The sequence below is a fragment of the Quercus suber genome, unplaced genomic scaffold (assembly GCF_002906115.3).
Source record: "Quercus suber isolate HL8 unplaced genomic scaffold, Cork oak 2.0 scaffold_114, whole genome shotgun sequence".
NCBI lineage: Eukaryota > Viridiplantae > Streptophyta > Magnoliopsida > Fagales > Fagaceae > Quercus > Quercus suber.
The window spans coordinates 434,863-501,316 of NW_027069579.1; the positions used below are offsets into that span (position 1 = coordinate 434,863).

The 66,454-nt window shown below is 36.1% G+C and overlaps 3 protein-coding genes, 1 long non-coding RNA gene and 1 pseudogene across 5 annotated transcripts; 1 reads left to right on the forward strand and 4 right to left on the reverse strand.

The window, feature by feature from the left end:
- Positions 1-6,321: 6,321 nt before the first annotated feature.
- LOC136068408 (uncharacterized) lies at positions 6,322-7,075 on the reverse strand. The gene is made up of 3 exons (XR_010629767.1): positions 6,968-7,075; positions 6,636-6,861; positions 6,322-6,559 (listed from the first exon to the last, which is right to left on the reverse strand). It is a non-coding gene; the product is annotated as an uncharacterized LOC136068408 (long non-coding RNA).
- A 22,812-nt stretch (positions 7,076-29,887) lies between these two features.
- Positions 29,888-36,389, forward strand: LOC112026453 (ACD11 homolog protein). The gene is made up of 5 exons (XM_024059142.2): positions 29,888-30,009; positions 30,107-30,361; positions 33,439-33,611; positions 34,652-34,797; positions 35,844-36,389. Exons 2-5 carry the CDS (start codon positions 30,137-30,139, stop codon positions 35,948-35,950), a joined length of 651 nt encoding a protein of 216 aa, XP_023914910.1. The 5' UTR covers positions 29,888-30,009; positions 30,107-30,136; the 3' UTR covers positions 35,951-36,389.
- An 895-nt stretch (positions 36,390-37,284) lies between these two features.
- LOC112026449 (dihydrolipoyllysine-residue acetyltransferase component 4 of pyruvate dehydrogenase complex, chloroplastic) lies at positions 37,285-42,530 on the reverse strand. Of its 2 annotated transcripts, none has more exons than XM_024059139.2 (6): positions 41,459-42,525; positions 41,189-41,380; positions 41,020-41,107; positions 40,757-40,827; positions 40,553-40,636; positions 37,285-37,732 (listed from the first exon to the last, which is right to left on the reverse strand). In XM_024059139.2, exons 1-6 carry the CDS (start codon positions 42,341-42,343, stop codon positions 37,628-37,630), a joined length of 1,425 nt encoding a protein of 474 aa, XP_023914907.1. In that variant the 5' UTR covers positions 42,344-42,525; the 3' UTR covers positions 37,285-37,627. The 2 variants fall into 2 exon arrangements, with proteins under 2 accessions (XP_023914907.1, XP_065631627.1); XM_065775555.1 differs by lacking the exon at positions 37,285-37,732 and adding an exon at positions 40,136-40,262 and having other exon boundaries at positions 41,459-42,530.
- An 826-nt stretch (positions 42,531-43,356) lies between these two features.
- LOC112026450 (cytochrome P450 704C1-like) lies at positions 43,357-44,902 on the reverse strand (annotated as a pseudogene).
- Positions 44,903-45,715: 813 nt separating this feature from the next.
- Positions 45,716-48,113, reverse strand: LOC136068420 (dihydrolipoyllysine-residue acetyltransferase component 4 of pyruvate dehydrogenase complex, chloroplastic-like). Its single transcript, XM_065775556.1, has 6 exons — positions 47,038-48,113; positions 46,768-46,959; positions 46,599-46,686; positions 46,336-46,406; positions 46,132-46,215; positions 45,716-45,841 (listed from the first exon to the last, which is right to left on the reverse strand). Exons 1-6 carry the CDS (start codon positions 47,920-47,922, stop codon positions 45,800-45,802), a joined length of 1,362 nt encoding a protein of 453 aa, XP_065631628.1. The 5' UTR covers positions 47,923-48,113; the 3' UTR covers positions 45,716-45,799.
- Positions 48,114-66,454: the final 18,341 nt, after the last annotated feature.

Sequence of the window (66,454 nt, forward strand, 5' to 3'; positions counted from 1 at the left end):
TAACAGAATAGCATTGAAAATTCTTGCAGACAAAAAGAGCATTAAATTTCCACAAATTATAATGCTCAGCTGAGAATCAAATCTTTGCTACAAAAACATAATACACAAATGAAAAAAAAAATGAAATCTTTTTTGCAAGATTTGTTAACAGTGTCCCCAATAAGAGTACCAAGAGTCATGAAATATCCTCAATAATAATTTACACTAAACCTTCATAATATGATTCAATCAAATATAAGAATAGAAATTAAATTAAAAACAATTAAAAACCTTATAAGAAACGACAAAATAGAAAAACAGGGAAAAAATTAAAATATTTTGAAAAGAAAGGGCTAACCGAATTTTTAATAGCATCATCTCCGTGTTTGTATTTCTTGTAGCAAGGAGTTGAAGACTTTTTTTCAAGACCTCGTTCAATTATTATAAGGAACATCTTTCCTTTCCATACAATAGTTAAAACAAAATAAATATTATATAATCCATAGCACTGCAAAAAACCATGAAAAATAAAAACCTCTCTTGTAAGGTCAAATTCACATAATTAAGCTTATGACAATCTAAGTTTTTTTACAATAAAAATATCCAATTATAATGGTTACAAAGTATCTCCCATATGCCACGAATAGAAACCTAATCAAAAAAAGAAAAGAAGAAAGAAAAAGCAATTTAACACTTTCTAAGATATCAAAAGGTCAGAAAATTGATGAATTATAGTCCATACGAAACACTAAACCTAACAATTTGATCCCAATTTACAACCAACATAAAATAAATAAATAAATAACTATAACTGAAAGAAAAAAACATAAAGGACTTTTTAACACATAGTACTGATGAGCCCGAGATGTTGGAGCCGGGATACACATTCCTAGGTACTTAAGAATTGCACTACCACTATCTTCTGAAGAGGAAAAAAAAAAAAAAAAAAACACAATCTAATTTTTTTACAATAAAAATATCCAATTATAATGGTTACAAAGTATCTCCCATATGCCACGAATAGAAACCTAATCAAAAAAGGAAAAGAAGAAAGAAAAAGCAATTTAACACTTTCTAAGATATCAAAAGTTCAGAAAATTGATGAATTATAGTCCATACGAAACACTAAACCTAACAATTTGATCCCAATTTACAACCAACATAAAATAAATAAATAAATAACTATAACTGAAAGAAAAAACATAAAGGACTTTTTAACACATAGTACTGATGAGCCCGAGATGTTGGAGTCGGGATACACATTCCTAGGGACTTAAGAATTGCACTGCCACTATCTTCTGAAGAGGAAAAAAAAAAAGAACACAATCTAATTTTTTTACAATAAAAATATCCAATTATAATGGTTACAAAGTATCTCCCATATGCCACGAATAGAAACCTAATCGAAAAAAGAAAAGAAGAAAGAAAAAGAAATTTAACACTTTCTAAGATATCAAAAGTTCAAAAAATTGATGAATTATAGTCCATACGAAACACTAAACCTAACAATTTGATCCCAATTTACAACCAACATAAAATAAATAAATAAATAACTATAACTGAAAGAAAAAACATAAAGGACTTTTTCACACATAGTACTGATGAGCCCGAGATGTTGGAGCCAGGATACACATTCCTAGGGACTTAAGAATTGCACTGCCATTATTTTCTGAAGAGGAAAAAAGAAAAGAAAAGAACACAATGGATAAATTGAATCTCAAACAAAGAGAGATGAACTATTTCACAAAATCATAGACCTCTGGCTGAAGAAGAAAGTGGACTGGAGACAGAGGAGAAGACTTTACTATGTTGCATGTGTTTAGGGTTTGTGGAGAACCTACCTTTATGGCATGTCTGAAAGTTTAGAGAGGGAGGAGAGTAGAGGGAAATGATTATCCTCCACCTTATTTGGATGTTTTTAAAATTAAGTAAGGGAGAGGAAAGTAATTCGCCCTTCCTCTTGTTTGGATATTTTAAAAATTATGATGGAAAGGAGATGAAATGATTAAATATTTTTAAATAGAAAAATTTACCCTTATTTGAAAATAGACTTGTAACATTGGTCTATGATTAATTTGTTAGATTAAATAATTATGTCAATAACATGCAATATTTTTTTTGATATTTTTTTTTTCCTGATGTGAATTAAATAATCAACATTGGTCTATGATTAAATTTTTTTTTTCTTTTTTTATTATACTAACAAAAACCATCCTTAATTGATAATCATTAAAATAAGAAAAAAATTTGCAAAGAAAAGATTTGCTTCAGGGCTAGTACATGGGGTTATGCAGGTCGTGCCTCATATTTTTGTGCCACACCGTTCTCGTTCAACTTCATTTTCAAAATCATCACTTTCTTCACGTAATTCAGTAGATAAATAAAAAGGTATTTTTATTGAAGATGATGTGGCAGGACCATCTTCCTCCAATCAAGTATTTGATGATGAAACACCAAATTTGACCATACAAGGCTCAGTCATAGAAGGTCAAGGAGCCAATATTTCTGTTTTGGTGCATCAGGTCTATCTGTGAAAACCCCAATAAGCAGGCAACGGCAAGGTAAGAGTTGCAAGTGTCCTGTAGTTTCAGTAGCTTGATTCACTTGATGTGAACACTTGGGTATTGAAATGATGTAGGCCCCTCAAATGCAAAAAAGAAGTAACTACTTGAAACCATGCCAACAAAAAAGAAATGCACTGACTTAGAAGAAGGATCAGACAAGGGCTGTTTTCTGACAGCCCTTGTTAAATATATTGTGTATGAGAAACGAGGCAGGTCAAGACAAAACTAGAAAAAATAGCTCCAGAAGGTCAACATAGCTTCACTCAGATGTGAAAAGCACAAAAGATGAACGTAAGCAGACAAACTCTTCAAGCCACTGAAAAATGGGTAGTGTTACAATGAGCTATGACCATATCTGTAATTGCCAACAAACATTTTTTTCAAAAAGCAAAGCTAAAAATAAACACAAGCTGGTGTCAAAAGAGAAACTAAGGGCCAAAGAAAAATTAATCCCAAGAGTTTATAGTTCAATCATCAATTGAAAAGGTTTTTAGAAGCTGAAATTGTCTTGGAACATTTACTCCTCTAACTATTAGAGAAATTTAAGGATCAAACATCATTGTGAACAATAGCTCCTTGCGCTCCTCCAGTGTATAGCCAATAAAAGCTCTCAACATATCTGGATTCTTAATAAGAAAGAGATAAGCCCTTATTCGCAATCTAGAATCAATTCCTATCTCATCCAAGAGATGGAACACATCTTGCTCAAGAATAGGAAGACGTGCCAAGCTCCTCTCAAAAATTAAATTTCCTTCTCTCATTGCTAAAGCAACATCCTAAATTGCCCCCATAATTTGTTCCATGTTCCCATTTTTTTATGTTTTTCTCTTTTTGGCTTTTGAGGAGGTTTCACCCACATTATTATCACCCACATTATCACAGCTCTCCAAAGTAACTTCATTTTGTGCAACTAAATGATCAATATCTTCAATGTTCTCCTAGAGCCCTCTCCGATTGAAGTAGCCCAATGTTGCCTCATCTCCAAAGCAGTTTCAAATTGTTCCCTAGTTGCTCTATCTTTTCCATAAAACTCAACCAATTTGTATTAGTTTGGAATTGGTTTGTTTTTAAGCTCTTTTGCTTTAGGTTTAGCCTGTTAAAAAATGACAACAAAATAAGAGTTGTATTAGTATAATGAAATGACCTTGACAAGTTTGATTGTAATCAAACAATTAAGCCATAAGAAATTATAGCTTCCAAATGTTTATGCTGATACTGTGGTAAACCTTTCCAAAAAGCCCTTGACAAAAACTTGTTCCTACATGGAAAATAGTAGATAAATGTGTACATTATATTGGAAAATAAGAACTCACTCATAGAAGCTATAAAGAAGAGACAAGGAATTAACCATTGAATTTTCTGGTTTTACCGTCTACCCTTTTCTTTTTCATGGAAACAACGTGAATATGACCTGCTTTTCACACAAACAATATGATAGTGAACTAACTAAGAAATTATAGACCTGTTTGACTTTCCATGACTAATGCAAAGGGGATAACATCTATAGCTCATCTTAACTCAACAAGTACACCAGTCCATGTTAGTAGATCTGGTGTACGCTGATACTGTGGTAAACCTTTCCAAAAAGCCCATGACAAAAACTTGTTCCTACATGGAAAATAGTAGATAAATGTGTACATTATGTTGGAAAATAAGAACTCGCTCATAGAAGCTATAAAGAAGAGACAAGGAATTAACCATTGATGATATGCAGTTTACTATTTGTTTAGGCATTTTGCTTGTACTTCTAGAGTATAAGAAAAGTGAAAGGAAACTTGAATTTTCTGGTTTTACCATCTACCCTTTTCTTTTTCATGGAAACAACGTGAATATGAACTGCTTTTCACACAAACAATATGACAGTGAACTAACTAAGAAATTATAGACTTGTTTGACTTTCCATGACTAATGCAAAGAGGATAACATCTATAGCTCATCTTAACTCAAGTACACAAGTCCATGTTAGTAGATCTGGTACTGAAACAAATATATATGTAATATAAATGACAAACCTGGATTAGACTTTCCCAAACTTCTGATTCAGCACTCCATGTTTTGGTGATTGGACTCCAAGCAAAACCACTCAATCCATTCTTAAACACATCATAGCATTCTGACTAATTATACTTGATGGTTTTAACGCCATTTTTCACCTTTTTCTTGTCAATTGGTTTTTCAAGTTTTTCTTGCAAATCCTTCACAATATTGTCATAGTCATGTGTGGTGAAGACTGAACCATTTCTATTACCTAGATGATGTTGATGCAAGAGTGCATCAATAAGCACATCATCCATAACAGCTGTCCAATATTCTCTATCTTTCTTAACGACATCATCAATAGTCCTTTTTTCTAACATATTTGAACCTATAAAAATATATTTGAGCAAATAAATATATTTAACAAAACCATCAGATTTAGCTGTTGTCATGTGCCAGCCCATTGAATGAAAAAACTTAACAAACTTGCAAAATTTAAGACAAGCTGTTTTGGAAACAGAAATAATTTAATTTTTATGTTTCAAAAGTAAAGAACTATCAACAACAAAATGAGAGAAAAGGCAGAGCAAGACCTTTTTCGCAGGCAGTCCACTCCCACCCAAAGTTTGTGTGCCCTTATGAAAAATGTGTTCACTATCAACAACTCCCACTTTCCAAGTGCGGTCCCCCTGTAAAATGCTATATTTACACATTATCCATGGTTGTTACTTCTTATAAAATAATAAGATAGAAATGGATTTAGCAAAAATGCATTACTTAATAAGGAAGATAGAATGGTGGAGCAACACACAATGACAAGCATAACTCAAAATTGGTCAGTAAAACAATTCGATAGGACAAAGACATCGTGTAAAACAATAGAAAAAGAAAGATTTCCTGCAAATTGCCACTGTAATATGATCGCCAAGTTCAAGTAATATGATCGCCTCCAATCCACATCAACTGAACTCTCACCGACTAACGTATCTAACTGGTTTTGACAAAAGTTATTTTATATGACCACTAAACTGGTTTTTGATAAAGGTATCACTGTTTTCCTATAAATTTTATATGATGACAATGAATCAATTCTCCATATCTCATAGATTGATCACTTTTGTCCTTAACTCTTTTTCCATTTCCTATATAATGCATAAGTTCAAAATCATTCAGAAATATCATTCAGATAACAACAGCAAACAGAAAAGATCATTCTGAAAAGAAAAGAAAAAAATGCAACTCTGTGATCAGTTTATTAAGATTATACTAAAAAAAAATGGAACTTTCTGTGGTAGTGCTGCTCTAACACAATATAGAAGAATAATTCATTGTGCATACTAAGAGGAAAGTCTCACACAAACCTCACAAGAAGAAACACGTTCTCAAGTCACAATCAAAACTCATTCAATAGTTTATCCCAAGCAAATTAAATGTATCATATACAAAATGAAAAGTCCATAAAAAGAAAATCAAATAATAAAAAAATTCCTAATGAGAATCAACCCATTAAAACAAAGACAGTTCTAAATTCACTAGAAGCATTTGTCTACAATTATTAAATTTAGAATAACATCAAGTTGGGTTGGATGTATAATCCCTCCACATCCCAGTTGCTATTGAGTTTCTTAAAATCTCTCCTTGGGCAGCATCATCATTATTTCTCACTCTTTGGGCACCAAGCTGTTCATGGAGTTCAGGATTGTTTAAAATTTCTTCGTCCACCTCATGAAGAATTCCATCATCCGGATCTGCAGCAATCAAGTCATTGCGCAAAATGCAACATACTAAAATCATTTTTTTCTGGGTTTGAACTCTGTAAGACGGCTCATTTGAGCTTGCTATTATAGGAAACCTTTTCTTCAAGACTACAAATGCTCTTTCAATCACATTGCGTAAAGATACATGTCGAAGGTTGAATAACTCTTTAGGATTTTGTGGTGGATTTCTTGAATACTCTTTTAAGTGATAACGAACTCCTCTATAAGGTGCAAGAAGTGTGCTCCTCAACATGAATTCAGCATCAACAAGGTAATATTTACCTCTAGTAATGACATGCATCATTATGTTGTTATACACTAATGGCTAAAAAATTTTTTTTTTTTCTAACAAAATTACCTTGGGGGACTTTTAGCTTATCATGTCTACTTAATGCATTTTTTAAAATTCTTGAGTCTGACGCAGTTCCTTCCCATCCAGACAAAACATATGTAAATTTTAAATCAAATGTAGATGCCGCTAGCACATTTTGTGTTGGGTAGTCCTTTCTACCATGATATCTTGGTGCATCTTCAATAGGAACTTTTTCCCGAATGTGCGTTCCATCAATTGCCCCAATGCAATCCTGACATGGGAAGAACTAAAACTGTTGAGTACTTACTTCTATATATTAAAATCTTTATATAGACCACAATTAAGCTATTAGAGTATAATAATGTTTTCTTTTTTACCTTAAAATATGGGAAGAACCTAGAACGGTTGAGTATTTCTACTGAAGTTTGAGATCCATCAAGTTGTTTCAAAAACTTCTCTTCTAATTGTATCACAAATCTTAATACCTAATGGAAATAACGGTAGTCTCACCAGAGTGACAAAATATATATATATATATATATATCCCGATGCTTTACACCATGTGATAATATGTAAAGAAATTTGGCAACTTGTTCTTCAATCATTGCTCGTTGTGTTGGTTGGAGGCCACCTTCTTTACGTAGCATGTCACACAAATCTAAAAAAGCTCCAGGCCTCATGAGTATAATATCACGACACTTTTATTTCCAATTATCTCTCTCATTAGTTCATCGCGAACATTTTGTCTTTCTAATCTCAAATTACTAATCGAGTAAGTTACTTGTCTCCTTTGAGGCCTCCTTCAAAGTATTAACCAATAGGCAACAAGACAAACTACATAAGCAACTGCCATTCGACATCTCCATTCCCAATCCCATAATCCACGTCTACATTCCCAAATTTGCAATACACGTCTCCTTTTATTCTCTTGTCTATCCATCTAATAAAATTATCCCGTGACAGCAAAAATATTACAATCCATGATATGCATAAATACACTAAGCTATTACAATTCAATGTGTTTTGTGTTTTGCTAGTGAAATGCCACTTCATGGTTATAGTAATGACTGAAACTAAAATCAAATAAAAGAACCAACTTCATAGCAATGAACAACATGCAAACACAAAGTCGTGTTCAATGCATGTGTGTGTACACATGCTAGAATATGCACACAATCAAAGAAACTCAACTGTGTAGTATGTACTATATCCAACATCAACAACTTTACAAGACAAATAAAAGCATCACCATTATTAATTGACAAACCATGTTCCCTATGAATCACAATATAAACTATGAAAAAATTAAAATCAGAAAGAATATTTAACATTAAAATCTAATATATATTAACGTAGACCAATGTTGAAATACGAATTACAAACACATGTTGGATGTAGACAATATAGGATGGTTCGTGGAATATGATGGTGCTTTAGGTCTATATATGTATAGCATAAGATATGTCCTGCATGGTTTTTATCACAAGAAACAAAATTCAACCTAGCACATACTCATACATTCCCCTTAAACGAAATGAAAGCATGAACTAGCCCCGAATTAGGATCCTGGCAAAAACAGTAATATATGAATAGCTTGTGTTTTATATGTCATTAATTATATAGAGCAGGGTTACTACCAAAAAAAGAAAAAGTTCAGAAAAGGGTGCAGCCCGGAGTTCAGTAAATATGTTTGATGTGGTCCCATTGGCCAACATGCAATTGCTTTACCGTAAAAGGCACCAACAACGAAGAAGAAGAAAAGAATAACAAAGAGAGAGAGACAACTACACAGTGAGATGCTGCACAAACTCATGTGAGTTTGATTATACACAATCAAACAAGCAATTTATCAAACACATTGTGAGCAACTCTGAAACTTTAAAATTCTAGTAAAAAATAAAAACCCAAATTAGAAACCCATTCACCAAAATCAAGAAATTACCCAATAAAAATCACAAACACAAACCAATAATCAAAAACCTGACCAAAAAATCAAACTTACACAAAATAAACAATCACAGAGCCTAGGTTTAACCATAGTTCATCCATATATCACGAACTAAAAGGATTGTAAGTGTTTAGATAAAAATAAACAAGAAACACAAATCCATATATAGCTACAGTATACAAATTTATGCAAGTTCACAATCTAGACTCACTCAAGCACTTTATCAAACACGTTATGAGCAATACTTTGAAACTTTAAAATTTAAGAGAAAAAAAAAACAAAACAAAAAAGCCCTCAGATCTAAAACCCACCCACAAATAACATGTTATTACCCCATAAAATCACAATTAATAAGAAATTACCCAATAAAATCACAATTTTAACAACATAGTTATTTGATCCAACTCAAAAGAAACCCATGAAACAAAAAGAAAAATAGAGTTTGCCTCTGAAAGAAAAACCCAAGCATGAGAGCCAACTAAGAGTGAAAAAGTTGTGTGAGAGAGAGAAAGCCAACGTGAAGAGTGGAACAAATCGTGTGAGCAATGGTGGCTCCAAGAATTTTGTTCAAGGTGTTCCTTAAGAAGCATAAATTACACTATCTCATTTCTTTATAGCCTTAAAGTAATCAAGTTTGATTCAATGTTATTAATTTCATTCCGTTCCGGCCATAATAGCTAGAAAATATTGTGCTGGTAGACAAACCAAACAGTAACCCACCCTATTCTACTTCGAAAAAAATTTCAGGTCATTCTGATCTATTTCAAGTATTTTGGAAAATACTAACCGAAATTCAAAATTTGGCCAGCATGAAGTTTGTGCTTAAAAAAAATTATTCTTAAAACCAAAACAAAGTTGCATTCTATAAACCAAAAAACCTAAAAAGGAAAAAAAAAATTAAAAGAAAAAGAAATGAACAAAGGTACTTGTATAGCTAAAAAAAAATTGTATTGAGAAATTTGAGACTCAACTTGAGAAGAGGCACTGTTGTTGGGGTTTATGCCCTAAAATGTAATTTATTGGCATGACATAAATAATTAAATAGTTTAATTATATAAGACTATCTATAAATGAACTAATGGGACATTATCTTAGTCCATAAGATGCATAGTATGTAATTTATGTGATTTAGTCATAGAATATATAAATCACAAGTTCTTTGTAAACTCAGAATTTTAGTTCGTAGTCGGTGATGAAATTGAGCATTTCATATGCGAAAACTATAACATATCAACTAAGATGATTTGTCTTAATCATGGAAATGCAGACTTCTAGTTGATATGTTGATATATTTTAAGAGTTAAGACATATTGAACTGGACCGCTGTGATATTTATTATTCTCCTAACGACTGTCAAATGAATAATAAATCTCACGATTTCTACTTACATCAACTCTAAATCATGAGAGAATAATGGACCTGATCATGAGATGTAGGTTGCTTTGATATATCAGGAGTGAGATCTATAAGTTACGGTCAAAACCTCAGTATGTTGGGTAGCCGCATTTAGGGTTGATGGAACATATATTCTCAAGATGGAATTCATAATCTCTAAATTGAGATATAAAATATTATCTTAAGATAAGTTTAATGGGTTTGGTTATTCAAAGTGTTGGGCCCAACCACTTTAGTAAGAAGTTACTAAAGTATATATTTATGAAATTGGATTTCATAAATATTTAATGAATAACATAAAGGATTAAACTGGGTACTCAAGAATTAAGATGTAGTAATTTTCAAAGTGGCAGTCAACATTCATGATTTTGTATTACTACAAATATTTTAATGAAGGGGTTGTATGTATAATAAAATCTTGGGATATAATTTATTAATAAGGCCTAGAGTGCAATTATATTCTTATAGTGGTATTAAATATAATTAATGGTAACTTCGAACTTGTCAAGAGTTGACAGAAAAGCCCAAGACCCATTGGAGCTAGAGTCTTATTTATTCCCTTTGGTCCCATCTCAAGCCACAAACTAAAGCCCAATTGGGTAGGCCCAAAAGGCTAACCCAATTAGATAATCAGTCATTATTTAATAAGAGTTATTAAATAAAAGAACTACTAAAATAGTTTTAACGTACGTATGATGAAAAGAAAAAGAAACTAGTTTTTCTCCACAAGGAGAAGAAGAAAGATTTTTTCTTTGAGAGTCTATGTACAAAGGACTGATTGAGAAACCACACATCTTGGGCACCATGTGGAATTGAGATGAAGATTAAAGGTATTCTCAAGTCATGGTTTTGAAATTTACTACATCAAGGTATGCTTTCTATTCTTTATTCTAAAATTCATGTTTACATGTTATCTTTCATGATTGAAGTAGATCCGTATTTGTTGCTTCCATTGTATGTTTTGTATGAGATACAAAACCAAATTTTCCAACAACCGTTGCACTAGTATTAATAGAAGACACAGAAGTTACAAACAAGGACGAAGGCAAAACGTAAATGTAAAAGTGTAGATGAAGACGTGAAGTATGAAATTTAAAAATTAAGGAGACAGAAGACGTGTGTGGTTAAGAATAAACAAGAAAAAAATAATTAAAAATGAGAAGTAAGTAATATATGTCTGATGAGGAAAAATAATATTGTAATAAAAAATAATAAACGGTTGAAAATTGTGTTGTATTGGGCAATGCGCTTAGTCGAAGGAATCAAGTCACTGCCTAGCCTGTGATGGTGGTGCCAAAGAACCATCACATAGCCACCTACAGCTAGGAAGCTATGTGACATGCTCCCTATTTCCACTATATATCCCTCCCCCCCCCCCCCTCATTTTTTTAGAAATACACTACAATATACCAAAAAAAAAAAAAAATAGCCTAGAAAAATTCTAAAAAAAAAAAAATTCTCTCATTATTTTCTTTAGTTTTTCTTAGGAAACCCCTCTCAAAATTTTCTGCCCCTCTTTTCCTTCATTAAAAATAAAAATCTTTTTGGGTAAGTTGTAAGGGAATGAGTTAGCTTCTTTATAACTATACCCATTCCCCATTTCTCTTTTCCTTGTAACATCATACATTATATGTATGATGATGCACAAAAATCATTAGTGGGTTGATCGTTTGCACACTCGCCAATTAGGGTACCTGAAGAGCAAAATGGTGTAGAACCTACAAAGAGCACCGGTAAGGTTTTGGCCAAAGACCCTCTAAAGGTTAAGTCAGTGATAGAAGAATCTCTGATAACTCAAAACTATAAGAGTTAGGAAATTGAATGCACCTTGGAGAACAGAAGACTTGGTGCTTATATAATGAACGTAGGGTTTTTCCTTGTAGGGAAGATATGGAGTTAATGTTCCGAGATCTTAGGACCTTACTTCCCATATTTGGGGGAACGAATATGTAGAAGGATCTTTGCGCATCATGTGCAAGTTCTTTCCATAGAGGGAGATCTAAGTGGAGAACATGTAAATGGTGTGGGGTTAAGATCCACTGTTGGTATAGGGTAACCCAACAGGTGATTCTATACCTGATAGAAGAAATGGGTAAGGGTATGAAAGGTGCCTTTATTGGCATCAGACCAAAAGAGAGACCTTTAACTCGAAGGGCATTCTTATCCCGAAGGGTATTTCTAGCCTAAAGGGTAAAAGGACTTAGAAAATTTCATAGTTAAAATATTCTCTATCAACTGCCCCCTATTCCATGTTCATTAGGATAACCAACGAACTGCGGAATAAGTCCAAATGCTTTGATCCATCAACGATTTGCCTCGAGGCCCATGCTACTTATGAGGGCAAAAGGGTCTTTTATGGTGTGTGCAAGTGACATATGGCATCTTCTTATTGGGTAACATGAACAATCACGTTGCCACGTTTCCCGTGCCTTTTCGCTTATAAATAGCTCAATGCCCTTATTAACCTTATTGTTTACTCCTTTTACTCTCTTACATTACGTGGAGCTCTTGTTTTCTCTTCAGTTTTCGAGATTGTCTATCCCTTTTAAAGTGGTCAGTTTCGACTATGTATCCATCTCTCTTCAATCGTCACCTCTATTGGGTAAGTGTTTATTCCTTGATCTTTTTTGTTTATTTATTTATAGTTGGAATGGTTGTTGGTCCAGTGTTTGGTTGTCGTGTGAGTAGTTCTTTCATTCATCGCTTGTAGGTGAGAGGATGCCAAGTGATAGTGAAATGATGAGTGAATATCCGTCATCTGTCTGGTTGGAGTTGGGTAATGACGAGGTCTTCTCGTCAGGGTACAACTCCATAGCTGATGACTTAGTTGGTTTCTTTGAAGAGGAGCCATGGCTAATTTGTCTGCCGAGGATAAGGAGATAGCTAGTCTGTACCATCAAAGGAGATAACCAGTCCATCGAGGTAAAATTATATGGAGTTCGCCCTTCCTAAGATTTGGGCAGTGAATAGTTTTCCTCCCAGAATGACAAAAGATGTCTTTGGAAGACTCTAACCTCGCTTCCAAATTCCCGATGACATTCCTATAAGAAGGGCACATAAAAGAAATAAGTGTTGCTTAGGTGAGACTGAGGACATCGATTTTTATGAGGCTGGGTTGAGGTTGCCTCTAAGCAAGATTCACCGTCGGTTAGTGGACCATCTTGGGATATCCATCTGTCAAATATCTCCTAATTCATGGAGGATATTTCTTGGGGTAGAAGTATTGTGGGGCCAAATGAGTGGAGGCCATCAGGGTATCACTCTCGACGAGTTCTTCTATTTCTATAAGCTCCAAAAAAAATTTGGCATTGTAGGGTTTCTACAAATTTGTGTGTCACAAGGCAAATGTTGAAACTTGTGTCTAACATTCCTAATTCCAATCGTGATTGGAAAAGTAGGTATCTTGGAATGTAGACCCTACAAGTGGAAAAGTATAGGTGAAGGTTATGATCATAGTTGGGGGATAATGGATAAGTCTAGTGATTTATCAAGTAGTTCCTCTCCCTTATCCGTTAATTTTTACCTTATTCCAAACTTATATGTTTTGATATTTCTATAGCCCAAATTCACCCAATGATATCGCCCGAGCAGGAAAATTTTCTTAACCACATACTTGAGATCCCTATAAAGGAGAGGGGTGGAAGGACCTTGTCACACTTGACAATTTACATGCTTTTTGTGGCAAGCCTAAACCTTCTAACGAACCCCGACGACTCGACGCTCAATCTCAGAATCATAAGTCTCCTCTCTGTCAGTTTGCTCTTTAATCATTAGCATGAAAACCTAACCCGTCTACTTTTTTTTCGTTGTTTTTATTTTTTGAAATAGATGCTAAAAAACGGAAGGCCTAGAGAAGAAGGCGATTGTGGCCCAAGCTCAGCAAACTAGGGGTCATCAACCCTTTCATCCAAGGTGGGTCAAAAAAGAAAACCCGTGGGCAATGGTCCCTTCTAAGAAACCGTTGAACTCTTCCAACCGTCCGGGCCTGGTAAAGATGGTCCAAAAGACTCTTGAGCCTCTGCGCCATGGCAAAGGTAAGGGTCTTATGACCGCTAATGGCCTCAACGTTCCCCCTCTTGTCCCTCTCTTAGTGAAGAATAGGGACATTGCAATGGAGAAGGTTCAATCTCTCGTCAAGAATGAGGACCTTAACGAATTCTCTGAGCACAAGATGGAGGCTTTTGGCAATGCCGGCCTTCTTGCCTTGATGAGGGTGAGTCGAATCTGAGTTTATCGTTGACCTCCTACTTTCTTTTTCAGTATCTAAACACTTGTTTTATCTTTAGGCCTTGGTAAGAATGAGGCCCCTCTAGATTAGGTGTACAGCCAATGAGGCATCCATTGACCACTTAAAAGCTCGTTAGGCTTCAGATGAGGAGAAAATCACCTAATATAAGGAGGCCATGCGAACCCTGAATGCCGAAATTAAGGTGCTAAAGGCCTAAACTATCAAGCTAAAGGGAAGCGCCCGTCGGGTTGGAAAGTTGACAAAAGAAAACTCCAACCTACCGATAGAGTTGGCTACTCTTCATGAGCATGTGGAGAATGCCAAGGCCGACGCTATGGTTGAATTTCAAGCACCCTAACCTTACTTTGATGAGTTGGGGGACCAGTTAGCTAAAGGCTTCTGCCATTTCTATGAAGACCAAGTTATCATTAAGGCAAGGTGCAAAATCTTTCTTGGTTAAATATTAGAGTACATATGACAACTAATCATTATTGGCCTCAAGGCACTATCAGTTTTGGAAAAACAGACCAATTTATCATTTGAAAAAAGAAAATCTTATTACCAATTAATTTTCCTGGAAGTTTGTCAAAACACAATGCACAAAGTGCACCCAGATAATGCAATGCAAAGACTCCATGAAAGAAGGGATCTGACCTTTGGACTTTCTTTGAAACTTTGCTTGCTTCTATTTATTTATGCAAACAGGGCAAAACTTTTATGAAGTAAAAGTCTTAGAGTTATTGTAGGAAATAAAGTACAGAGATAGGCAGAGAAAATGAGAAGAATGTACACAAAGATAAGGAGAAGAGAAGTGTTTTATTTTTGTGGGAAGAACTGTAAAACATATAAAAAAATTTAAAACTAAAACTACCCAAAGCCAAGCAAAACATTGCATTAACTTAATTTGGGGATTTGTTTTTTTAGTCACATTTGCAGTAGTTAGACATGTGTCACAGGGTCCATTTCTCACTCAAATTGTCTGCTTGTGATGGCCCTAAGTCCCTGACTTAGTCTCAACCAACACCACACACACACTGCAATAACACTTAGAACAGATTATATAGGGACGTTTAAACACACAGCACACATAATATTTACAGGGAACCCACCCCCAACCTTTATTACTTAATCTCAAGTACAAAGGGAACACTTTTACAAGCTTAGAGAATTACACAGAATTTTCCCAAGGCCAAAATACACTCTTATGTTGACATTGGATGACTTTGATGTAATTCTGGGTGATGAATTCTTTGTGGCTACCAGGGCTGCCTTGCTACCATTCATCGTTTGTTAGGAGCATTATGTATTGTTGATGATGGCATGAGAAATGAGGGTGCTTGGGCAGCATTGGGCCAATCACTTGGCTTCATGTTTTCTCAACACACTCATGGCTCATTATGCTTGACTAGTGATGCTCTTAAGGACTCTTTGAAAAGGAACCAGCCTAGTCTCCCTACTCAAGTTGGATTGATAAGCAGTGATGAAGGGCAACATGTGGAGACACCTTGCTCCACATGATGCCCTAAGGCCATGGCAGAGGAGGGCCATGGTGGGCAGAGATGGTTGTGATGATGGGCAGCATCAGGTGGTGCTAACCCTATGTGGTGGTGCATGGCATTGGTGGTTTAGTTGTTGGTTTCTTGTGTGTGGGCTTGGTAGCTTGAGTGCAAGGCAGGGCTGGGCTGCTGTGATGATTAAAGGTTGTGTGCAAGGCATTAGGCTAGTGGGGCTAGCTAAATGCATGGAAAAGGGCTAGTGGGCTGATGGCCGTTACTTTATGTGCTGCATGTAGGTATGCTATATAGGCTATAGTGCTGATGGGAAACCTTGAGCATGGGCTAAGCCTCTTCAAAACAAGTAGGAACATGTTGTGTGAGCTACAGGAGGATGGGCAAAGGTCCCATGGTCTACTAAGACATGGGCTGTGCATGTGTAACATGCGCTGTGGCAGTTACCAAGCAATTCCTAGCTTTCCTGATGATCGGACCTACTGTGTAGGGGATGGAAACATGGAGAGTAAGCCAAGAGAGTATCAATTGAAGGTTTCCTAAGTTAGAACATAAGTGGTAGATTGTCCAAGACCCAGGCAATTACTAGGCAATAACTGCCATAACAGTTAATTTTGTGTATTTAACCCTAAGGCTATTAGGGGTGTCAACAACAACGTGTATTTTAGCCTTGGAAAAATTCTGTGTAATTCTCTAGGCTTGTGAAAGGGTTTCCTTTGTACTTGAGATTAAGTAATAAAGGTTAGGGGTGGATTCCCTATAAATATTGTGTGTGTTGTATGTTTAAACGTCCCTATATAATCTGTTTTAAGTGTTATTACAATGTATGTGTGGTGTTGGCTAAGATTAAATCAGGGACCTAAGGCCATCACAGGCAGAAAATTTGAGTGAAAAATTAACCCTGTGACAATTGGTATCAAAGCCTAGCCGACACCAAGGCAAGGGTGGCTATCTTGGAGAACATACTTAAAGTTCCCGCAGAGGGAAAACAACATTCGGTGTGTGACAGATTGGATGCACTGTCTGCAAAAACTGTAGTGATATGGAATGAGATTTCTGATCAGAGGGATGTTATGTTGATTCATGTTGAAGCATTGGCTGCTGCACTGGATGCCCAGGGCAGTGCAGCAAAAGAGACCCAAAGCCAACTTGAGATAGAAATTGCCTTGTTAAAAAGGGCAATGTGTGGCCTGCCTAGGGAGGGAGAAATGGCCACCAAAGTGAAGGTGCCTAAACCAAAGCCCTTTAATGGTGCTAGGAGTGCCAAGGATTTGGAGAATTTCCTTTAGGACATGAAGCAGTACTTCAAGGCTGCAAGGGTGCCTAATCAAGAGATGGTGACTATTGCTAGCATGTATCTTTCAGGGGATGCCAAGTTATGGTGGACAACCCATGTGGAAGATGTTGAAGGACCAGTTCTTGCGTACCAACACTACATGGGTTGCAAGAAACTCCTTAAAGAAGTTGAAACAAACTGGTACAGTGAGAGAATATGTCAAGACATTCAGTTCTTTGATGCTGGATATCAAGAACATGTCAAAGGAAGATAAGTTGTTTGATTTCATGTCTGGCTTGCAACCTTGGGCACAGTTGGAGTTAAAAAGGCAGGTAGTGCGTGATCTGCCCGCGGCTATGTCTGCAGTAGATGCTTTAGTGGACTACAAGTTCAATAAGCCCAATGGGGATGATGAAAAACATAAGTCTAAGGACAAAGGCAAAGACAAGCAAAAGAAAGATGGCAAGAAGAACAAGGATAAGCAGAAGAAAAATTAGGGTAACAAGAGCATAGGAGAGAGTTCTACCTCTCAACAAAGCAAAGAGCAGCCCAAGTTAAATGCAGGCTGCTTCATATGCAATGGCCCTTATCGAGCAAGAGACTACCCTAAGCGTGAGAAGCTTAATGCAATGGTTGCTGAAGATGAGAAGGGGCAATTCGATAAAGAAGTTCCCAATAGGGTGAACCCCTTACAATTGTTGAATGCCCTTAGTGTATGAGGTAATTCTAAGGGGCTATCTTATGTGCAAGTAGAGATGAATAGGAATGGGGCTAAAGCAATGCTTGATATTAGTGCTACCCACAATTTTGTTGATGAAAGTATGGTCCAACAGCTTGGTTTGAAAGTGAGCAAGTGCCCAAGTAAGATCAAGGCAGTAAACTTTGAAGCAAAAGCTATTTCGAGAATTGCTTTTGGTGTGAGGTTCAAGGTTGGCAAGTGGACAGGAAAGGTAAATTTCCTGATTATGAAGTTGGATGACTTTGATGTAATTCTGGGTGATGAATTCTTTGTGGCTGCCAAGGCTGCCTTGCTGCCATTCATCGGTGTGATGTTGATTTTTGATGAGAAATAACCATGCTATGTTCCTGCTAGGCATGTGGCATGAAATGGCAAGACTAGCAAAGGGAAAGCGCTAATGGTGTCAACAATGCAAGCTAAGCATGGGCTAAAGAAGGGGGAGATGACTTACTTGGCTGCAATGATTAAGGTCAAGTAGGACAAGTTTGTTAAAGTTCCAGATGCTGTTGCTGGACTATTGGAGGAATTTATTGATGTGATGCCTCCAGAATTGCCTAAGACCCTTCCACCAAGGTGTGCTGTTGATCACAAGATTGAGTTGGTTCCTGGTTCAAAGCCTCCTTCGAAGGCTCCATACAGAATGTCCCTTATAGAGTTAGCTGATATGAGAAAGCAAATGATTGAATTGCTTGATGCAGGCTACATTCAACCCTCCAAAGCCCCTTACAATGCCCCTGTTATATTCCAAAAGAACACATACTCAATGTTCCATCCTGCTCTGTTCCAAAAGAAGCAGGATGGATCATTGAGTATGTGTGTGAACTATAGAGCCTTAAACAAAGTAACAGTGAAGAACAAGTACCCGGTTCCTTTGATTCAAGACCTATTTGACAAACTATGCAAAGCCACTTACTTCACCAAGCTGGACTTGAGATCAGGATATTGGCAAGTGAGGATTGCTGAAGGGGATGAACCAAAGAGAACTTATGTAACTCAATATGGTTCTTATGAATTTTTTAGTTATGCCTTTTGGTTTAACAAATGCTCCTACTACATTCTGCAATTTGATGAATGATGTATTCTATGAGTTTGTAGATCATTTTGTTGTGGTTTACTTAGATGACATAGTGATATATAATGAGTCCTTGGAGGATCATTTAGAACACCTTAGGAATGTGTTGTCCAAATTGAGGGAACAGCAATTGTATTTCAAGAAAGAGAAGTGTGAGTTTGCCCAACAAGATATTTTATTTCTAGAGCATAAAGTCAGCAAAGGTCTTGTAATGATGGATGAAAGGAAGGTGCAAGCTATCCTTGATTGGCCTCCACTAAGTAAAGTTGCTGAGCTGCAATCTTTCCTTGGGTTGGCTAACTATTATAGGAAGTTTATTCAAGGATATTTCAAGAAAGTTGCTCCTCTTACAGATTTGCTAAAGAATGACAAGAAATGGGTGTGGATAGATGCATGCCAAGAAGTTTTTAAGAAGCTTAAAGCTGCTGTGTTGAGTGAGCCAGTGCTGCGTCTACCAAATTTTGAGTTGCCATTTGAAGTCCATACTGATGCTTCTGACAAAGCAATTAGTGGTGTGCTAGTGCAAGAGAAACATCCAGTTGCCTACGAAAGTAGGAAGCTGAATGATGCAAAACAGAAATGTTCAGCACATGAGAAGGAAATGATTGATGTGGTTCATTGTTTGCTAACTTGGAACGTGTATCTGCTAGGCCCAAAATTTGTGGTAAGGACTGATAATGTAGCCAATACCTTCTTCAACACATAGAAAAAGTTGTCTCCTAAGCAAGCTAAGTGGCAGGAGTTGCTATAAGAATAATATTTTTTATGGGAACACAAACCTAGCAAGCATAATCAAGTAGCAGATGCACTTAGCCACAAACAAGTGCAAGAATATGTTGCTGCCTTGACCAGAGTTGAGTCATATTTTGTGGAAAGGATCAAGGAAAGTTCTAAGCTTGATGCCACTTACAAGAAATTGGTGCAAGATGTGACTGTAGGACTAGTGCGTCGTTACTGGCTTAAAGATGGATTGTTGTATGCAAAGGGTGGTAAGCTGTTTGTTCCTAGTGGGAAGATCCATAAAGAGTTTTTGAAAGAGACTCATGATCCACAATGGGCATGACATCCAGGTAAGGAAAGAATGTATGCTTTACTGTCCCATTCTTATTATTGGCCTAAGATGGAGTTAGACATTGAGTTGTATGTTAAAACTTGTCTAGTTTGTCAACAAGATAAGGGTTTAATTCAAAAGGAAGCTAGTTTGCTACAACCTCTTCCTATACCAGAAAGTCCATGGATTTTTGTTTCAATGGATTTCATTACTGGTATGCCTAAAGTGAAGGGAATAGGTTCAGTTTTTGTAGTGGTTGATCGATTTTCGAAGTATGTCATGTTTATGGCTGCACCAAGTACTTGTCCAGTAGAGGTAGCTACTGATTTGTTTTACAGAAATGTGGTGAAATACTTTGATTTGCCTGAAGATATTGTAAGTGATAGAGACGCTCGTTTCACTGGTCAATTTTGGATAGTTTTATTTGGGTTGCTGGGTTCACAGTTGAAGTTTTCTACTGCTAATCACCCACAAACAGATGGTCAAACCGAGAGGATCAATGCTGTGTTGGAAGATTACTTAAGGCACTATGTGACTATAAGTCAGAAATACTGGCTAGACTTGTTGGATTCGGCACAGTTTGTTTACAATCTGCACAAGTCTTCTCCAACAAGAATGAGTCCATTTAAGTTAGCAATGGAATAGTAGCCCCTAACAACTCATTAGATTGAAAAGTAGCGTTTTGGGAGCAAGTGTCCTACAACATACAGATTTGCTATTGCTAAACAAGAACTGATGCAGGAAGCACAAGACTGTTTGTTGAAAGCATAGCGAGAATGAAAAAGTATGCTGATAAAGGGAGGAGGCCTCTTGAATTCCAAATTGAGGACAAAGTGCTATTGAAACTAACTCCACAGATTTAGAGAAAGTTCAGAAGTGAGAGTGTGCATCGAGGTTTATTCCAAAGTATGATAGTCCCTTTGAAATTGTGAAGAGAGTTGGTGATGTTGCTTACAAGTTGAAAATGCCTGAAAGGTTGCAGATTCAACCCACAGTTTAAGTGAGCTTTCTAAAGCCTTATCATAGGGATGAGCAAGATCCTACAAGGAATGAGGCAAGGCCTGCCCCATCTACTGTTATGGTACAGTTTGATCGAGAAATGGATAGAATTCTTGACAAGAAGATAACAGGTTATCAAAAGGGTGGAAACATGATAAATTATTACTTAGTGAAGTGGAAAGGGGCAGCTAAAACAGAAGCAAGTTGGGAGAAGGTATCGACTTTATAGCAGTTTGAAAAAGAAGTGAAGGCATTTGAAGATACCCTACCGACGAGGACATCGACTTCTTCTGGTGGAGGTGGTTTGTTAGGAGCATTATGTATTGCTGATAATGGCATGAGGAATGAAGGTGCTTGGGCAACATTAGGCCAATAACTTGGCTTCATGTTTTCTCAACACACTCATGGCTCCTCATGCCTAACTAGTGATGCTCCTAAGGGCCCTTTCAGGGGGACCAGCCCAGTCTCCCTACTCAAGTTGGATCAATGAGTAGTGATGAGGGGCAGCATGTGGAGTTACCTTGCTCCACATGATGCCCCAAGGCCATGGCAGAGGAGGGCCATGGTGGGCAAAGATGGTTGTGATGATGGGCAACAGTAGGTGGTGCTGACCATATGTGGTGGTGTATGGCATTAGTGGTTTAGTTTTTGGTTTCTTGTGCGTGGGCTTGGTGGCTTAAGTGCAAGGTAGGGTTGGGCTGCTATAATGATTAAAGGCTGTATGCAAGGCATTGGGCCAGTGAGGCTAGCTGAATGCATGGACAAGTACTAGTGGGCTGATGGCAATTACTTTGTGTGCTGCATGTGAGCATGTTATGTGGGTTGTAATGCTGATAGGAGACCTGAGCATGGGCCAAGCCTCTCCAAAACGTGTGGGAACATGTTGTGTGGGCTGCTAGAGGATGGACAGAGGCCCCATGGTCTGCTAAGACATGGGATGTGCATGTGCAGCATGTGCAATGGCAGTTACCAAGTAGTTCCTAGCATTCTTGATGATCAGACCTGCTATGTAGGGGTTGAAAACGTAGAGAGCAAGCCAAGATAGCATCAGTTGAAGGTGTCCTAAGTCAGAACACAAGTGGCAGATTGTCCAAGACCCAAGTAGTTACTAGGCAGTAACTGCAATAGTAGTTAATTATGTGTATTTAACCCTAAAACTGTTGGGGGTGTCAACAGCAGAGTGTGTTTTGGCCTTGGGAAAATTCTATGCAATTCTCTAGGCTTGTAAAAGGGTTTCCTTTATACTTGAGATTAAGTAATAAAGGTTGGGGGTGGGTTTCCTGTATATATTGTGTGTGCTATGTGTTTAAACGTCCCTATATAATCTATTCTAAGTGTTATTGCAGTGTGTGTGTGGTGTTGGCTAAGGCTAAGTCAAAGACTTAGGACCATCACAAGCAGAAAATTTGAGTGAAAAAATGACCCTATGACAACATGGCATGTTCAACAAAAAGTAACATTTTTTAGTTATATATTTTGTAACTTCTACCCAACCGACAGAATATTGTGTCTCTAAATTGATATAAACAATTGAATAGCAATGGTATTACGAAAATCAAAACATTTCACATAAATCACCAAATGAAAAGACACAATGTTTTGATATTTTTAAATGTAGACGTATGGCAATAATTTATGTAGCCACGTGACGTAATGAGGAGTGGTCAACAAAAAGTTAAACGTTTCAACTATTAGTTATTATATAGACTAATTGGTAACCAATGCGATGCACGGATAGTTAGCAAATGTTAAATATCCTCACTTTGTTCAATCTTGCAATGAGTTAAAAGCAACGAAAATCAATAATTGTAGTTCAAATTTAAGGTCGAAAATAGATATAAAATGATTGGTCTTATGTACAACGGTCAAGACAACAATTCAACCTAATTTCCAAATGAAGATCCTTGGAATAATCTAATGGTTATAGATCAAAGCTTACAATTCTTAGAAGTATAAGCTTAAGAGCACAAAAAAAGCTTTGCATATAGGTGTAATACATGCGTTTTGGTTTCTCAAGAATAAAGCTATAAGAAACTGTGATGCATCCATATGCTAATAATCACTATCACATACGCTTTGACACCAAACGGTCTTAATTAACTTGATTTCTCTTCTCTAATCTATTAGAAAATCAGCAATATATTACTTTACATAGAGCATAACATTATAACTATTAATTAAACCTGACCTCTACATATTTTTTCGGCCTTATCCCCCAAAAACCATTCTCCAAGTAACTCTAATCCCTCTCATAAACTTACTGCTAGATAAAAGTCTTGCAAGTTAAACATATCTTTAAACCACTCTTTGCCCTCAAGATTCAATCTTTCCAAACCCAAATCACTTTTTTAGACCAGTACATCCAATTAGTCTAATCTTTCCTTACCTGTGACCACGAAAACCTTTCATAAACATTTTCTTTTAATGTGACTTAACAAAAAATAGTGCAATACTAAGTTACTAACTGATATATTTTTATACACTTAAAAAAAACCTTCACCATAGTCTATTTGGCCGGCCTTCATATCAAATTTGTGGTGTCTTCAACTTGAACCATAGAAATTCATTTAGATGCCTTATTATTGGTTATATTTAAAACAGGGAACATGTAATGGCGTGTGTAGTATACATCCTCTGTCCTTGCCGTAATATGTAGTCGATAGATGATCTAGAGTGTGAGCCAAGCTTGAGCTCCTTAAATTGCTTTCTTTAATAATTTTAAGTATTCTTTTCTTCAAAAATAATAAAATATAAAACACCCAAAAAGAACCTGATTCTATTTTTCAATATTTTTCTCGTAAACAAAACAGGAAAATACAGTAAATGAATAAATGTCACCACAATTAAATTCCAAATAAGTATCAAACACAAGACTAAAAGTTATCTCTTTTCCTCCACTTACCAAGCAAACAAACAGAGGGCATACAAACCCCAAAAATATAAAAGAACTCCAGACCACCAAATAACAAATACAGCAGACGATTTTTCCATATCTGCCAGTCTGCTTGACATTAGCATATAAACTATAACATATGATTTTATTTTATTTTTGATAGAGAACATATGAAGAATAGAAATTCAAAAATAAAAAATAAAAAACAATCAAATACCAAACAGTAATCAAACAAATGCTAAATATTTTTTTTTCCTTCATATCTTGATCAATTAATTTTTCAGAGAAAGAGAAACGGTGAGAGCAACCTATTTGTCCAAGTAGGAGAACAATGGGTTTTTCAGAGAGAGAGAGAGAGAAGGCAATTTATTTATCAAAATAGGATATCTATGGCTGAAACTTTGCCAGAGGAGAGTTTGTTGGGGCAGAGAGCAATTTTTTTTTTTCTTTTTTTTTTTTGGGTGAGAGAAAACGGAGAAGAAATTGGGGGGTTGCAAATGTGTGTGGGTTTTTCATAGATAAGGTCTATTTGGATACCGCTTATGATTAAAAATTAAAAACTGAAATACTATAACAAAATAATTTTTAAATGTGTGAACAATGTCGTGGGACCATTTTAAAGTTATGTTTGTGTTTTTCCGTACTTGTGGGTCCCGTGAACTCACAGAAAAAACGTGCACACCAGAACGAACGCAAGCACGTTTGTATCCAAACTAACACATAGTTGGGTTTTCAAAATATGAATAGCGTGGAATTTAGTTAAAAATAAATTAATTAAAAAAATTATAAATGATGTGAGAAATTGTGAGAGCTGCAAAACTTACGCAACAAGCTCTAATGAGGTCAACAAATAATTTAAGACTTCAATTTTTTATTATATATAGATTAGATAGGAGATTATGTCTATCTTTTATTTAAAAATTAACCTTAAATACTAGAAATAACATTAACTCATTCTAAAATCCTAGAGAAATTATTCATTGCTCAATACTACACGTCAAACATTCATTTAATTAAGTTCTAACAGAAATTATTGCTTTATCATAAGTAGAAACTAGAAAGTACTTGTATATGATATCATTCATGTGAGTGGTCACGGAGCTCATCCGTGACACACTCTGAAGCTCAACACAATAATAATTTTAGTTATATTATCGCCACATAATATGGAAATGAAAAGCAGCAGATCAATTAAAGTACAATATGCTATTGAAAATCCAAAGTCTAGCCTGAAATTGAAGAATGGATATCAATAAGTTATTCCCCGGAAGTAAGTTTTTCATAATTAAATGGGAAAAATTGCCCTAACACCTCTTGAAATATCATGTAGTGGCTATTACACCTTTTTAAACTTTTATTTTGAACAATTTACTTCATGAACTTTACACTTCTGTCAAATAGATACTTTTGTCACCCTTCTATTAAATAAAACTAACAATAAACTCATGTGGCCCGCAGAGAAAGTAAAAAAATAAATAAATAAATAAAATAACCAAAGCATTCGATGAGAGATAGAAACTTGGGGTTCAGGTTAATTTGAGAGAGAGAGAGAGGAACTCTCAATGGAGCCGCATCATCGCTTCCTCCCATTCCCAAAATTGTCCCATCCCCAACAACTCCGACAACCCTACGTCGCCAAAATTCTGACACTTCTCCACCAAACTACAAAGTATTTCTCATAGATGTGAAGATAACCACAATTGTCCCATCCAGATTAATGTTATTCTGGACATTCTAATTAGATAAAATTATACTAGACATTTTTAATGACAAAACTCAAAGAAAAAAAACCTTCAAAGCCAAAACTTCATCTCCTCAATATCGGTGTTGTATGGCCAAGATAAATCTAACAATAATGAGAGTAGATCAAGTTGAATCAGTGAGTGTAAAATGTGTAGCTACTGATTTGCAGACCCAAAATTTCACACCACCACAAATACCACTCTATCCATCAACCAAAAATCGTGATGCAACCGCCATATACCACTGACTGTCTAATAACTCTGACAACCCCAACCCAAACCCCTCTCCTCCAGTGGTCGGCAACATAAAAAAAAATAAGAAAAATAAAAATAAGAAAAACTAGATCAGCAGCTTGATTGAGAGAGATCCTCTCTCTCTCTCTCTCTCTCTCTCTCTCTCTCTCTCAAAATTGAACTTCAACTTTTTTCTCTCTCTCAATCGAGTTGGTATATGGTGTACCCGGCATATATGCCGGGTACAACATATAATTTTCGCTCTCAATCAAATGCTTTAATGTCTGTTTTTTTTTTTCATGTGCGTGCCACGTGAGTTTACTGTTAGTATATTTAACCATAGGGTGACAGAAGTATTTATTTGGCACATGAATCAAGTTTAGGGAGTAAGTTGGCTAAAACAAAAGTTTAGGAAGTGTAATAATCACTACCTTTTAGTTCAAGGGATGTCAAGGCTTTTTTTCCTAATTAAATATCATTACCATTTAGGAAAGAGAGATAAGAAAGATAGTATAAGTATCATATGGAATTTGGAAAGAAAACTAAATACATAACATCCACAAGTTAACTAAAATAAATTCATTAAATTTTTTTTTTTACTTGAGAGAGAGAGAGAGAGAGAGAGAGAGAGAGAGAGGAAAAAAGGAATTACATCAGAATAAAATAATATTTTTTTTGAAACCAAAAACAACCTTCATTCTTCATTAGAAAATCTAAAATCCAAGTACAAAGCCTTAGTGGCTGGCGGTGGTGACTCTTCCATCCATACAATGTCATTATCTATTAGGCTAACATAACGAGCTAAAGAGTGGGCAACTTAGTTGGCACTACGATGGACACAGCTCAAAGACACAAACCAAAGACGAATATCCTCATAAACCAGTCCCAGTCGAAACAAATTATGTTGTGCCGATGAGATAGTCTTCATCACTTTCAATGATCAGATCCGAAAAACCAAAATCCACAGAAAATTCCAAAGCTTTCCGCCACGCCCACACCTCGGCCCCCTCACTATCAACCACTACATCTCATTTCGCCGATAGTGCAGTCATAACCTCCCCCTTCTCGTTGTGAACCACAGCACCTACACCTGATGCTTCCCCATTTGCAAACACCGTAACATCAAAATTAAGTTTTGTAAAAAGATATGATTCATGAAAAAATTCAAAAAAAAAAAAAAAAAAAACAGAAAAATGCTCAAAAAAACGTTATTATTCTCAGCAGCAACTTGAATCGCATTTTTGGATAGGAAAACGTTGAAATTTGATTTTCTCTATTTTTGGAAAAGTTGTAGAGAATTGAATTTCCTTTCAAAAACACAATTCTCAAATCAATTGGAATTTTGAGCGAAAATTTATAGCCAAAATACGAAACAGGTGCAGAAGATAACACAAATTCAGCATCATTTTCAATTTTCTTTCAAAATTTCAAGTGGGGATCAACATCAAATCTGTTCAAGCTTATCTAATAGGCTTATCCCTTCCCTTAGCTTCAAAAGAAAGCTCCTTCCCTTAGCTTCAAAAGAAAGCTTTTGAAAAATAAGTTGGATAGAAAAACAGATACATTCTATGAAAAATTTCAAAAACAGAAAAATGCTCAAAAAACGTTACTATTTTCAGCAGCAACTAGAATCGCATTTTTAACCTGGAAAACATTGAAATTTGGTTTTCTCTATTTCTAGAAACGTTGTAGAGAATTGAATTTCCTTTCAAAAAGCACCAATCTTGAATCAATTGGAATTTTAAGCAGAAAGTTAGAGCCAAAATATGAAACAGGTGCAGAAGAAAACACAAGTTCAGCATCATCTTCAACTTCCTTTCAAAATTCAGATCGGGATGAACACCAAATCCATTCCAGCTTATTTAAACAGGTTTATCTCCTCCCTTTGCTTCAGAAGAAAGCTAATAACTTAGCTTTAAAGTTAAGCCATCCCATCCCCTATAAAAAGAGAAGACCTTTTCCATTTTCTGCACCTCGATTCCCTCTGAAGAGCTAGTGAGAAAGCAAAAAAGAAAAGTTGTTGTGCAATTATAGTTCTTACTTTGGTTGTAGTTTAGTACTTCCTTGCTTTCTCTCAAGCCCTTTAAGTGATCACTTCCCCCTTTAATTTATGCTTTATGTTGTGCAACTATTGTTCTTACTTTTGGTTGTAGTTTATGCTCTTTAAGTTTCTACACATGCTAGAGTAAATGCTTCCAAGTCATTATTTGTTTCTTTCATGATATGCTTGGATGAAAATGCCTATATATCTCATTAATATTCCTTTTACATGCTTAGATGAACACTTCTAGGCTAATATGCAAGTTAGTTGTTTTACTTTTTTTAAAACGCTTAAATGAACATGCCTAAGTATTTTGATTTTCTCTAGATGAACGTGTCTAGAGAAATAGCATGACAATTCTATGTTTTCTTTCACATGACAATTCTCTGTGGATGATGACAAATAGCATGAAAATTCTCTATTTTCTTTCACGTGCTTGGATGAACACTTCTAAGTTGCTATTTGCTTTTCATAACATGCTTAGATGAACATGTCTAAGTAGTTGTTTCTCTCTTTTTTGAATGCTTAGACGAACACATCTAATTAACATTATGGTCTTCGCTTACATACTTGGATAAACATGTCTAGGTGATTTTCTTTGTTCTTCTCATGATTGCTTGGATGGATGATTGGTAGGCCTAAAAATAAATTTTCTTTTGCAATTATGTTGATGACAAATAACATGACGATTTCATTTTCCTTCACATGCTTAGATGAACATGTCTAGACTAGGAATTCCTTGTTTACATTAATTTCTTGTATGAACATGCTATTACTTTCATGCTTTCTTTACATTTAAATTTTATCTAACAAATTTCACTTTTTGTTTCTCTTTATGTTAAATCCCCCAACACATATTTGTTTACAATTCTTGCAAATTAACATGTTTATATGATACATTGTTTGTATTTTTTTTTACATGAGATGATATTGGCCAACTTAACCTAGGAGACTGGTTTTACCAGGCGAGATGGGTGCTTAATCCCTTCCCATTCGTAAATTAGCCTCCGAACCAAGACCAAGGGTTCTAGACTAGGCTCTTGTATATGCAATTTTACATTTTTTTTAAAGAATGTAACTAGGAAACAAAGTAATGTAATTTACTTTCTTAGATTGTATCTAGGATATATATATATATATATAACTGTAAATTTTGTTACAAAATTGATGTAAATTGTCATATATATTAATACAACAGCAGCATTTTTTTTTTTTAATATAGAAGGTTTTCTTATTTTTTCCATTTAAATTAAATAAGTGGTAACTCAATGTAAAACCATCAATCTAGGGGGGCGTACATTTTACAATGAATTTGACATTTTAAGCATCGCGATCCCACCAATTCACACGGGTTAGGCCTAGTTTAAGAAAAAATTGGCAGGCTGGGGTTGCGGTCCCTCACAATGGTAACCTAACTTCACTGAATATTTCCCATTCTTGGAATGGAACCACATAATAGCATCTTGCACCTGCCTCCTACTCAAAGGAATTTTAAGTATAGCCTCTACATCAAACCTATGAAAGACCAATTCTATCCGTTCTCTAACCCACTAATGAACTCTCCAATCAATTACGTCTGACACCCTCCATTCCTATTCCTCCTCTACTGGTTGGAAAAGAACCATGTTTGTTGGATGGCTCAGGATCCGCCTATCTTGTGTAACCCGAATAGAAGAACCATTCCCCCACCCTCCAATAGCAGCCTCTCTTTAAGATTGGTTGAGTAGCAAACAAACTTTTCTAGATATATGAGCTATTTGGACAATCAGATGCCTCTAAGAAACTACATCTTGGAAAATACTTAGCCTTAAAGCAACTATAAAGGAGAGATCTTTAATCCTGTAACAATCTCCATCCTTGTTTTGCCAACATAGCTAAGTTAAAGGTCCTTATATCCCTAAATCCCATTAATAGAACAATGGTTTAAGCTTACTTGTTTTGGGATAGTTTTGCCTACCCTTCTTTTTGAATTAGGATTTTCTAACACAAAACCTGAATGTTTATTATCGAAATTAAGGCTCCCTCACTCAAGGGTGGAACTATGTTAGACGTAAATCTCCCCCCCCCCCCCTACATGTTAGCGAAACTTCAAACCATCACATTCCTACTTCCCCGCACGACTTTCCAATAGTTTTAGAGAGAACCTAAGCAAAGCAACCAAATAGTTAAGTTTTTTTGCGTGTGGGGTCCCAATAATAACGCATTAACCTTTTATTTAGTTGATAATATTCAAATTCGATTCCTATCCAGCTATCCTACTTTAATAATATTCAAAATCCCCCACAGAGTAATGGTGCGTTGGTGCTGGTGCTGAAACCAAAATGGAATAAGAATCAAATATATACAACCAGAAGCGATAGTTTAATTTATATACTAATTTGTTTTTACAGCATTTTCCAGCAAATTAAAGAAAAGAGGCGATGGATACGTACAGGCACGGCAATAATGCTTGCAGCATGACGACGCCTCTATCGGCTATGGCGGAGGCATTCGAGGAGCTACTCGAGATTTCAAAAGCAAACCAGAAAGGCTCCGAAGAAGAGATGAGGTTGGACACTTTCTGCGACGCCTGCTCTTTCGTCTCTGTTCTTTTTAGTTGCCTCGGCCTCGCTTTCAAGTTCGCCGAGTTGGAATACGTCTCCAAGGTTGCTCTATAACATTAACCACTCTCTTTTTCTTTTTCCCCAAACCAAAAACAGTTTATGTTGATTTCAGTTATTTATTAATCAATTGAACCGAAATATTATAAACTTCTAATGTTATGATTATGGACATGTAAAAGAAATCTAAACACAAAATTTCTTCTTCTTGTTTTCCTCTCTCCTCTTGAATTGTGATTATAAGGGAAGCAGTTAATTTTTTTTTGGTCAGAATTTAACATTTTGATGATGCTTTGATTTGGATCATCAAATACATGACTTTTCAAAAAAAAAAAAAAAAAAATTCTTGTTTCACTTTTGGAGAAGTTTACTTATAATATCAGTTACTCGAATAGAAATAAGATAGTAGACAACAAGGTGGAATGTTATATGCTTCTGTTTTATCTCTTTTTATCATTTTTTAAGATTGTATTTTTAATAGTTAAGGGTGGGATATATTGTTAGGCTAGTTTTTAAGTAAATCATATCTAGTTCTTCTTTACTTTTGGATAGCGCAATTTGCGCAATCCAGTGAGGCTACTTTTTTTTAGTAGGTCCATGAACACTGTTCATGAGATCCGCATCTTGGAAAAAATGCAAATTTAATTTTAAAATTGGATCACACGGCACTATTCATAANTAGCCGTTTGGCCACCCCAAACCCCAATTCCTTTTGCTAGCCATTTCCATTCCTCTCCCAACACATCATTTATATTCCATAACTTTTACCCCTAATTTTTACTAACTTTTTGCTATAACTTTTATTTTTAACTTCCTTTAGAAGCCTCATTCAACTCTTCCTAAAAAAAAAGCTTAAGCAATTACAAATTTGGCTACAAAATGTTTATAAAATGATGTGTCAATAAAAATTTTTGTGGGTTTGTTAGTATTTTACTATGAACTTTCGTGATTTGTTAGTATTTTCGATGCTAATAATTAAGAATTACACCTATTTTCTAACTTTAATCTTGTACTTTATATATAGTCTTTGAGTTTTTCTTGAATTACATATCAATATTATAGTTTTACTCCCACTCCCCAAACAAAAATCATGATTCCGCCCCTCACTAGCCTCAACATGCTTTCACTCTTGTCCATCGTATCATTCTCAATCTTTGGAATCAATCCATCAACTTAAAATTGAGATTCAATCATTAACTTCACCCTTTTGGACAAGCATCAATCAGGAAATTTTCATACCCAAAGGCTTTGTTTGGCTGGAGGTGAAAAAATGAAGGGATGGAAAACTCTTTTATTTTGTTGAAAATAAAATGTAGTTTATATAAATTTTCATGCCCTATTACATAATATACAAAATGATTTCTTGTAATCATTAAATTAAAAAAATATTACTTACTATCAATCAAAATTAACATATTATTCAATCCACCATTGATTTTTAAAATTATATTAAACACACACACACACAACAACAACAATAATGATATAATTGAGAGAAGGTAATTTTGTTGTTTTGTCATTATCCCTCTCCTCCCGCATTTTCTCCCCTATTATCTCTCTAAATTGGGGAAATAGGATTTTGGTAGGCTCAAAGAAAAAACACTTGGACCTCACCAAAATCCCCTCACATTTCCCCTCTAACCAAACAACCATCTTTTCCATTTTCTCTCCTTTCTCTATCCCTCTTAAAATTACCACAAATAAACAGGCAAAGAGATAAGGTCAATTGATGAATTAGCCCTCTACTTGACTAAAGTCTAAACCCGACCTGTAAATACTTCTAATAATCACAATTAACTCGGGGAAAAAGAAAACAAGTTAGAAAATTGTATGGGCCAAGAGGACCAGGATCCAGTAGTCAGGCAAGCCCTGAAAAATTTGGACCGGGGAGATGAAGGCCCACGATCATGACAGGGATGGATGGAGGTGGAGCGAAATTCGTGTGGGAAAGCTATATGGACCAGAGATTGACTTTTCGTTTCCTATATAAAAATTTGTGCGTTTGTATCAAACAAACAGAGAGAGAGAGAGAGAAAAGAAGGTTCTTTTTCCTTAGGCAGAGCGCATCCGTAGCGAAACTTCAAACCATCACATTCCTACTTCCCCGCACGACTTTCCAATAGTTTTAGAGAGAACCTAAGCAAAGCAACCAAATAGTTAAGTTTTTTTGCGTGTGGGGTCCCAATAATAACGCATTAACCTTTTATTTAGTTGATAATATTCAAAAAAATTGGATCACACGGCACTATTCATAAATTTAAAAATTATTTTACTACAACAATAAACAATATCCAAACAAACTCTTAATATTTACTAATCTATATATATATATATATATATATTTATCTGATAGAATGTGTTTCATTTTGAATTTGAGAGTTATGTTTATTTTTTAAGGCAATCTATTTTTGAATAAGGAGGATGAAAATTTCACTTTAGAGGTTGGTTTCCTCAAAAAAAGCGAAATGCTTATCTCCTATGTTGTAATTCTGCCATTTGTGAGGTGCCACAAATAACACATTTCGAGGATGCTTCCATTTCGAACATTGAATGGATAATGTCTTCATAAATAGACTCAAAGCAAAGCTTCTATCAATTTGGAAATAGAGAAATTATTCTAGGTTATTAAAGATTATGAACATTGAAACAGAACATCCTTTCTGTTCTTTGTTATATGTTGGACACTTGAAAATAATTGAAACTATTTCATGTAAATAATGAGGTTCACACATTTATAAATTTCCAGGACAACACTAAGTCATATTTGCTCTGTGATTCATTTATTTTGTGAGAGAGAGAGAGAGAGAGAGAGCGCGCGTGTGTGTCTGGTATTGTGGGTTAAGGGTAGATTTAAAGCCATGATAGGCAGTCTTCGTATTCTTTAGTGACTTTCTAAGATTTTTGACGGTCATGGATGAGGTAAATTCATGCCACTAGAGAATAAGGGTTTTGTAGTTGTTATAAATGCCTCTATTTCTCTGTAAGCCTTCGAGCTTGCCTTCTAAATTCTATATTTCTTATATTATTTACATGTACTGCTCCTTATGCCCTCTAATTTGTAAATACTTCATGATTGCATTCAATTGGACTTCTGAATCTAATTCTCCTATTTATACATTCAGGTACGTGATCTTAAGGAAGCATCAAGGACATATGACACTATAGAAGATATACTTGAGCTTGATGTTGCAAATGACACGGTAAAGACACCAGGAAGCCTTTCACGTAATTTACGACGAGTAAGACAGGGTCTTGACCTCATCAGAGCTTTGTTTGAACAATTTTTGTCAACGGAGTAAGTTCCACCCCTTCATGATTGCATCTTTATTTTATTTTATTTTTTTACATAGACTTGAATAAGATGCAGCATCAATTTGTTTAATGTTCCTTTCTCAAAAAAAAAATTTGTTTAATGTTCATAGATACTTTTGTGATTCATCTATTACTAAACAATCTGTTATAAATCTTTGTTTGGAAGTTGAGCTCTATTTCCTAGCAGCAATTAAATTCCTGGCTGTTGTTCATGATTGCATCTTTATTTTATTTTATTTTTTTACATAGACTTGAATAAGATGCAGCATCAATTTGTTTAATGTTCATAGATGCTTTTGTGATTCATCTATTACTAAACAATCTTTTATGAAATCTTTGTTTGGAAGTTGAGCTCTATTTCCTAGCAGCAATTAAATTCCTGGCTGTTGTTCTATGCTGTCCATGTAGCTTACCGACAATGCTACAACCCATCATCTTCATGTCAATGTTTTTGATAAAATTAAATGCAGTGAGTTTAAACTCTATATATTTATGTATGCATTCCATTTTTGCAAATTAATTGAGAATTTTTAGTTGAATAACCTAAAGACAGTGAGATTTTGGTTGATTCTGGGATTATTTTTCATTTAACCGCTAATTTTGTTTGGAAAAGAAAAATAGAGATTAGAACAGAAAAAAAGAGAAAGGTTCCTTTTATATAAATACTTGATATAAGCACTTTCTTTAGTGGTTTAGTATAGATTCATTCAAATCGACTAGGCAGGTTATTTCATATCACCTATACATAATTGTATATACAAAATAAAACACTAATGTGATGGTATGAAAAAAGATTGACTCTGTCTCTATTCAGCTATATGTCAGTATGGATTTAAGCAAATGACTGCTTAACTCGAACTCAAAGTCCATCAAAATTTTTTTTATTTTGTCAGATTAATTGAAATTTCCCAGTGCTTAACTGCTTATGCAGGCCAAAACAAAATTGTTCTATTTCACTATTTTTTAAATTCGATACTTGCCCTTCACTGCTAACATGTAATAATTTTCTTTTGTCACTTTTAGAGAGTACTCTTTAAAGGAAGCAGCTTCTACAGCTTATGCACAAGTTTGTGCACCATACCACTCATGGACAATCAGGACAGCAGTTGCTGCTGGAATGTATGCTCTTCCTACAAGAGACCAACTTCTGCTGAGACTCAATGAAACTGGTGAGTTCGAATCTAATTTACCTTTTTGAGTACCAAGTTTGAACCTTGCAATCAGAGATTTGCATTGTAGATTGCCAATGCTAAAGGTAACCCCAGGAACTAAACCAAAGCACCTTGATAATGCCTGTAAACATAGCAAATAAAAGAAATGTTGATCATATGTAGATGTAAATGCATTAGAAATTGTTGTTAGAAATACTATGTCTGAAGAGAGCTATAAAAATTCATTAAAACTGTATCAATTAAACTTCCAATTTCAAGTTTAGGCGTATTTTCTATTTCATAAAGAGTACGAAGTGCAAATGGATACTTGTACAATTTAAAGTTTCTTTAAAATGTCAATTATGATATATTTAATATGGATAGTTTAATAACTTACCAAAACATTACACTATCTCCTTGTTTATAACAAGCTATTTATGTTATGAACGATGCTTTAAAGTTAGGTTGGCACTGTTTAGATCATTTATATTAGGTTGCATGACACCATAGGTTTGCATTGAGGCTGGGAAGGAGAGGTAAAATCTTTTTTTTTTATGTACTTAAACATATTTTTTTCCTTCAGAGGTCATACTGCCATAGTTTTTATTTTCTTTTTCTTTTTTTCTTTTTTCTTTTTTCTTTTTTTTTTTTTTTTTCTTTCAGGTAAATGCCTTAGTTTTGTTTTAGTAGAGAACTATTTTCACCAAATTAATCCTAAATTATGAAACATTAATGTGAATAAATGAGTAATCAATACCTAGCTGAGCTGTAGCCCAGTCCTTGTGATACATACCTATCTTGTAGATGATTTGTTATCAAGCTGAAGATGACATGATTATTTTCATCATTGTCTCTGTGTTTGAAGCTTGATTCTAAGAAAGGCTTATCACAGTTGATCTTTTAAGTGATTTTAAGCCTGATCTGATAGTGCACTAACAATGATATATTCTTTTGTTCTTCACCAGATGAGTATAACATCTTAGCTTCCATTTTCACTCTCAATTTTATATTAGAAATGTGGCCTCCCCAAGAGACCTCAACTTTTATTATCAATGTTGTTGCAGATCAGTCAGCAGAGAAGAAAATGAGAAGGTATATCAGTGCAGCACTTCCGGTAATAGAGTACATTGACAAACTTTACCTCTCTAGGAATATCATCTTGGACTGGTGACTTCACATTTGTGGGAAACAAAACAAAAAAAAAAAAATGCAGGGATTTCTTGTTCAGTCAACAAGGAAGTCTGTCATGACTCATGCATCTTGATGTTTGAAGATCATGTTGAAGAGATTCGCAGAGCTCCATTGAAGCATCTCTCATTCAAAACAATAGCCATTTCTAGTAGTCCTTTTTTATCTTTTTTCACCATCAATGCTTTTTCTTATAGTAATTATACAATAGTCAGTTTTGTCGTAGTTGTTGGCAAGCATATTAAAGATAGGACAATATTTTAAGCGAACTGTGGTGATCTGTAAATAAAGAGGTTGTCACCAAGAATGGGTAAATAGACAGGACAATATTTCTTTAGATCTGTATGGCAAAGCAGACAGATTTTAGAACGATCATTTAGTAATTCAACTTTTCCTATAGATACAACTTATTTCTTAACTTATTGTGATGATAAGTTGTGAGGGACAAACAATCACTTTCACATAGACTACCACTAACATCATTATATTTTCTATCATTCACAATTTGTCACTTTGAAAAGAATTGTTCCCTTACACTTACTCTTATTAATTTGAAATTAAATGATTATATTCCCGATGCTTGTTTGGATTCGTATGATAGACCTCTACCAAACTCTGCCCAAGCGCACAATATTTTAGTTTTGTTTCTTGAAAAAGCATGCCGTTAACCTTTCTCATTGGTGGTTAGCCTGGTTACTATTCTATTTTGGTAGAGAGATAATTATCACTGCAAAGAGCCCATTTGGCATTACGATTTCCTGAAGAAAATTGACGATAAAGAGCGATTTTGAAAACGAAAATGCAGGTTTGGCATTTGATTTTACTTTAAAAGAAAATTGCGTCAAATCATAGCTCATGGAGTGTTTTCCTAAAATCTCTAGAAAACTGCATTTTTTCGCTTTGTAGTTTTCCACAGCAGCAATTTTTACATAATTTACTAAATGCTTAATTGCGCTTTAATAAAATATGTTTTCAAAATGTAACTTAACTGAAGAAATTGTCAAAACATAGGTTTTCAAACAGCTGATCCGAACTGACACATTATGCATAACAAAACCCCCACCCAAGATTCTTACATCACACTCCCCTCCAAAATGGAAGGTTTCACATTCATCCAGTGTGGGAAATCTCTCTTTCAACATGCAATTAATTAAAAACCAAAAGAATTTTTTTCTGACAGTCTAAACATGGTGGTAAACAAAGTAAATATTTGTCATTTTTTTATTTATGATAATTGAGGCCTATTTAACAGCTAATGGTTGCCACAAATGCAATTCAAAAACAGATACCATATACGCTTCAACACCACCTTGACCATGTCATGAACTGCCAATGTGTTCATAAATTTTATGCCCTAATAACGCTGGAAAAATGAACTTATAAGACCACTCACTTCCTAATAAAACAGGCTTTAGGTCATCAAAAAACTTCAAAGTTATTCTCCTCTATCAAAATCTACTCAACAGTATCAGGAAATGTACTGGAAACCTTTAAAAACCAAAACAAACTGAAAGACAACATAAGCATAACATTGTGGGGGACCACAGCAAAACTAGGTCAGGCACTCTGTCAAGTAGACACACCATTATCACCTGTAACCCATGAAAGAAAAGAAGCCCAACGTCAACAGGTATCAATTTGTAGAAACCTGATACATCATCTACAATGTCAGGCTTTCGGGGTTCTCTACAATCTTTGAAAAGGTCTGAAGAAAGGCAGCCAAGTCAGCTCCATAAATAATCCGGTGATCAGCTGTTACATTTACCTGTAACAAGAGTAACACACCAACTCGGTTTAGGTCTTCTGCAGAAATTTAACTACTAGAAAAGTTTGGTGATCTTTTCAGATGAGAAGCTGTTCTATGTTTCATTGACAACATTAAATACATAGTATATTACATTCATAAATAGCAGAGGGACCTATCTTGGACAATCCAAACAGTAACTAAAAAGATATTTTCTCCAAATACCAGAGCCAAAGAACATAATTTTTTGCAAATAAAGAACTAGAGTGAGGATTTTGCTCCCCTAGAGTCATTTCAATAGAGATGCATGAGGATGAGGTTCAGGAACAACGTTTGTCTCTCTCCTTTCAGATGCTCTCTACCAAATAATAGATTTGATATACTTGGAGATTCAAGTTGAGAAAGTCTTTAACCCTTAAGGACAACATCTATTCTCAGTAATAACATGCCAAGTAATACAAAGCAGAATGGAAGCATATATTTGTCAATTTGTGAAATGCAAGAGGCAAAGTTAACAGAGGACCTGGAATTATGCCTGCCTTTGTGTTCCATCTAACCCTTAACAAAACAGGGGTGGGGTGGAGGTTGGGGCTGTAATTTCTCATCTTGTTCAACATTGGGTACAGCAGCTCTACCCCAACCTTGCCTTACTGCATAATGTTTCTGAATCCAGTATAAGTTTTAAATCCATTAAATTAATAACTACTGTCAGATTCCTGTAATTGTAAGTTACCAGTGACAAATCGTTGTCACCCTCTCACCCTTGGATAGAAGGGGAATCACTCCTCATTTCCAAATCTTATCCATTCAAAAGCCAAAAATCTCTTTGTCCCATAACAAAAATTGTAATTACTAGAAGAAATTTGAACGGAAAAAGAAAGATAAGGGGGAAAACAGAAGAGGGCCAAAATGATAACAAAAAGGATACCATTCCCTTTCACACTGCATTTTTTTTAATGGTGAGTTACATATGCATCAATGAATGTTGAACCAATGACCACACCATTCACTTGATTCCGACATGAGATGGGAGTGTCCAATAAACCAACAGACCCAGCAGCCCTCATTGTCATACAAGCCCAAATAGAGGAATCCTATGGTCTGGACTTGGAGGCCCAAATCCGGCCCAGTTATCCAAAGCTGGTACTATTATTCAAAGCCCATTAAGGCTGGTCCTACAACATTTATTTAGTCAATATTGCTAGTCCTAATATCTTTAATTAGTCAATCTTGAAAGCTGATGTTTGTGGGAAATATCTGACCATTTATTTACTCTATGTTTACTGTGTTTTCTATGTTTTGGGAACTATTTACTAATTTAATTCTCCCATACTTAGAGGGCTATTCAGAGCAATATATATAGATGGTTGGCTACCATGAATAAATCAAATTAGAGAGTGATTATTCAGAAATATGTGTTGTTTTATTCTTTGTACCTCTTTGGGTGAATTCCATTGACTGGTGAGTTTTTAGCCCTGTATCCTTGGTAAGCAATATATATAGTTAGTCGACTACCATGAATGAATCAACTTAGAGAGTGATTTTTCAGAAATACTTGTGTTTTATTCTCTGTATCTCTTTGGGTGAATTCCATTGAGTGGTGAGTTTGTTTAGCCCAGTATCCTTGGTAATTTCCTTTAGGTGGTGATTTTTCTGTATCCCATTTCCCATTATCACGACATAAAGTGGAGAAGCCATTTAATCTAAAGCTTATTAGCACCTTTCTAAATTCCATACTTTGAAGAATATACTAAACTTCATGACGTTGTCTTGTTTTGATAAATAGTAAAGGACATGTTTAATTGGTGTATTCACAAATCACAATAAAAGCAAAAAAGCAGTTTTTGGAAATGCAACTCCAAACCAAAAGCAAAATTGAAAACATCATTTTGATGTTTTCGGTTTCCTGGTTTCTGTTTTCCAATTGACATAATCTCTCTCTCTCTCTCTCTCCCCCCCCCCCCCAATTTGGGAGTTGCCAAATATTATGTTGATTGGGTACCATGAGCATCCAAACAATTTTTTTGTTTTAAAAAACTGTTTTTTGTTTTTGCAATTATGAATGAATTCTCCATCGAAGCTCAACCAAAAAAAAAAAGATCATCTCTAAAAACATGCTTTTTAAAACAGAAAAATGAAAACATTCCCAAACATGCAGAAGGCATAACCCTTAGTCTAAAAATACAAGAATCACATCCGACATGCCAAAGAAAAAGAAAAAAAGGAAGAAAACCTAAGAAATGAAGTAATAAAATCTTAAAGAAAGATTTAGAACTAAGTGAGAATGAAGTGTTTGCATTCACACTGGGAGAAATTATCATACTCCAAAGATTTAGAACTACGTGCAAATATTTTCGGGAACATGTTTTATTCCATTGTTTCAGCACTGCAAACAAGACTGAATATGAAGTTCTATATACCAGATTTTTGAAATTTTGGGAATGTGACCATGATTGGACCAAATTAACCGTTTCAGAAACACACTGCCATAGACCTTTCTGCATTATTCTCATTGTTCTCCTAATTGAGAAGTAGATGCTGTTCCCAAAACCTGAATCGCAGTATTACTTATCATCACTACAAAGTTTTTGTCATTGGACATCTTACGACGATTATAAATTATTGAAACTAGAATGTTTACCACAGAATCAGTTTCAAACACATTTTTGTCATATTTCCCTGTTCAAATCACAGTATCACACATTTTTTTATGGAAGGGACCGATCAAGATATTAGCCAACACCTTAACAAAAAAGTTCATAAGAACTACCCACTAGTTTATAAGCACGTGAAACACAAAACTTATAGATTATAAAGAAATGGAAACTAAGCAAAACTCACCAGCATCTTAGTTTTCACGCTGAAATATCCATCTTCATCAGCCACTACGGTTGGCTTGGATGCTCCAACAGCCATGATAGCCCCCTGGACATCGTTCCAAATTTAGACCAAATGGCTAATTTCTTACAAGGGTGAGAACGATCTCATTAATTCATAAATAAAAAACTAAATATATAAGCCTAGCCATTATTATTGATAACTCACCTGTCCTGGAGGAAGAATAGCATCAAATCTATCCACTCCAAACATGCCCAAATTCGATAGAGTGAAAGTCCCTACATACAATTCAAACATAACTAAGTTTTATTTGTTCCCCCCAAAAGAAAAAGTGTTCAGCCCATTAGCGATGTTAGTCCTTGAAATTTAAAGTTGCGACTAACAGCAATCAATTTTAAGTTTTTTAGGAAGTAAAAGCGATTATTTTAAACTTCAAGACACTAAAATCACTCTAGAGCTACAGTAAATACCTGAATTGTACTCATTGGGCTGAAGTTGCTTTGCCCGAGCTTTCTTCAAAAGCTCTTTCCATTTTTGAGATAACAAATACAAATCCAACTGCCCCAGGGCCATCAAACACATGTCACCAACTAAAACTAAAAATTTCAAAAAGACAATTTCGAAAGTGGCCTATAGTACCTTATCTGCGTCCTGAAGAACAGGGGTTATCAAGCCACCATCAATAGCCACTGCAACTGCAATGTTTATGTTAGCATTATACGTAAAACCCTTGCCGTCTTTACACGTGGCATTGACAACTGGATGCTGAGCAAGTGCCATTGCTGCAGCCTTGGCTAATATCGCAGTCATGGTCACACCCTTTGGCTTCACCTGAACAGAATCACCATTTATTCCCACAATGCCAAATAAATCAAACTCTCAATTCGACCCCACAATGTAACAATGTACCTTCTCATAGAGGGTGTCGAGGGCATCGGTGGTGACGGGATAACCAACGCGAAAAGTCGGCACGGAGAGACTTTCCAGCATGTTCTTCGACACCGCCGATTGCATTGTTGTAAAAGGCACCACCGTAGAACCCGGAATTGGAGGCGGAGCAGCCGCGGATTTCGGTGGCGGAGGTGGAGCAGACTCCACGTTTGATTTGATTTCGATACTCTTGGAAGGTGTGATTCCTGCGGCGGCCTCTATATCGGCCGGGGTGATTCGGCCGAAAGGACCGGTTCCGACCACCGATTCGATATTAACCTTGTGCTGCTTCGCTAGTTTTTTTGCAAACGGCGTTGCTACTGTCTTCCTTGGTGAGTCTGAGACTGGCTTAGACGGCGGAGGCTGTGGCTGTGGCTGAGAGATTGGCGGAGCGGGAGAGGAAGTCGGCGGAGGAGAAGTGGAATTGGCTTTGGCTTTGGCTTTGGCTTCGGCGATTTCGTCTTCGGTTTCGGCTAAAAGGCCGATAGGAGCGCCGACGGGAGCGGAGTCGCCTTCGGGGACGACAATAGCGGCGAGGATTCCGTCGTAAAAGGTCTCGACGTCCATGTCAGCTTTATCGGACTCGACGACGACAACGCTTTCACCTTTGGAGAGCATGTCGCCTTCGGATTTGATCCAGGAGACGATCTTGCCCTCGGTCATGGTGGAGCTGAGGGCGGGCATGAAGATCTCTCTGATCTTGGATCGGACGGTCAGGGTTCTACGCTTGGAGGGAAATGCGGAGAAGGAGGAAGGACGGAAGGGAAGGGAATTAGAGAGAGAAGAGGAGAAGGAAATGGAAGTGAAATTGGTATTGGTATTGGTGTTGGAGAGAGGAGCTCTAGAGAGAAAAGGAGAAGCCATTGCGAAATGGTAACTAAGAGAGAAAAGAGAAAGAAAGGTTGGTTCAGTAGATTTGGCAATGAGAGTATGAGAATGAGAGGAAGAGGGAAATAATAAAAGAGAATGTGGGGCGGAGAAGACGAGGTGGTACAGTTTGTTGTGGTGGGAAGCTTGGAGTTGGAGCTACTTTCACTATGTTAATATCGCCACGCCAACAATGACTTTCTTTTTTCCTTTTTACTTTCATTTTATTTTGGGAGTCCACTCTCAACTTCGTTGTAAGAAATAAGAATTGCACGCACACTAATTATGAATTCTTTATCAAAAATATACTACACTATTATTATAAGTATATAAATTCTTTCCTAACGGAGATTCTTATGTTTCCACTTGTTTGAATTATATAATTTACCTTTCTAATGATACAAAATAAAAAGATTTTTTTTATTATTTGTAGTTACATGCAAAACTATAGATGTTGAACAATTATTTGAAGCCATTGATTCAACGTTATTCTATTTTAGTTCAATGCAGCCAAACAGATGCATTGAGTATTGAAAAGAGTTTTAGTTTCAACTGTTTCAAGCATTCAAATTTAGATAACTGCTTGGTAGATCTTTGTTTCTAAGATATTAAATTCAAAAAGAGATGTTACCTATATGTTTATAATTTTCACTCTGCCTGTTAATTGGGGGTAGAATATAGTAAACTGGTTGTTTACCTAATTGTTCTGGAAATAGAGCGCCTTGATAATTTGTACAATTCTTTATTTATAATGGCAAGCTTAGACTCATTGATCATAGGATATATAATCACATAAAAAGTCTTACATCATTCTTTGTACATTACAACACACATATTTTCCCTTTTTGGGACTCTGGCAATAAAGAATTGCCATTAAACAATGAATATTTTGAATAAAAAGAATCTATATATGTTTCTCAGAAAAAAAAAAAAAAATCTATATATATATATATGTGTGTGTGTGTGTGTGTGTCAGATAGTATTTATTTCCACACTCATAAAATACCATGCTACTTTCCACGCCTGTGGAAGGCTCCAATTTCGAGACCTCCATCTATGTGAAGATTAATCATTGTCATGTAATTGACAGTTCTATTTTCGTTAGCCATTTTGAACTCGAAGCAGCCTAACAGGACAGCCGAGAAGATCTTCATTTGCCTATAGGCAAACTCCTTGCCTACACAAATTTGTGGCCCCGCCTTAAACCAGTAGAAATTTAATTTGGTTTCTCCAACAAGTAATCTACAGTCTTTAACTTTCTACACTAGAGGTGACTTTGCATCAAAGGAAGATTGTATATATGTAATTTTGCAATAAATTTGTACAGCTACATGTTTACGTTACTTCAAAGACAATTCAATGTTAGCCACAAAAATTAAAGCATGAAAAAGTAGAAATGCAATATGTCCCAACACTAACCTGGAAGGCTGTGAACTTGAAAGGGCTCTCGGCTAGAATATTCCTTCTTCATTGAGCCATCTCTCTGGTCTGAATTCCTCAGTGTCATCACCCCATATGAATTTCATCCTACCCATTGCATAAAGGTTGGTAAGCCACCATATCTCCTTTGTTCACACTGTATCCATCTGGTAGAGTATCATCAAAAATGCATATCTTTGCATCCTGTAAGCAAGGAAATTTAAGGTTTAGAATCACATTTGGGGGAATCATGTCAAATAAGTGGGAACTTACTAGGAAGCTGCTCTCAGACATTTGGGAAACTAATGGTGGCAATGTACATGTCCTTATTAGTTAACAACCAGTGACTATGCAGTGTTACTTTGCAGTAAAAGGAAGAATATTGTGATTCTAGATATTGAAAAAATTTGGTGAACCATTACTCTGGAACCACACACATGGCACATGTTGGTCTTAAAGAGGAAATAATGAAGAAAAGAAATGCAGTAGGTTCCTTCACTTCTTTTGCAATTTTCGACTGCACAGCAGGATGCTTGCAGACCATGTAAATAAACCAAGCAATTGTGGTTGCTGTTGTGTCTTTTCCAGCTATGATGAAGTTAAGAATTATATCTCTTAAGTATGTTGGATCAGTTTCTGTCACTTGCAGAAACCTTGATAGAATGTCTTCTCTCTTCATCTGCATTGTGGATGATAACAAATTTATCTCATGGATGTACAAACTAATATGAAACAGGAACTTTTAGCTAAAGTCTACTCACATAAGATTTTGTCCTCTGAATTCTTCATTTGCTCAATCTTGCTGTGGATTAGTTTGAACACAAAATTGTTAACAATACAATGATGCCAATTTTGTGCCTGCCATGATTACATACAATCACATCAAGGGATCTTAAGTGGATGATGTTAATACCTAGAAAGCACCGACTCGGCTCCAAGGTCGCCGCCGGAGTCCGACGCAGAGTCCAGTGTCCGACTCGCTGACTCTCCCCCTTTTTNAAAAAAAAAAAAAAAAACCACACACTCATGACCAAAGAAACAGATTTTCCCTCTCTTAACATGCCCTAAGGCCCCATTTACAAATCTCGTCCCTCTCTCGCTGCTTACTGGCCCAACTGCATCCCTCACTACAAGCATATCGTCAAGTGCGAAACCTTTGACTCCTCCACCTTGACGATGCTGGAAAGCTCCAGTGTGAGCTCAGATTCCAAATTTTCTCAATCTCCTTCACAATCAGTTACATGAGTAATGGGAGTTTTCGATGTGGATTCACCAATTAACGAATGGGGTTTTTTGGTGTTGGGTTGAGCTGCTCAATTATGGCTCTAGTTTTGTTGGTGTTAGTTTGGGTCTTTTGATGGAGTTTGGTGATGTGTTGGTTGTTGATGGTGGTTTCATATTGTTGGGCTGTGATGAGAAGATGTTGCTAGAGTCAAGTGGATTTGGATGTGGAGGTACAAAGGCTGTTGAAGAAATGGGTAATCTTAGATTATTTGGGAGTTGCCAAATATTATGTTGATTGGGTACCATGAGCATCCAAACAATTTTTTTGTTTTAAAAAACTGTTTTTTGTTTTTGCAATTATGAATGAATTCTCCATCGAAGCTCAACCAAAAAAAAAAAGATCATCTCTAAAAACATGCTTTTTAAAACAGAAAAATGAAAACATTCCCAAACATGCAGAAGGCATAACCCTTAGTCTAAAAATACAAGAATCACATCCGACATGCCAAAGAAAAAGAAAAAAAGGAAGAAAACCTAAGAAATGAAGTAATAAAATCTTAAAGAAAGATTTAGAACTAAGTGAGAATGAAGTGTTTGCATTCACACTGGGAGAAATTATCATACTCCAAAGATTTAGAACTACGTGCAAATATTTTCGGGAACATGTTTTATTCCATTGTTTCAGCACTGCAAACAAGACTGAATATGAAGTTCTATATACCAGATTTTTGAAATTTTGGGAATGTGACCATGATTGGACCAAATTAACCGTTTCAGAAACACACTGCCATAGACCTTTCTGCATTATTCTCATTGTTCTCCTAATTGAGAAGTAGATGCTGTTCCCAAAACCTGAATCGCAGTATTACTTATCATCACTACAAAGTTTTTGTCATTGGACATCTTACGACGATTATAAATTATTGAAACTAGAATGTTTACCACAGAATCAGTTTCAAACACATTTTTGTCATATTTCCCTGTTCAAATCACAGTATCACACATTTTTTTATGGAAGGGACCGATCAAGATATTAGCCAACACCTTAACAAAAAAGTTCATAAGAACTACCCACTAGTTTATAAGCACGTGAAACACAAAACTTATAGATTATAAAGAAATGGAAACTAAGCAAAACTCACCAGCATCTTAGTTTTCACGCTGAAATATCCATCTTCATCAGCCACTACGGTTGGCTTGGATGCTCCAACAGCCATGATAGCCCCCTGGACATCGTTCCAAATTTAGACCAAATGGCTAATTTCTTACAAGGGTGAGAACGATCTCATTAATTCATAAATAAAAAACTAAATATATAAGCCTAGCCATTATTATTGATAACTCACCTGTCCTGGAGGAAGAATAGCATCAAATCTATCCACTCCAAACATGCCCAAATTCGATAGAGTGAAAGTCCCTACATACAATTCAAACATAACTAAGTTTTATTTGTTCCCCCCAAAAGAAAAAGTGTTCAGCCCATTAGCGATGTTAGTCCTTGAAATTTAAAGTTGCGACTAACAGCAATCAATTTTAAGTTTTTTAGGAAGTAAAAGCGATTATTTTAAACTTCAAGACACTAAAATCACTCTAGAGCTACAGTAAATACCTGAATTGTACTCATTGGGCTGAAGTTGCTTTGCCCGAGCTTTCTTCAAAAGCTCTTTCCATTTTTGAGATAACAAATACAAATCCAACTGCCCCAGGGCCATCAAACACATGTCACCAACTAAAACTAAAAATTTCAAAAAGACAATTTCGAAAGTGGCCTATAGTACCTTATCTGCGTCCTGAAGAACAGGGGTTATCAAGCCACCATCAATAGCCACTGCAACTGCAATGTTTATGTTAGCATTATACGTAAAACCCTTGCCGTCTTTACACGTGGCATTGACAACTGGATGCTGAGCAAGTGCCATTGCTGCAGCCTTGGCTAATATCGCAGTCATGGTCACACCCTTTGGCTTCACCTGAACAGAATCACCATTTATTCCCACAATGCCAAATAAATCAAACTCTCAATTCGACCCCACAATGTAACAATGTACCTTCTCATAGAGGGTGTCGAGGGCATCGGTGGTGACGGGATAACCAACGCGAAAAGTCGGCACGGAGAGACTTTCCAGCATGTTCTTCGACACCGCCGATTGCATTGTTGTAAAAGGCACCACCGTAGAACCCGGAATTGGAGGCGGAGCAGCCGCGGATTTCGGTGGCGGAGGTGGAGCAGACTCCACGTTTGATTTGATTTCGATACTCTTGGAAGGTGTGATTCCTGCGGCGGCCTCTATATCGGCCGGGGTGATTCGGCCGAAAGGACCGGTTCCGACCACCGATTCGATATTAACCTTGTGCTGCTTCGCTAGTTTTTTTGCAAACGGCGTTGCTACTGTCTTCCTTGGTGAGTCTGAGACTGGCTTAGACGGCGGAGGCTGTGGCTGTGGCTGAGAGATTGGCGGAGCGGGAGAGGAAGTCGGCGGAGGAGAAGTGGAATTGGCTTTGGCTTTGGCTTTGGCTTCGGCGATTTCGTCTTCGGTTTCGGCTAAAAGGCCGATAGGAGCGCCGACGGGAGCGGAGTCGCCTTCGGGGACGACAATAGCGGCGAGGATTCCGTCGTAAAAGGTCTCGACGTCCATGTCAGCTTTATCGGACTCGACGACGACAACGCTTTCACCTTTGGAGAGCATGTCGCCTTCGGATTTGATCCAGGAGACGATCTTGCCCTCGGTCATGGTGGAGCTGAGGGCGGGCATGAAGATCTCTCTGATCTTGGATCGGACGGTCAGGGTTCTACGCTTGGAGGGAAATGCGGAGAAGGAGGAAGGACGGAAGGGAAGGGAATTAGAGAGAGAAGAGGAGAAGGAAATGGAAGTGAAATTGGTATTGGTATTGGTGTTGGAGAGAGGAGCTCTAGAGAGAAAAGGAGAAGCCATTGCGAAATGGTAACTAAGAGAGAAAAGAGAAAGAAAGGTTGGTTCAGTAGATTTGGCAATGAGAGTATGAGAATGAGAGGAAGAGGGAAATAATAAAAGAGAATGTGGGGCGGAGAAGACGAGGTGGTACAGTTTGTTGTGGTGGGAAGCTTGGAGTTGGAGCTACTTTCACTATGTTAATATCGCCACGCCAACAATGACTTTCTTTTTTCCTTTTTACTTTCATTTTATTTTGGGAGTCCACTCTCAACTTCGTTGTAAGAAATAAGAATTGCACGCACACTAATTATGAATTCTTTATCAAAAATATACTACACTATTATTATAAGTATATAAATTCTATCCGACTCGCTGACTCTCCCCCTTTTTTTTTTTGTTTGGATTCACGTCGACTCGGCCAGATTCGCGCCGATTCGGGCCAAAACGAGCCAATTCCAGTGGAAACGGGAACCGATACGGCCACTGAAACATGCCGATACAGTCGATTCCGACCGAAACGGCCACCGATACAGCCGATTCCGACCGAAACGGCCACCGATACAGCCGATTCCAGCCGAAACAAGCCGTAATGGGCAGTGGCTGCCATTCTTCTACTTCATGTGGCCTTGTGAGAGGAAAAAAGAGAGAGAGAGAGAGAGAAGGAAGGAGAAGATGAGAAGACACCCAAAAAAAAAAAAGATGGAAGAAGAATAAATGTAGTAACAAAAGAATATAAATTAAGGAGGTGGAAAAGTCAATTATTTAATGTGGGTGGGCTTTGGAATTGAAAAATGAGTAAAGGAACCTCCTTGAAGTGTGGTTTTTTGTTTACAATTACCAAAAATATTGATTTTATTAAAAACAAATCATAAATAATTATTTTCTAATAATAAATTCTAGCATTTATTTGATTTTTTTATATAAAAATATTAAATTCACTATATAAAAATATTTTTAATAATTTTTTAATCGCTGAGTCTCGCCGCACCTGCACCCACCTTTTTTAAAAATTGCCAAGTCCTGCACCAGCATCCGAGTCCCAAAACGCACCCGTGCTTCATAGGTTAATACCAAACTACAAGTAAAAATTTATAACAAAAAGCTCCTAAGACCAAAGATCCTTGGCAAGTTTATGGAAGGCTTACAACATTTTGTTTCTCTCTGATACTAACAGTCTTTATAGGCTGGGATTACCTTTGCCACAACATCTCCCTAATTTTTATACACTCCATTGGGCATAGACATTAGATTTATATTTGCTGACATTGTGAAGGGGTTTTTTTTTAGATACGTTGGCAAATTGTGAGTTTCACTTTGTTAATGTTCAGTGTCCACTATTGTGAACATGATATCCTTTTTTATACAATAAATCTTTGATTACCTATCTAAAAAAAGAGTGAGTTTTGATTTGTTAATTTGTCAATTGTGGATTACTTTATAGGTTTTGATTGATATTTTTTTAGGTAGAGATTTAACAAAGCAATGAACTACAGTGTTATAATTTTTTAGGTTGAGAGTTAGAGTCAGGGATTAGTGATAGCAGAGAACTCTAAGTTTCTCTCACCGTTCCGCACTCTTGCTGAAAGAGTACTTGGATGAAGGATGGAGGATTAGCTTTCGTTTAGGAATTTCTCTTCCGGTTCTTTCTTCACGGAGTAAGAACACCAAAACTAACACCACCGATGGGTTCCAAAGTTTGAAATCAACATCTTCAATCATCATTGTTCTTCACTTTAGTTGCATTTTGGTGAAGCAAAAGAAACAGAGATGGGGACAGGGAGGGGTGAAAGACAAGAGACCCATTAGTGAGCAAAGCTGAAAGAACTTTTGAGTTTTCCTCACCGATTCGCACTCTCTTTGCTGAAAGAGCAAAAAAGGCTTTACCTACTTGGAGGATGGAGGATCAGCTTTTACTTTACCATACCACCGATGAGTTCCAGAGTTCGAAAATCAAAATCTTCGATCGCCACTTCAAATGCAAGCAGCTAATATCTATAAACCTACTATTTCGTTTACCTATTTCATTAATCAATTTTTTAAATCGAATTAATTCAAAAGGCACGCACTTTTCTTACCTTTTCTCATTGAATCGGAAAAATAAAATAAAATCAACCTTTTTACTAGATTTATGTGTTTTTCTTCTATGTTTGAATCAAAACTTTCATTTTGATTAAACCCATACAAAATTTCAGTTCTGATTCGATCCATCACATCTATTCATGGAGCATTGGGATCGTATTCATCTTATTTCTTTTGCTTCCACAAAGTTGCATAATATTTTTTTTTTCTTTGCATTCTAAAACACGTTAGCTGTCTTTCTGCCACTAGCAATGGGCCTGACCCAGACAAAGAAATGTAGAAGCTTCAGGGTTTTGACTGGTACAGTAAAACTGGTGCGGGGGTTGGTGGTGGGTTTTTATCCTTTCTTCACAAGGAGGTTGAGAAAAATCAAATATCCATTTGCTCGAACTTTGGCTCGGCGAATAGAGAAGCTCCCTGTACAAGTATGTATTCTTTTTCTACTTCAAAAAAAAAAGTATGTATTCTTTTTCCATACTACATTAAAGTTTTCTAAGTGAAGAAGCAAAAGGTACGAAAATATTTTTCAGTAATTAGAATTGAGTTTTTATTTTGTTAGTGGGTTTTTCTTGGATGGATTATGGATATTTGTCCTGATGGGTTTTGTCATATTAATTAAATGTGTGTTAAATCAAATATAAGTAATATAATAAGAGAATCCATGGTAAAAATTATTTTACTAAAATGAGCAGTTCAATGCCATGACAATCAGAATAATTGTATTTTTACCTTCTCTGTAGACTGTAGTTGTTGATCTTCAAGAAATAGTCCAAAAAGAGTGTACCTTTGGCATGAAACACAATAACTTTTTTTCACCATATGGAAGATTTTCCAAGGCCAAAATTGGATTGTCCTTTGACATTAAAGTACTTTAGGATGAGTCTGGCTAATTGGATTTGAGCCCACATTGACCGACCTCAATTGATAATTCCCAAGTGAGTAGGTGAACAAAAAGTGTAATATTGCCTCATTTTGGGTGTGTATTCAACTCAAATGAGCTAAAAGCAAGGGGATGTGACCAAAAAAACAATCTGAGTGGGTCCTCATCAGCTTGAATGGTTAATTAGAGGCACTTCCTCGAAGCCTGGTTCACCTGAATCTAAATGCAATGCTTAGCCACATTCAGGTTGGATGACGTTAGAAACATTTTCATCATCTATTCATTCAAGCATGGATATTGGATAATAGACCAAGTATGCTACCATTTCTACATCTTCAATCAGTGATTTAATTGCCACTTGAACGCTTAGGAGAACTCTCTTTGTGCTGCACCAATATTTGCTCAAATTGTGTTACCAGTCGTCTTATTCATTTCTCACCGGGAAAGTTTTGTTGCACATATGAAATAGACATACGGTGCACATAATGACTTGATAATCTTATCTAATGGAAACTTCGATAACACATATCTTTGACCCTGTCTTTTCCATAAAATTTAGACTCCAGGTAAGATGAATGACAGAAACTCAATTGGTTACAGTTTGTTTGGAAGCTAGCCTTTAATGCTCTCCAGAAAATTGCATTTTCATTTAAATATGCAATGCTTCTTGAAATACAGGTAACATATCATAGCAGATCAATATCAATATATATATATATATATATAAGCAGAAACATCTTGTGAGAAAGCATGAAGTTTTGCCAAGTCACACATTGTATGACATTCTTTTCATTTAGGCTTCCACCTCATCTAAATTTAACATTTATGTCAAACTATTAAATAATGGCAAATGCATTTATTTCAATGTATTAATAAAATTCAAAGAATTTATATACATTTATAACTTTACATGCTTTGAATAAATACAGATAGATCGAAAAAGTCACGAGAAATGTAAGAATTAAGAAAACTTTTCAATTTCCTGCATAAGACTAACTTCAATGCGGAATTGCAATAGTCAAATTCAATGAATTGGATAAATATTATTTTTCTCCACATTTGTCTAATATAAATCCCCATTTTCATTGGACATTAAACTTCCATAATTTTTCTCACAATATCTTTGTTTTTCTTTCTAAGAGGTATGTTAATTTTCAAAATATTATGTTCGTCCTAAATATTTTGTTTAAATTTTATGTATACATTTTTACTTATGTAGCATTGTAATGTATTTAGGCTTATTTTTTCATATTATTGCTAATTTATATTTTTGGTTTTCTGTATGATGCATATACTTGGTAAGGATCTGTTTTTGGCTACTTTTAGTTCAATTAAGATTTGGAGGTTAAATTGTGATATTATTGCATCACTATGACATTATTTTTTCTATTGTTGTATCGTGAAATTCTATAATTTTGTAAAGCTAATTGATATATAAAGCATAAATCATACAAGAAAGACACCTAGGAACCAACAGGTTTGTTGGTGACAATGTGAACTGTGATCTGATGACATTTCTTAGTTGCATGAATTAGAGAAATTTTCCCTCAATGTATTTAGTTTTAGTAGACAAAATTCATAAATTAAGTGTGACTAACAATAATAGTATTCATAAAATCAATGGATCATAAATAATTTCTTACAAAATTGATCAAAATGCACCACGCATTGCGCAGGATATCAGCTAGTATTTTATAAATTTAGAGTTTTCATTGTTATTTTCTTTGTCAATTTTTCCATCTGTTTAATAGTCGTTATTTAATATTTTGGCTTTTGTCTACTTGTGGATGAACTATGGGATAATATTTTTGACTTGTATTCATAACAATCGATACTGTCTCTAAACAAGCATTTACTTTCCAAAATACCCTGATAATGTTGGAAAATATAGTTATGAAAAACAAGTTTTGATCAAACAATATAAACCCTAAAAAATTAGCAATTACAAAAATAAATAGATAGAGTTAGAAAGATCTCACAAACTATAAAATCACGCAAAATGCGTTGTCCTTAAAAGTTGATTTGTGCCACCCGGAGTAAAACTCAATGTGAATGACTCTTTTGGCCGAACAACCCCAAGGATTAAACTATAGCAAATTCTTCAATTTTGACGCACATCCAAGCAAGAAGAACTAAGAACAACTTTACTTGCCTTTCCTTAAAACCAAAAAATATAGATGCTGAAATTTCGGTGGAGATGAGCAGAAAAATAAAGTAGAATAGAGGGAGAGAGGTGGCTGTGTGGAGCTGAAAAAACTGAAGAGAAAAGGAGTGAAACAATGGTTTTATATGCCAACAAAAGGAAGATTAGTGGGCTATCTAATGGGTTAGACCTCCAACGGTTACTGTGTAGAATTAATGCTCAACGGGTAGCTCATCAAATGGCCAACGAGTTGCTTAGATTCTAAACAATGGACAAATCAAATTTGGGCTAAAAGAAAGAAAGAGAAAAGAATAAGGCCTAAGAGAGATATGAACAAATCCAAGCCCAAGCCAACACCTAGCCTATTATATTCCAAGTTACCACTTAAGTTGTACAATGGTTTATAAACACACATGAAGACTCATCTCTAACCAATGTGGGACACAAAGCCAAAGGCTAAGTGTTTGAAACACACTCACTCCAACAGATAGAATCTACAAATGTATTAGGGTGCATCACAAGCATATAGTGCTACTATCCTGAGTTATTGGTATGGACACAACAGATGGGAGTCGCCACCTAGTTTTGCAATGGTCTAGGAACTACATATATAGCGTCCTCTCAAGAAAGGATCTTTTGATCTTACTACTAGAGATATGGGTTTGGAGTTAAAGTAAGGTCTTGGGAAGGTGTTAAGCACCCAAAATCGCCCAACCCTAAGGTTGGTTTCCCTTTATTGTGTCTTATGTCTTAAACCCTATTAAAGGCACACTCAATAATGTTATTCTAACTCAGATGCATACTAACATACATCTAATCACTCAACATGGCATCAATCATCCCTAATCATACATCTATCATGGCAATCAAACAAGGCTTAACATACATCTAATCATGGCATACCCTAACATACATCTCATGCTTCATCATATCATATCCTAACATACATCTAGCATAGCATGGCAAAACATGTCAACTCACAGATCCTAGCATTCATCTAGCATCATATCCCTCCAAGGTAGCAAGCATACATATAGCATAAGGACATCAAAGAATCACATTGAAGGTATCAAGAATGTGTTATCCAAACAATCATCAAAGTAAAATCATATTCAAATATTCATGCTCATGTGAATGCTTGACTTACCTTGCATTATGCATGGACATGTGAATGCATGGTATTAAAAAGCAAGAAACTTTAAAAGAAAGCCCTAATCTAGCATACCATAGCAAACAAACATGTGGACAGAGAAGTATAAAGCTTAAAAGCATACAAGAAAGTTAAAACAAATGCAAATGATGTGAAATGAAAGAAGGAACAAAAGCAAAAAACTTGAATTAGGGTTTCTAGGCACGAGTATGTGTGCACATACATATGCCTGCGTGCGCAAGCCAGTTGTATGTGTATCCATACTTCGAGCCTGCGTACGCATCCAAGAAGCATGCGCACACAAGCACACCCTAAACCTTAACCCAAGAACAGAAACATAAAAAAACACTTGAAAGCTTAAATCTAGCAACCTAACATGTTTCTAAGACATACAACACATAAACGTAGACTAAACAAACATACTAAAACATAAAACAAGTAAAGAAACAAAGCAAAAACAGAATCAAAAGCAAAAAATAAAAGAAAACGTTTAAAAGGATACCTTAAAGCAAAAAGCTCTTAGGCTTGATTCTTTACCATTCCCCTCAATCAAATCTATCACAAATCAATAAACGTGTGATTAGTAATCTTAAAATTTAAAGATCAAGGCCAGAAAATGCCATAATCAAATAAAATTGATTCGAGAATGTTTTGTGAAAAACTCCCTCTTTGATTCACTATTTCTAGTGAATTTTAGAATTTTCCCATGAGATTTCTGTGTGTTTTTGAAAGGTACCATGTATAACTATTTATATTGTAAAAATAAGGGTTTAGAATGGCTCCCAGACGATGTGCGAATCATTCCAAACCCTAGTCTTTAAAGCAGAAAACTTGCCTTTCTGGTACTCTTGAAACCCTACTTGCATGCGCGGGCTTGTGCCTATGTACGCAGGTTTCTAGGCTGCGTACGTAGGTTTATGCTTGCATACGCAGGTTTATGCTTGCGTATACAGGCTTAGGATTTCTTTTGGCCTTTATTTTCCAAAAATAGATTTTTAGCTCATTAAAAAGTTATATTTTCCGTTTTAACATCTCTCAAGTCAATTTGCAATTTGATTGGGCTCTAAACCAACTTTGTGTCTTAGAATTTTAGTATCATTAGGAAACAAGGGTCCGAGTCGTAAGGGGTACAAAATATAGTGTCTACAACTAGCAACTGGCCTTATGTGGATATTGGTCTTTTGGATCTTAAGTCCAGTTTTACATATTATCTTCACTAACTACCTATATAATATATATATGTGTGTATGTGTGTGTGTGTGTATTATTTTCTCTAACTAATCTTGAATGGACAATTGTTATGGCTAATCTCTTTGATGCGAGTCTCTGTTACAAATATTTGGACGCTATAAGAGCATCCACATCAGTGGATGCAAAAAATTTGTAAATTTGCACATCTAAAACCTACTTTTTCTCTTTTACAGTCCCCTTTTTTTGTCTATTATACACATTTATTCAAATAAAATATTCATCTTCAGATCAATCCACACCCACCCAGCCACCACCATCAACCCACCCATCAACTCATTCACCCAGCCACCATCATCAACCCACCATCACCCCAAAACCCACTGATCAAACAAAAAAATCCAAAATTGATCAAACAAAAAATTAAAAACACCTCATCCCTTTGATGAAAAACTTATCAACCCACAAGTGCTTAATCATCTCGGCTCCTCCGATATGCTTCCCTCTGATGAAAACCTAAGGCAAAGTCATCAGTTTCTTGTTGTTCTTATTCTCGCCCGATAACATGCTTTGCAATTCTTTCTTGTACGCCGAGTCGAGCGATATGTCTCGCTTGTCGACCCAAACCCAAAACCCCCAAAATATCATCCTCACCAAGTAGCAATCCTTGTAGGTCCATCGAATCCCACGCAAGCTAGTGAAATACACGATGATTCTGTCCTCGATGCCGTCCAAGATGTCATCGCTCAGGCCGAGATGTCATCTCTTCTCCTTTTTGTACTGATCATGTCGGTGAGGCTAGACTAAGGGACTGGAGATAAGAAAGAGAGAGAGATGAGAGTAGAAGCTGAAAATGAGAGAGTAAGGTGGGGGGAGAGAGAAAAAAAATGTAAAATAATAAATACAAGAGCTACAATAACCGTGCATATATACACAGTTACTTTAGTAATTGTACATAAATGCACAATTTTACATCCACTGATGTGAGTATTTTTTGGAGTCAAAATGTGTAAAATTGGTAACTTTTTCTATTTTGCAGTTTACACATGCTAATGTGGTTGCTCAAGGTACTCTTAGTAATGTTTTATAGGTTTACATGATAGTTCTTTGTTTCTTGCTTTTTTTTTTTTTTTTTTGGTATTATTTAGATTTATATTTATATTTATTTTCAAGATAGATATATAATTTGAGTAAATGAAGAAATATATTATAAGTTAGTTATAAAATGAAAAGAAGGGTGTGCTATAGATTTCAAAAGACAATTGATGCAAACATCTGAGAACTTCGTTGACACCAATGCAATGTGATAGATGTCTCAAAATAAGAAAATTTTTCGTAGAAATGAATTACTCAAAATGAGTGATTGTTATCCACTTTTTAAAAGCATTAATCAAAATAGCTTCAAATTGATTTATAAATGCATTAGTCTTAAGGGACTTTCTAATGGGTTCATTTATTAATTATCATGCGCATCAATAATTTACTAAAATATATAGATTTTGTATTTTCTTTTAGCTTCGTGCACAACTAAACTCCTTATATTGTACTGTTGAAAATTCCCAACTAATTGGAAGTCATCATTTGATTATGCTTTATATTGGCTTTACCTTTTTTTTTTTTTTTTTGGGTGCATTTACTGAAACATACAAGGCTATCTTTAGCTATTCTTAATTCTTGTGTTACTCTGACTTTTCCCTTCTTTGTTTTGGTGCGATGATGATGGTGCGCTGGGATAAGCTTTTGGATTGTGGGTTTTTTTGTTTTTTATTTTTTTTTCTGAGTTTAGTGTTTTGTTTTGTTTTTTTTGTTTAAGTTATTTTTATTTTATTTTTCTTATTTCTAAAATCTTAGACAGGTATTTACTAAAGACAAGTGAAAACTTTGCTAAAGACAAAGGGAACAAATTTCAAATTCTTATATCTTTCTCACTGCACTCTTCCTTTTCTTTTATCATGTTGAATTCTTAGCTTCTAACAAAGCCTTAAAAGCCTTGTGCGAGATTGGGGCATTTGAATTTGAACTCTTAATAAGAAGATTGTCACGCCCCAAACCTAAAAGGGTCCAAAGCATGAGAAATACATCTCAAAGGTACCTGTAGATTTTTCCTTTTTGAAAATTCAATCCAAATAATTCATATCAAGTACCAACATCAAGAATTATCATAATAATTCCATTAAAGATACTCCCAAAGTAAGTCATAGCTAAATACAATAATTACAAGAATTATTGATTACAAAAGAATAGAGGTTTGAATAAATATAATTACATATCATCAGTTTGTCTTATCAGTGGAAATATAAGTCATAACCACTATTAGATACAAAAAAATGAGTCAAGCCTACTCTATGATGTATATCATCTAAAGATCACCATAACAAAAGTCCAGCCTCCATCAGTAGTAAGTCTAACTATTGCTATCCACAAAAACCTATCCCAAAATGATCGTTGTCTACTTTGAAAAAGTTTGTAAAAGGATGGGATAAGACAGAGCCCAATAAATAGCATAATTAATGGGGATGAGGAAAATGCATGATGATGAATAAATTATAAACATGCACTAATTTGGGAATTCCATTTCGGTTTCTGAAAAATCAATTTCAGTAATAACATGACAAGAATGATTTAAATAATTTAGCTCAAAACTTCTTATAATGTTTACCATGAAACTACATAGTATCTATATATACTATTAGCAGTAACAATACCATTCCATAACTAAGAAGTTCAACTCAAGACCACAAGACAAGCCGTCATAAAGATGTTAGGTATGTCATAAAGACATCAGTTATACCACGAAGACATCAAGTTATGCCACAAAGACGAGGTGCCAAGATACCAATGTCACAAAGACTGTGGCATCTGGCTGGGTAATTACTCCTGTCACGGCACAAGGGTCAAACAACATAAAGCTTACAGCTAAATGAAATTGAAACTCGTAGTTCATTTTTAAGTATTTTCATAAAACTTTATAATATCCAAGCATTTCACAAAGTTCCCAAATTTTTCAAAATCATTTCTTGTCAATAAGATTTTCTATCAATTTCCCAAATAATACAAGTTAAAATAACACATCTTTAGTATTTCCAAATAATACCAAAAATCCATGAAATCTATTATCAAAGGAATTCAAAGATGCTTATCTTTTTCCATGTTAGATACTCATGCATTTCCCCATATGCAATACCAAATATGATGCATTTTCCATATATAATCATATATAGTAAGGTCACAACATAACACTTTTTAGAAAAACATAGTTCTCCAAATAATTTTCCAAAATGTGCTTGACCCAAAAATAACGTTTATGCAACATGATTGTTTTCCAAAAATCTCATTAAAAAGCCATTTACCTTACAACTCATAAAAGCCTAATTCTCCAAGTTCTAAATGGGATTAGCTAGAACCTAAACAATATCAAGCAAACCCATTACAATAAGTATAAAACTTGAAATTGTATCTAGCTACAAATTAGGAATTGCCAAATAAGCACTTAATTAGGCAAGCCTAGTATTTAGCCTCACAAATAATGTATTCCACATCCAAAGTTTCTTAACAATATAAAATACATGGCATAGACTCCAATTTATACTCATAAATCATTCAAGATATTATCTCTAACACTAAAACCTCAACACTTAATAAGTAGTTCCCACAAGATTTATATAATATCATCAAGAGACACATGACTCCAAAATCATAATATTCTCCAAGTAAAACAATTAGAATCTTTAACTAGCTCTAAATAATCAATAAAAATTATATTCACCATCTATTTCACATTAAAAAGCCAAAACTCCCAAATCTTCACCACTTAGATAACTATTATTGTAAAAACTATAAACTCACTCATCAAATAATTCCACCAACATAAAACCAATACATATAAACACATGAATATCACTTCCAAAGCTCATTAATCACATGAGTATTATTATCAAAACTTAGATAAAGAAAGCCTCTAGCAAAAGCATATAAACCTACCAAAAAGATTAGAAATTTTTTACCTCAAATAAAAAAATGTGAAGATGCAAAGGTTCCTAAGAAGTTTTTCAGTGATCTTGCCGAACAAATGATGGTGGCGATGGTGGTGTGGAGTAGGTACTGGTGGGAGAGTGAGGGAGTGAAATGAGTGTTGTGTTTGTGAGAAAAGAAAAGAAAATAGAGCAAAGTGAGTTATGGCCGGCCAAAGATTAGAGAGTGAGATATTTTGTGAATATGTGGTGGGGAATTAAGGGGGTAGGTAGGGCTCACATGTGGGTCAAAATTTGATCCTCCATTTATATATTCATATATATATATATATATATATATAATGGGCTGGGGCGTTACAAAGCTTGTTTCAAAGTTTACTACCAAAATGAATTTAGTATCTAATGGGGAATTAAGGGGGTAGGTAGGGCTCACATGTGGGTCAAAATTTGATCCTCCATTTATATATTCATATATATATATATATATATATATATATAATGGGCTGGGGCGTTACAAAGCTTGTTTCAAAGTTTACTACCAAAATGAATTTAGTATCTATAGGACTAGAAGAAATTGTTGCTAGTTGTTATGCAGAGGAATACTACTATTTTTAGCATGCTCAACAATGACAACAAATTTAAAAACCTATGTTTTTCACTTTTTATAGCAAAATATAAGAAAATACATTGACTTTTTGGTTGTAGGATGGAATCAAAATTATTGAAAGCTTTGTCAAGCTTTCTTCAGATAAAAGGTTTTCATCTATGTAAGAGCAATGAAGTCCGATGATGCATAAAATCGTTAGTGAGTTAATCGTCCACACGCGCGCCAACTAGGGTTCTTGAAGAATGAGAAAACAAAGAATCAATAGAGAGTATCAGTGGAGTGCCGGCCAAAGACCCTCTAAAGGTTAAGCCAGCGATAGGAAAATCTTTAAGAACTCAATAGTGTGAGAGCCATAAAATTTTCACATACCTTAAGGGAGAGGAGGTGTAGTGTTTATATAGTGGCATATGGCTGACTAAGATCCCTTGAATGTAGGAGCTTTCCTTGTAAAGAAGATTTGGAGTTAAGGCCTAAAGATTTCAGGGATTCTCTTCCCATATAAGGAGCATACGAATGAATTGTAGGATCTTTGGATGCGGTGTGCAAGTTATTTCCATATAGGCATACATGAGTGGAGAATACGCAAAATTTTGTGGAGTCCAGTGCATTTAACCATCGGGTTCATATGTATCCATCTGTCGGGCTCACACGAACCCACCCGTTAGGTTCATATGTGGCCACCTGTCAAGTTCACACTCACCCACCCGTCGGGTTCATATGTGGCCACCTATTAGGTTCATACAAAGGTCTACGTCGGGCTTACATTCCAACCACACTTTAGGCTTACGTGCAAGCCACCCGTCGAGACCAAATGTGTGGCACCCAACGAGTCTTCTAGGAAGTTGATGGGCATTTGAGGAAAGCGTGGCGCTTATACCGTTAGGGCATAAGGAGGCGAAGTTGGGAGTTCATTCTAACGAATCTCAGGTAAGGTGTTTTCGTCCTAACGAGTTAAAGAATTAAGAAAACTTTTCACAGGCTAAAAATACCTTTATTAGTAGCCCACTACTCTATTGTTCATTGGGGTGGCTAACAAATCTCGGAGTACATCGAAATGTTTTTATGGTCATTAATCATCTTGTCTCGGGGTTCGTATCATTTGCAAGGGCAAAAGGGTCTTTGACCAACGCTAGGCAACATGTGGCGACTTGTTCTGGCCCAACGGGTTAATGGTCTCTTCCTCTTCCTCTTCCTCAAAAAAATGGGCCGACGATTCCTTCTCTTGGGAGTTAGTCGAATCCTCTGCCATGGATTCGTATCCCGATGGATTGACCTCATCATCGCCCGTAACCAAACAGACTGACAACGAATGTTCACTCATTGCTTCACTACCACCTAACATCCTCTCACCTACAAGTGACGAATGAATACTAAGCATATACTCACACGAGGATTGGACTCTAAACCGACGACTATTTAATTAAAAAATATGAGTAGGAATGCAGAGCATATAGATACAAGGATGAAAGGGAACTTACTTGATAAAACCGATGGTAAATGGAAAGCACGACGGATGGTTCTCGAAAGCGATGAGTAGGCTTAATATGGTGACGAATAAACAAGAGCTTCGTTGGGAGCAAGGGAGTAAAAATAATAAACAAAAGGGTTAGTAAGGGCAATGGACTATTTATAGAGCGAAGAGGCACGAGAAACGAAGAGACGCGACTATTCGGATCGTAGGTCGCTCATCCTCGCCTGTATCTAGTTGGTGAACAACTTTGTTCCAAAAATTTCGAAGGATGTTTTTGGCAAGCTTCATCCCCGCTTCCAAATTCCCAACTACATACCCGTAAGGATGGCAAAGAAGGGGGGAAAAATGTTATTCAGGGACAATCACGAACGTCGACTTCTATGAAGCTGTGTTCATCGCAGGTTTGAAGATGCCCCTCATCGAATTACACCATCGGCTAGCAGATTACTTAGGTATATCCGTCTGTCGAATTACCCTAAATGCATGGAGGATATTCCTTGGGGTTAAAGTGTTGTGAGGTCAAATGAGTCGGGGTTGTCATAGCCTTACCGTTGACAAATTCTTTTACTAATACAAACCCCAACAGATTGTAGTGTTGTAGGGTTTCTACAATTTTGTATGTAGTAAGGCATCATTAAAGTTAGTGTTTGAGATGCCTAATTCCAATTGTGATTGGAAGAGTAAGTAATTCTTTATACAAGGCTTAAACTAGGTGTGTGGGCCCGATAAATGGGATAGCATCCTTGATAGGTATGATAATACATGGGGAATTTTGGACAAGTCTGGTGAGTCATCGACCCTTATTTCTTTGTCTCGTCCGTCGGCTTTTATCATTACTTAACCCTAACCCAGATTATTTTGTAAATATTTCAACTTAGGCGTGCTTAATGATCAACAAGGAGCAAGAAGACTTCCTCCAGCGTATTCTATCAATTCCTCTTAGGGAAAGAGGTTGGAAAGACTTAGTCACTCTTGACAGTCTTCACGCCCTCTGTGGTGGACCAATATTGATGGACAAGGCTAGACGGTTGGATGACCAAGCTTGTCTTTGTAAGTTTTTTCTTCCTTCACCAGCTTAATTTACCTGTTTGTATTGATACGTAATTCGTTGGTCTTTAACATGTGTTATTTCAGAGATGGATCTTGGGAAGAGAGGGCCTTTGAGGTAAAGAAAGTCGCAGCTGCCTGGGCTCTTCGACGGTGAACGCCCGCTAAAGAAGGCGTCGGATCCTCCTGCCCATCTGGACCAAGCGAGGACAGTCCAGAAGACCCATAAGCCCTTACTTCATGGCGTGGGTAAGGGTCTTATTATCTCCCAAGGTCTCGTCACCCCTCTAACCGTCCCCCTGTTGGTAAGTCACAAAAAGCATGCCGTCGAGACGGTCCAGTCGATTATCGAGGATATGGATCTCAATGAATGCTCAAAGTGGGAAACAAAGTTCATAGGGAGTTTGGTCTTTTTAAGCTGACGAGGGTAAGCCTTCAACTTGATTATTTATTTTCCTTGTATGTATTTTAAGTAATTAACCGTCCCTTTTCTCTCAAGCCTTTGTACGAATGCGAGCTCTTTAGATCAAGTGTGCAACTTAGGAGATGCTGGTCAAACGCCTGAAGGCCCATCTAGCAGACGACGATGATTAGATCAAGGAATATAAAGATGTCATCTATCTTCTTAATAGCAAGCTTAAAGATAAGAAGGTAAAGGCGAGCAAGCTAGACGGGAGTACCCGTCGGTTCGAGGAGTTGACCAAAGCTAACTCCAACCGAAGGACTAAATTGACTGCTTTCTATAAGCATGTTGACAAAGCTAAAGCCAACGCCGTTGCGGAGTTCAAAGATCCCCAACCCTACTTTAATGAGTTGGGGATACTATATGACAACGACTTTGAAGACTTTTGCAAGAAAGTCATCCTCCTTTTCCCCGATTTGGAATTCTCTCAAATTTATATTAATACCTCATTCCCGACGACTCCTGGCGGAGGTGATGTGATCGTCGAAGTGGAGGATGAAGAGAGGGAAGTCGACAAACCAGTTAAGGGAGAGACCGACGAGTAAACCACCACCAAGGGCCAAATAGTACTTGACGCTCCTCTTGCTTAGTCAATTTGTAACTTAATCTTTTTATCATTATTTTGTATGTTTTTATACAAGTAACTAGAGGACAATTAGGGTGCCTTGTTTTGGCACAAGTGACTATTTATGACCCCGTCGGGTTTTGACGGAGTTTTATTATTATTATTATTATTATTATTATTATTATTATTATTATTATTATTATTATTATTATGCTATTCTTCATGTATACTATTTATGTTTAAATGCATGTTGTATTTGTCAACTTTAAATGCTTTGTTGAATGCATGACGTACCCGTCAGCTTTAAATGCTTCGTTGAACGTACCTGTTGGCTTTAGATGCCTCATTCAATGCATGTTGTATCCGTTGCCTTATATTCCTTGTTTTAGAGATTTATGAAGGACTAGGCACCCATCGATGTCCTTGGTTGTCAGTCTACCTCGTAGGTGGGACTAAGAATTTTATGGAGGAACAAGCGCCCGTCGATGTCCTTGGTCGTCAAGCCACCCTATAAGTAAAACTTAGAAATTTATGAAGTACCATTCACCTGTCAGTGTTATTGGTCGTCGATCCACCCTGTAGGTAGGACTTAAAAATTTATGAAGGACCATACACCTATCGGTGTTATTGGTCATTGATCCACCCCGTAAGTAGGACTTGGAAATTTATGAAGGACCAGGCACCCGTAGGTGACATTGGTCGTAGGACCACCCTGTAGGTAGGACTTAGAAATTTATGAAGGATCAGGCACCCGTCGATGTTATTGGCCATCACTCTACCCCATAGGTAGGACTTGGAAATTTATGAACAACCAGGCACCCGTAAATGACATTGGTCGTCGGCCCACCCTGTAGGTAGTACTTAGAAATTTATGAAGGATCAGGCACACATCGGTAACATTAGTCATCGGCCTACCCTATAGGTAGGACTTAGAAATTTATGAAAGACCAGACGCCTGTCATTGACATTGGTCATTGGTCCACCCCGCAAGTAGGATTTAGAATTTTATGAAGGACCATACAGCCATCAATGTTATTGGTCATCGATTCACCCCGTATATAGGATTTGGAAATTTATGAAGGACCAGACACCCATCGATGACATTGGTCATCAGCCCACCCCATAAGTAGGACTTAGAAATTTATGAAGGACCATGCACCCGTTAATGACATTGGTTGTTAGTCCACCCTGTAGGTAGGACTTAGAGTTTTACTCAGCTTTTCCACGTTTTACTTAGATAATTTCTCGAGAATAGTTCCTTTATTAAAAATAACTTGAATACAAAAATGTAGATAATCTTGCCTGATGGGTCTTCAAAGTTTACTTAGCAAAAACTTTTAAAAAAATGAAAAACTCAATGATTTACTTAACAGAATTTAAAAGAAAAGTAATAACATAGTTTGTAATTGATGCACTACTAGTAATATCTCCTTAGGTGCTCTGCATTCCAAAGGTGGTGTAGCCTTTATTTGTCGAGCGTCTCTAAGTGGAAGGTGCCCCTTCTGTGGCAGTCAACGATCCTGTAGGATTCTTGTTAATTAGGGCCTAGCTTGCCCTGTGTGGGATCTTGAGTAGCTGTTGTCACCTTCCTCAAGACGAGATCCCCGATGTTGAAGCACCAAGACTTGACCTTGGTATTGTAGCGCTTGGCCATAAGGTCCTAGTAATGAGCAGTTCGCTGTTCAGCCATAGCCTTAACTTCATCCAGTAAATCTAAGTGTAGACGTATCCTTTCTTCGCTACTTCCTTCATCATAGTGAGTTATCTTGTAGCTTGCTAGCCCTACTTCTACTGGAATGATGGCCTCACTGCCGAATGCAAGGTAAAAGGGTGTCTCAACTGTGGGCATTCATGTCGTCATCTTGTATGCCTATGTGAAGCTTGGTAGTTCATCTGACCATATCACCTTTGCCCCCTTAAGTCGAGTTTTGATTATCTTGAGCAAGGATTAGTTTGTAATCTCAACCTTTCCATTGGCCTACAGGTGGATGAGCGAAGAGTAGTGGTTTTTAATTCCTAGTTGTTGGCAGAAGTCTCTGAACGCGTCATTGTCGAACTGCTTTCCGTTGTTAGAGATAAAGACTATGGATTTCAAACCGACAAACAATACTTATCCAGACAAAGTTTCAGGCATTCTTCTTTGTGATGGTAGCCAATACCTTTACTTCTACCCACTTAGTGAAGTAGTCGATCCCTATAACGAGGAACTTAAGCCATTTTACTACTGTAGGGAAGGGTCTCATGATGTCGAATCACTATTGAGTGAAAGGCCATGGGGCGTTCATTGGAGTAAGCTGTTCCAATGGCTGCCTTGTAATGTTGCTGAAGCGTTGGCACTTGTCACACGTCTTCACATAGGACTGGGCATCCTTCTGCATAGCAGGCTAATAGTATCCTGCTTGTATGAGCTTGTGAACTATTGACCATGCCCCCGAATGGTTTCTATACACCCTCTCGTGGACTTCTCTCATAACTTAGTCTTCTTCATCAAGAACTAAACACATTAGCACAAAACGCGATGCTCAAATCTTTAGCCTTTGGGAAGCATTATGGTGTTCCGATAGCGTCCCATTTTTTAGATAGGAAACGATTTGAGCCATCTAGTTAGCTCTAGTTAGGATTACCTATATTTATATTTCCTTAATGGCAGGAGAATATTGGATGAAGGATAGTACCTAACTGTTGACAGTTATATGCTTTACAAATGTTGCTTTGGCCAAATGGTTAGCATGCTCATTTTCTTCCCTCGGGATTTGCACGAATTTTGCCATAAAATTTTGACCAATTCATCCTTTGACTAGACCAAGGTACTCCTTCATCTATTCCCCTATAGCTTTGTAAGCTTCATTAACATGCCTAACGATGACTTTGGAGTCATTATTTATAACGATAAGGCACTTACTGCTTTAGCCAAGTCAAGGCCTGCTAGTAGAGTTTTATACTCAGCTTCATTGTTAGTCATTGAGAATTGAAGGGGGATAGCACATTC

What these genes read in the sequence shown, in the direction of transcription:
- LOC112026453 (XM_024059142.2), top strand. Translation starts at nt 30,137, where the DNA reads ATGGATACGTACAGGCACGGCAATAATGCTTGCAGCATGACGACGCCT. An exon ending in AGTTGGAATACGTCTCCAAG is followed by an intron (nt 30,362 to 33,438) that starts GTTGCTCTATAA and finishes TTATACATTCAG; the next exon opens with GTACGTGATCTTAAGGAAGC. An exon ending in GCTGAGACTCAATGAAACTG is followed by an intron (nt 34,798 to 35,843) that starts GTGAGTTCGAAT and finishes ATGTTGTTGCAG; the next exon opens with ATCAGTCAGCAGAGAAGAAA.
- LOC112026449 (XM_024059139.2), bottom strand. Translation starts at nt 42,343, where the DNA reads ATGGCTTCTCCTTTTCTCTCTAGAGCTCCTCTCTCCAACACCAATACC. An exon ending in GCCCAATGAGTACAATTCAG is followed by an intron (nt 40,828 to 41,019) that starts GTATTTACTGTA and finishes AATTGTATGTAG; the next exon opens with GGACTTTCACTCTATCGAAT. An exon ending in GCGTGAAAACTAAGATGCTG is followed by an intron (nt 37,733 to 40,552) that starts GTGAGTTTTGCT and finishes CTCTTGTTACAG; the next exon opens with GTAAATGTAACAGCTGATCA.
- LOC136068420 (XM_065775556.1), bottom strand. Translation starts at nt 47,922, where the DNA reads ATGGCTTCTCCTTTTCTCTCTAGAGCTCCTCTCTCCAACACCAATACC. An exon ending in TTCTTCAGGACGCAGATAAG is followed by an intron (nt 46,687 to 46,767) that starts GTACTATAGGCC and finishes GCCCTGGGGCAG; the next exon opens with TTGGATTTGTATTTGTTATC. An exon ending in GCGTGAAAACTAAGATGCTG is followed by an intron (nt 45,842 to 46,131) that starts GTGAGTTTTGCT and finishes ACTGCGATTCAG; the next exon opens with GTTTTGGGAACAGCATCTAC.